Genomic DNA, 72089 nt, shown 5'->3' on the forward strand with positions numbered 1-72089 from the left:
GCTTATTTTCTTTATAAATTATGAAAATACTTAAGTTCTGTGCAACTTCTCTACATACAGAAAACTAAAATATGGCCTATCACAAAGAGCATTAATCCTTCACAAAATTAAGATAAAACCTCATTCAAAAATCATTCAAATGATAAAAAATAAATAGAAAATATGATTGGTATTTAGCACTAAGTCTATCCTAGCTATGATCATGTTATAAAGCAGTAGATTTGCAATAGTATTTTATAAGATAGTACACTTGCGTCGGAAATTAATTAGCACTTCTCAAATTTCTACATTTTCTTACATTTTCTTAATTTAATTAACTTATTATCAGAAACGAACTCGTTTTTAATCAAAAATTTATTAAAACATATCCCAGCACACCACATAATTGTTATTAATCGTGAAATTTAGTCAATATCTTGTTGCACCTCCTTTGGCAGCAATGACAGCTGCTACGCGGGTCGGCATGTTGTCTATGAGTGCCTGCAGGTACTGTGCAGGGATGGCCCCTCATGCAGCAAGAAGTGCCCCAAACAGCTCGTGTTGGTTCCTGTATTGCTGCACATTCAAATCCCTACTCAATCGACTCCAGAGGTTCTCAATAGGGTTCAGGTCAGGTGACTGGCCAGCACGTACTCCTCGCCACCAAAGAGGTATCCCGTACTATCTCAACGTACTTTGCTGCGTTGATGTTGCCTTCGATGGCATAGAGCCGCCCAACACCACTGTAGCTGAACGCCCCTCACACCATCAGACCACTTCCACCATACTTCATGGTGAGCAAATCAAGGGTGCTAATTAATTTCTGACGGTAGTGTAGGTTGATTAAATCCTGTCAAAGTCAACCTTTTAGAGTCAATAAAATATAATTATAGAAGAAGACAATCTTTCACTAACTGTTTCCCACTATTTATATAATAAAGGTGAGCATCATTTTCAGTCTGTCTTTTCTATAAAAACTTCTATAGTTTGCGCTTAATGGAATGAACTGAATGTATATTTGTGATTCGAATTTAAAATATGAAGGAATGTAACTAAATACAGCATGAATTTTAGTGGGGAACTCTCCCCCATTTCTGCTTTGATGAACACATAATAATAATAATAATAATAATAATAATAATAATAATAATAATAATAATAATAATGATAATAATAATAATAATCATCATCATCATCAGTCTGAAACGAGCCACATTCAAGAAGGCTGCCAAGTAACAATGGTCAACTCTATCCAAAGCTTTTCAAATTACTCTCTTGATGTACTGAATGAGGAAGTTGTTCTGGATTGGTCTGCTGGGAATCACACACATTTGCACTTCCTCGACTAAACTACCTATGATAAGCACCAACATCTTTGCTCATAGGTTAACCAAAATCTTAAACTCTGCACTGGTTAGAATTATAGGTCTGTAATTATTTACAAAATCTCCCTTGTTAGCATTCTTACTCACCAATGCTACCAATCCCCTGTTCAGAGAACTGGGAATTATCCTGTTCTGCTGATAGTTATGATAGATGTCTCCCAAGAGGTTACCAAACAAATCTAGCTTATAACCTTAAAGTTTGTAAGGCAGACCATCCAAACCAGATGATTTTTGCCTTTGCACAGTTGCTCACCACCTCCTGTATTTCAGATTTTGCTCTTATTGACCTTTTGCAGCACCTCACATTTGCTAAGAAAGAAGTCACTAAAATTCACTAACATCTATGGCCTGTTGCTCACTCCAAGCAGTCAAGCAAAGTGCTACTGGAAGGCTGCAAACATCTGCTTGGAATCAAATTGTATACTTCGGTATCATTCTCTCAAAGACCAAATTGAAGTTTTAGTCTCATGTAATGACTCTGATATCTGAACCAGTCAAACAACTTTTACTAGTTCCTTTTTGTTTTAGTACATGATCTTTGGTTTGAGGTTGCATTAAAGAAATGGCTGATGGCCCTTCTTCCTCAGTTGTGATACTTTTTAATTGCCTCTTCTAGCTGGTTAATTTGTTCCCCTTCTACTCTATTTTCCCCTCTTACTAGCTCTTTACTAAATACTAATTATTCAGATCTAATTGCTCTCTTCAGGCAGTCCCATCACTGGTTGTTGATGGTTTCCCATAAAATTTCACTTGACTAGTCGACGAATCTGGTCCTTATAGTCTTCACATTCTGGGAAAAGACGTGTTTAGCTTCCAGTAACTGAGTTTCTTAGCTAAGTTGACTGAGCAGATCACTAACTTGTGGTCTGTATGTCCAACCACTTTAAACTCTGGACATCCTCACTATCCACTAACCTAATTCTATCTTGGTATAATCTGATAGCTCACTGAGGTTGTTCAATGTCCCTACCTACACATTCAGGAAATCCAGTTGATATTTTTCTGACGTTTGGACATGTCTGAAAAGGTTTCCAAGAGTTTATTCTTCCTTGTTCTAAGGCTTACACTCACACAATCTCCTTATTTTCATTTTGGGGTTTTTTGTATCTGTTGTTGCTGCTGCTGTTTGTGGTGTTTTTATTGTTATATATGTGTTTTCCTTTTGTAGTTGTTGGTATTGTTGCAGGTTTGGTTGTAGTTGTTACTGGTTTTGTTGTTCTTGATGTTGTTTTGACACTTGTGTGTATGTTATTTTGACAGTTGTGTGTGTGTGTGTGTGATTTTGCGCAGTTATTTTTCTTTTATTAATCTTTTTATTGAGCATGGGGAGTGGGGAGTTATGGGTTTTATATTATTTTAATATTTTTTGGTGTTTTGGGTAATAATTTGCCTCTCTTTAGCTTCTTCCTTTATCTATTTGTCATTTGAGGAAAAATCAGTCAGGAAAAGTGAAAGCTGTTTGGTCCTTGTGTGTATTTGCCATTTGGACTCGTGTTTTTCTGTTGTTTTGTTTCTGCTGCTGTTGTTGATGTTGTTGCTGTTAATCATCATCATTAGTTTACATCCACTTTTTTATGGTGGTATGGGTTAGATAGGTTTTTTTTGAGATAGTATTTTACAGTTAGATGCTCTTCCAGTTGCCAACCCATTAAGTTACTTCTTGTGGAAGCACGTGGCGTAGTGGTTAGGGTGTCAGCATCATGATCGTAAGAGTGTGGTTTTGATTCCTGGACCGGGTGACGTGTTGTGTTCTTGAGCAAAACACTTCATTTCACGTTGCTCCAATCCACTCAGCTGGCAAAAATGAGTAACGCTGCGATGGACTGTCGTCCCATCCAGCTAGGGAACACATATGCCATAGAAATTGGGAAACCGGGCCCATGAGCCTGGCTAGGCTTTAAAAGGGCGCATTTATTTATTTATTTATTCTTAAGTTGCTTCAACCAAGTTGCACTCAAACAGTTGTAAGTTAATGACTGCAGAAAAGACATGTGTAGGGATGGAATTCCAGAGAGCTGAAGTTTCTCAGAAGAAAGGGTGGAACCTGGAGTATTGAAGAGAAGAAGAGAGACAAGAGTGTCTGAGTGAAGGTGACATGAGACCAGCCATTGTAGTAGTAGTGATAGAAAGGGCAGAACACATGTGGGCCAGCAGATGGAGCATGTTTGTAAATGACTTTATGACAATCAGTTGACTGAACTACAGTCATGCAAGAGTTCACAATACTTCAAGAAGTAGTTGGGGTTGTGATCTTATATATATATATATAATTATCAACTAAGAAAGCTACTATAATGTAAGACTCACCATTCTTTGTCTTTATTCTCATTACCAATGTATCCTTATGTCTTTCGCTCTTCTTACTTCTACATATGACTCTACATTCTGATAGTGTCTACCACTACAACTGGTAAACAGAAATGGTCGTAAATGTACTATTACTACCATTTTTCTTTATTAATTAATTAAATTAATGGCTTACTAGCAATTTTGTTATAACTGCCACAAAAGGTGTATTTTCCATCACAAAAACGTTCAAAAACTGTCAGCTGGAGGAAGGAGAGGTTTTCGGAGGTTGGTGAAAAAGATTGTCGGAGGTTGGTGAAAGAGGTTACCAGAGGCTGGCAACAGACACTCTTCACTCAGACACTCTTGTCTCTCTTCTTCTCTTCAATACTCCAGGTTCCACCCTTTCTTCTGAGAAACTTCAGCTCTCTGGAATTCCATCCCTACACATGTCTTTTCTGCAGTCATTAAGTTATCAGAAGTTGTCTAGAGAGGTTGTCAAGGGATGTTTTTAAAGGTTGGCAAGTTAGTTATTTGGAGGTGTTGAAAAAAATGTGTATTAATGCAATGTGTAAATTAATTACAGCAATATGTATATAACTGTTTAGTTATTGAATTAGAATAGACGTTCATCAAAATGTTGTATGAACTGTAAATAAGCAATAAATATTATGATTTGCAAAATAAGTATAACTGATACAGGGTGTCGCAAGTCAGTGTGGTGTGGAAGTTTGGTTTCATTTTTTAAGAATTTTAAGCATTCAAAATATGAGTTCATTATACTGTGACAAACTTATGAAATACGTTGTGGAATGAAAAATGTATGTACTGTCATTGTAAAATTTGGACTTGAAAAATGCAGAATTATGGGCATACATAGTGTAATGAAATTTAATTGAAAACTAATCCTGCATGCATTGGCAGAATTTATTTGGAGATGTTGGAAAAATGTCTATTAATGCAATGTGTAAATTAATTACAACAATATGTATATAACTGTTTAGATATTGAATTAGAATAGATGAAGAATAATTGTTTTATTTTGTAAATATGAAACATAATGAATCAGAGACTTACTTGAGATCACCATTGTTGCATTAGAGCAGGTTGTGAAGTAGAAGCACCCAGTCGTACTCTAACTCATCGTGGCATTTTAAGTATACATGTATAGAAATATATGAATGAAGTGTTAGAAGAAAATGCAATAATAATGTTCACACTCATTGGTGGTTGCTGTCAGTAACTGCTTTTAGCTTGTGGAGTTCTTGCTATCATAACTATCGAAAAGCAGCCAGAAGAATAGACATATTGTTGAGAATAAATGATTTCATTGGAGGTCTGTTATCTCCATTCCAACCCCTGGTGGCCTAGAAGAGGTTAGAAGGATCAAGTGGCAAAGACATTATTCTGCTTAGCGGAGGCATCTGGGAAATGTATAACTGCTGTTGTTCATAGAAGAACTATTGTTTTACTGTGAGAAAAGCGCTGTTGAAGTGTTAAGTGAAATTTGGCAATCGAGGATCGAATCCATGCTATGCCTGCATGAAGCCACTACAAATATGTTGTGGAAAAAAAATTTATTTACTGTCATGGAGAAAGTGTAACTGTAAAAATGCAGACTTATCAGAGTAATGGGCATTCAAAAAAATATGTATGTATAGAAATGTATGAATGAAGAAATTCAAATTAAGGAAGTGCAATAATAATGTTTAGCAGTTCAAAACTGTGAGTAGTGAAATGCAGAATTAGGTTGGCTGATCATTGGTTCAAAGTAATCGAACATAAACAATGAAAAGTGTTATTTCCCTTGAGTGTTTAAAAAGAATAGTGTAGGGGTATGAGTTATTTCCCTTGGGTATCTAAAAAAATTAGTTATATAAGGTATATATAAAGGTCCCTTCCAGGGACTGTATTATTGAATTTTTCAACAATCTAAGTAAGTCACGAGGTTTCCAGACATGAGTTCTACCTATGTGTCAAGTTTCATTAAAATCAATAAAACAATGTAGGAGGAGTTAGCTAACAACGTCACAAACAAACACACACTGATTTTCCACATATGTAGTAGATTGTTATGTTTTAATACAGAATTATCATATTACTCAAATCTCACTTAAATAATGGAGCAATATATACTCAAAAATACACGCTGATTAAAGCGGAACCTAAAAATCCACATGCAAAACAAAGCAGTATGCAAATTAGAAGAACTATTATTTGCACAAATTAACAAAATACAAATACATTTATTAAAGGAGGTAAAGTCACCAAACTCAGTTCAATACCAAGTCAGAACAGAACTGAATTAGAAAAATATAACACCTCCCCAGCAAGTATGGAATATAAAACATAAATTACTCAGTATGACAACAAAATTGAGCACAAATAAATCAGTATTGTGACACATAATAGTCCGGAGGTTTTCTTCATCTCGTTGATCTTGGATATTGACAACTGTATTCTGGAATTGAGTTATTGTTGCTCGGAGCTAACGATGAGCTAACAGGTTCTTCTTCATCTCCCGGCTCTTGGTCATCTTCCGAAGAATATCGAAGTTGCAATTGTTCTAGATGAAGTCTCCAAATGGGACCTCTAGGCATAACTTGAACATGAAACGTTCGTGTTCCTTGTTTCTTCACAGCTATAGCTGGAACCCAACGTAGATCTTGGTTTTTCTTTGGTCCAAAATACAGAGCATAGCATGGATCACCAACTTGAAATTGATTGGAAGTTTTAAGTACATCTCTCTCGGTAGTCCTTTTCAATTTGGATTGGGCCAAATGAACTGGAGATGGAAGCAAGATGTCAATCTTGGTGCATAATTGACAACTCTTGAGTAATTCACTTGGTGAGTAGCCACTAGTGGTAGGTGTTCTCCTGAATTGCATCGAGAATGCCAGCAAAGCTTCTTTAGGTATTTTGGAACACTTTCGTAATGCTTGCTGGAAAGTCTGAATCAAGTGCTCAGCAGCTCCATTCGTTGAAGGATGATAGGAAGCTCTTGTTAGATGAATAATACTTCTCTCCTTACAGTAGTTTTGAAATTCTTCAGAAGTAAAGCAGGTGGCATTGTCAGACATGATGGTATATGGATATCCAAATTGTGCAAAATCTTCCTCTATCAAATCCATTGTAGTCTTACTGGAAACTGAAGTAGTGGTATGGATACATGGGTATTTAGTGTATGCATCAGCGACTACTAACCAATTACGCTCTAGAAAGTTGATGGCATGATCTACATGCATACGAGACCAAGGCTTTTCGGGCATTATCCATGGATGGATTGCTGGTTTAGGTGGTGCCTTTCTGTGTTCACAGCAAGAAGTGCAGCGGTGGCAAAGATCTATGATTTCTGCATCAATGTTTGGTCAGTATACTGCAGTCTGCGCTAATTGCTTCATCTGTTGCATACTGAGATGACTTGGTGTAGCAGGTGTAAGATTCATTCTTGTAGACTGGTAGGAATGACAAGTCTCATTCATACCGTACAGTAAACATCCATGACATGTGCTCAAAGACTGGGAAAGCTTTTGGAATTGCTCTACTGGATCATCAGAGTCAAGATGTGAAGGCCAACCTTCTCATGTAAAATGCATCACTTGTGCCAAAACTGGATGTTTAGAGGACTCCTTTCTGACTAATTTTGAATCTGTAGGCTGGACTTGTAAACTAATCATTTCAATTGCACACACAACGTCAGTATCATCAATTTCTTCCTCCCCATCAAAGATGGAGTCCTCTCCAGCAGGAAGGTGGCTAAGAGCATCTGCATTTTGATGAAGGTTGCTTTTCTGATACTCTATGACATAGGAAAATTGGTTGAGAAAAAATACCCAGCAAGCCAAACCTGGCACTGGCTTGTTAGGACCAAAAATTGACAGGAGTGGTTTATGATCAGTTACCAGAATGAATAGTCTGCCAAAAACATACTGATAAAACTTCTTTAGGGCAAAAACTTATTGTCAGGGTCTCCTTTTGCATCTGGCTGTAATTGCGTTGAGATGCAGAAATAAGCTTGGAGACATTAGCTATTGGTTTTTCATCTCCATTTGAATAACAATGGAACAAGGTTGCTCCAATACTGATACTGGATATGCCACATGCTATTCCCAATGGCACAGCAGGATCAAAATGAACCAGAACTGAATCGGATGTAAGGAGGTCCTTCAACTTCAGGAAAGTGGCTTGTTCCAGTTCACCTCAGTTCCACTCAGCTTCATCATGCAAAAGCCTGTAGAGAGGTGAAGCAACTGTAGAAAAACTAGGAGGCAAAAACTTTGAATAAAATTGCACTGATTCCAAAAATGACCGCAACTCAGATACCTCCTTGGGTGCCGACATGTTGATGACAGCATCTACTTTGCGACCTTTTGAAATGCCTTGTTTGGAAAGTATGTGTCCCGGATATTTCAATTTGGGTTAGGCGAATTGACACTTCTCTCTGCGACATTGAAGACCTTTTTTCTGTAGACGCTGAAGTAAACGTTCCAGGTTCTGTAAGTGAGACTCTATATCCAGACTGCTGACCAATATGTCATCTAAGTAGACACCAACATCTGGTAGATCATTTATGATGTCATCCATTATCTTTTGAAAATATCCAGGGGCTGAAGAAATTCTGATTGGTAACACATTTTGAAGTAAAACTCCTTGGTGAGTGCTTAAAGCTAGATATCTTCGACTCTCTGGAGCAAGCTTGATTTGGTTGTAAGCATCCGCGCAGTCAATTTTTGTGAATCCATGACCTCCTCCTAATTTTCACATCAATTCTTCTGGTAATGGAAGTGGATGTTGATGAATTTCCAACTGAGAATTTACTGTCACAGAATAATCACCACAAATTCGTAAGGGCGTACCTGTAGTTTGGGACGTCTGTTTTTTTCGGACTGGAACAACTGGAGTACCCCATTCATTGAATGGAACCGGAGTCCAAATTCCTTTCTTTATGCCAGCATTAATAGCTTGAGTTAAATCAGCTTGGAGAGTGAAAGGAACAGACTCTGGTTTGCAGAAAAGAGGCTTAGCATTGGATTTGAATTGCATATCCAGCTCAAAACCTTGAAGACAGCCCAACTCTGGCTTGAACAACTCCACATATTCATTGCAAAGTTTCGAACATGACTCTTGCAAATGTGCATCTACTTCACGGAGATGAGAAGATAGCACCTTTACTTCCATGTTAGATTCCCTGGAAAACAGAAGATTGTCAATTGAAATCTTTAGTTTTGTAATAGCATCTCGTCTTAATAAGTTCAAATTTTGAACTTTGGAAACGTGGTACATGATGGCACAAGTTTTATCAGCATGGGGTTTAACACTGGTTTAACCCACAAAAGTACCTACAATTGGAAGAGCGTGTGTTTGCTAGCTGATTGATACTGCAAGGTAGCTGGTTGAAGTTCCGGTTTTCCCAATTCTGACCATAATTCTTCTGAAATGAAGTTTCCTCCTATTGCAGTGTCCAGCTCCATGTGCACCAGCTTGGAATGGATATGGACTCGAACAAGTAATTGGGGAACCCAGCAAGAATTATCAGAAACAGTAGAAAGGTTACAAATTTCTAGACTTCTTACCGTATTACCAGCATTACTAGGATTTTGCAACCATGCTTTCTTTCGGCATACTAACTCTAAGCGCACTCGAATCTTTCCAGCGTGCCAGCCCAGTCAAACAGTTCAACCCATGCTAGCATGGACAACGGATGTTAAATGATGATGATGATGATGATAAACATCTTAAACAAGCAAATAACTTAATTCTAATAGATCATTTCACACTTTTACTTCTCTACCTCATCCTTCATTCTTTTGCTGTGATGTAACAAAATTAGATCGTTTGATCATTTAGTATGTTTATATTTATAGTGCAAGAAGAAAAATAATCAATAATGGAAGAATTTAAAGAACAGAAATATTTGATAAATAAACTGTTTCCATTTTTTTGCTTATGTCTTCAATATTGTATCCCTGAAATGTTACAAGTTCTCTAATAAAGCCCTTTTTAAAATTGTAAATAAATGTCTTTTAAAACCATATTTGTTATTTCTCCTTAAAATATTTCAAAATTTGGTGCTTTGATCTTTCAATACTATCACATTTGGTTTTCTAAATTTTCAGTCTTTCAAACTATTAATTTTTTAATATTTCAGTCTTTTGAAATTTGGCCTTGTTGTGTAAGTCTTATCAGCATCTATTTGAAAGAATCTAGCTAAACTTTGAGTGAAAAAGAAAGTAATCACCCCAGAACAAATAACTAAGTTATACCTATTCTTTACCAACACTATCTCGACTATTTGCACTCCTCTTTATAAGCTAACATTATCCTTCTGTATTGCAAGCCATCATTCCCTCCAAGTGACATGCTATTGACATCCATCACATTCTCTTATCACCGACCATTCTCATGACTATTCATAATTTATTCTCTTAATGGTTACCAGCAAATATGTGGTAGCCATTAGTGTCTCTCTTCCATTACTGTCTCTATTTAAGCCCTACTGTTACTGCCTCTCTGCCACTATCACGTCCCATTCGATAGGGTAGACCATGAGTACCTGGCGACGGTCCTCGAAGCGGCTGGACTGGGCCCTGAATTTCGCGGGTGGATCTCCGCTATGTATAGCGGCATCAAGTCCACCGTCCAGATAAACGGTTACCTAACGGAACCGTTTTCGATTGAATGTTCAGTTCGTCAAGGGTGCCCCTTGTCACCACTTTTGTACGTGTTGGCTCTTGAGCCATTGCTGCGAAAGTTGGAGAGGCTGGGAAGCAACTCGGATGAGATCGGAGGTGGGAGGACGGTTACTGCTTATGCGGATGACGTCACCCTCATCGTGTCCAATGAGGCCCAGCTACCTTGTGTGGAAGAGGCTATCAGAGGATACGAGGCGGTGGCAGGAGCAAAGGTTAACAAGGACAAGTCGGTTGGCTTGCGCCTCGGCACCTGGAGGAGCAAGTCGATATCGTCCAGCGTCGTGGGACACTGGACGGATGGCCCTGTTAAGTTGCTAGGAGTCTGGTTTGGGCCAGACTCCCAAACGGAGAGGAACTGGAGTGAGGTGACGAGCAAGGTGGAGGCCATAGTACGGACCTGGTCCGGAAGGTTTCTGTCCTTGAAAGGAAGAGCGGAGGTGGTACAGATGTTCATTGCATCTGTAATCACTTACCGCCTGACCGTTGTCCCTTGCCCCGGTTCATGGCTTAACAAGTTGGAGCGAATCCTTTTCCGCTTTTTGTGGAAGGGAGGAAAGCCACTTGTGAGGCGCTCCGTTTGCTGCCAGGAACCGTTAAAGGGTGGGTTAGGAATGCCTTGGTTGATGATGCGCAGACATGCGTTGAGGCTGAAGCATCTCTGGCACCACCTGGAGGGTGATAAGGTGTGGAGTCCGCTGGCAGGGAAATTTTTCCCGAGACTGGCCTCCTTAGCGGATTTTAAACCCGGTCGCATCAAAAGATGGAAACTGACTTTATGGCAAAGGGAGTGCCGACAGGCACTCACGCTGATCCACAAGGCGAGCAAGGCCGGCTGCGGAAATACCACCTCGGTATTTTATAGAAGGCTGGTAGAGGCAAAGAACGACGACGTCCTAGGAGGGGCTCTGGGGTTTGACGAAGACCAGCTTACCAACCTGTTTAAAAAGACTTTCAGGACGGGGTACTTGGATAATTTCCAAAGATCCCTGGCCTGGCAGTGCTATAGGAATGCTCTACCTGTTCGCGAGAAGTTATCGCGGCACGGAATTCCAGTGCCACCGACGTGTCCAAGGTGCGAGTTGGACGATGAAACCGTCCAGCACGCTTTTGTACACTGTCGGAAGTTGTCAGACTTGATAAGTTACGCAGAACACGTGTTATCGCATCTGGGACGAGTACAGCTGTCGGCTGAGTCTATGATTAAGATGATACCGCCAACTGGACTCTCGAAGGAAGGTGAGGCATGTTTTCACTGCACGGTTGCAGTAGTAAAAGAATGCATGTGGAGAACAAGAATGGAAGGAGTCGCGATAGGATCCTTTGTCTCGGGCCCCGGCTTGCTCACTTACTTCAGATATCATCTGAAGAGCAAAATGGGGCTGGAAAAGAGGAACTTACCACGGGGTGTGTATGAGAAAAGATGGAAGGAAGTGGAAAAAAAGGTGGGTGTCAGAAACCCAGCTTAACTATGGAGGGAGGTGAGGAAATAAAAGCTGCGGGGCCTTATAAATTGCCGGGGTTTGAAACTTCGGTAAGATCGAAAGGTTATGAACTGTGATAAGATTCTATTGGTCACATAAAGGACAATTTATAGACGAATTTTTTAATCCAAATGTTATGGAAAATTTTTAAATCGAACCTCTTAATTATTTGTTTTGCATGTATGTTATGTATTTGTAATTCTATGTAAACGATTGTATAATCGTAATAAAGAAATTACTATCACGTCCCATTCCTTACCTCTTTTACACTGTCACCCCAATCATTCTGTACCCCATCTAACATTGTGCTCTTGCCTCTTCCACTCTTCACTCTAGTTCATCTCCCTCTTTTCTGCCTATTTGTCATGTGTTGACCAAAATGAGAGACAGTGGTGAGAGCTCTTTTGTTTTACGAGTACAAAGCAACTACGTTAGTGCTGATATCCTAATAAAATACACTCCTTTGCTATCTGTTGGTGTTAAGAAGGGCATCAAGCCATAGAAAGCAGACAAAAAAATACAACCTATAAGGGAAAGGTCCCAAACCTTGACGACCCATTCAACCTATACAACCAAAAAAAGCGGACGTAAAACTATGATTGATGATATACATACATACAAGTATGTCTGTATGGTTGCAATGTATAATATGTATGCGTGAGTGTATGTGATCTCAACGCCAAGGTATCTTTGTTCTAACTACCAATGTCAACCGCAAGAGTGCGCTGCAAATAACAAATGATATCGTACTTGTCGGCAGACGCAGTCACAGCCACCACCTCTGCCTCTACCGCGTTCTCTTGTCCGTCTCAACCAAGCTGCCATATTGAGGCTTTAACAATATTGGTTGGTGTGGAACAAATAATTCGACAGTCTAAACCTCTTAGTTCACTCACACACACTTATAAATATATATATACACACATATATACGTACACACCTACACACACATTCTACAGATACGCTTACACATTTATATCCTTAAGAAACAGGCAGCATGGCTGATGTTCTTAGCATTCTTCGTCAGTATAATATCAACAAAAAGGAGATAATTGATAAAGGCGATCAAGTTATATTTGGAGAATTCGCTTGGCCAAAATCAACTAAAACTAATTACATTGTTTGGGGGTAAGTACCTGTTTTGTCTTTAAAATCTCATCCCATTTTTTATTTTCATCCTATATATAGTTGATTTCTCTTTTTTTCCCCTCTCCACCACTGCTTATGCGCATCTTATATTTTATTCATTACACCTCTCAGGTCTTCAGACGAACTAACACTAATTTTGTTTACTGATTTTTCTCAGACTTTTAATAATACCCACATTGTTATCGTAATGCCTTTAAATTTTAAGGTGCTAACAACTTATTTTTGTCTTGTGGTTCACTGAAACCCCTTCACCACCGAATAATATATATATATATTTTACACGATGTATGTATATAATGTATACATGATTGCATGTTATAATCTAATGCGTGTATATGTGTGGACCAATTCTGGAATTTTGTAAATATAGTTAGTAACTCTTAAGATTCTAAGGTATATTTTATTTTCCTGAATACTGTTTACGTTTTTACTTCCTACACAACAGAAATAAAATGTGGATACAGTGTATATGATGACAATAATCTTAACAGGTCTATCGTTGAATTCATTCGTTCCTCAAAATTCAACGTTTGTTTTTCTGTCTGTCTCTACCTTGTTAAACTATTTAATTTGAAAGTAAAACGGGAAGTTCTCTATTTTAAGTTAATGTTAGAACATTTTAAAAATATTTTATCCCAGAATATTCTCTGTGGAACTTGCTGTTGTTTCCGGATGAGATTCAAAATAATTTTGAATATATTTTTATTAAATGTGAAATAAACGAGTTGGTGTTATATAAAAAATAGTTTTTGCAATCTGTCTGATATTTCATTTTCTATTTCGTTTAATTTTGTTCAGTATACAAGAAAAGGTTGTAAGATTTAAGTCATAACTATTTCTTCTACAAATGTCGAGTGTATGTATGTATATGAAATTTATATTTGAAACTATAAGTGCATTTATAAGCATAAAACGACGAATGTAGAGTAAAGAGGATTCAATATATACGAGCCAACGAAACTTTAGAGCCATAGTCACCCTGTATTTCGTTTGAAAAATGTGTGTGTAAATTTTTTTTAGGTTTAATTAATATTTTCAGGTTTTTCATATAAATTTAAAACTAGTCTTTTACTGATACATTTTAAGCACAGTTATTAGAGGAGTTATTAGAAATAGTGTTGAAAGGAATAAAAGTAACACTATTGTTTGGTTTATAAATTTAAAATTATACTACTTAAGTTGCATTTTAAAACTTAAAATCGTATATTGGTAATTTTTAAAAAAAAATTTATAATATATTTTTTTTACATGCTTGCATTCCACTACACTGATTTTCTTGCCTGCCATAAGTGAAGTGTAAAAAGTAATTACCTACAATAAAATAAAATTTATGAAACCAATGTCTAGAAACTACTACTTTTCAAAGTAGATAACTATTAATTTATACGAAATCACTTTTGTGGATATTTCAAGAATAAATGCTGTAAATGTTCTTGATATCTTTTGCTTTGATAGATTAATCAGATAAAAGAAATTAAGGGTTAAAGTTAGTGTTACAAAAGTAATAATTCTAAGTTTTTAAGTAACCAACCGTAAGTAGTCTTATTAAAATGATTCCATTGCGTTGGTAAAATTTAATAAAAGCCTTAATTCTTATTTAATTATATTTAGTAATGAAGTCGTTATGGCAATGATTAAAGAACAATGTGCAGAGATGATGGAAGCAAAATGTAGGTGATATATATAACCGGAGCGTTGAATATGAAACATTAGAATTCTTATATATTGGACATGGGGGTTTGGTATTCTTTATTTATTATTGTCGTAGACGAGTTAACATTTAACTCTTCGTCTATTTCATAATTTCTCTCTCTACTCCATCCTTTTGTACATTGGTATAAACTATGACATCTTGCCAAAAACCTTAACTTCGTGTCAACAGTATGTCATCACATCTCTAATGAATTTTTTGATTTTGGTGAAATGCAGTGTAGTGATCTCTCTGATCCGTATAGGTACAGAAAATAGATTATGTTAGGATTAATTGCAATGTATATTGTTTACAATTGTTGTTTAGAATCAGGTCGGCTTTGATTCGGCATATCTTTCACCCAGCTATCTTTTTAGAAGATATCCCGGACTATTTTACGTAACGTTATTTTAGACATTAGGTTGTGATTTGAAGGAAATTTGGCTGCTATTTGTACTTGGATAAGCGACCACACAGTAGATCTCTTGTTGGCTCGTAGTGGAGGGAGTTGCTTTTATAGTTTTAATACCATCCTTTTTTTAAATTTCGTGTTTCTTGTTATCAGGAAATGAACCCCACTTAATTAATTTCAGTCCTTGGATTCAGATCCAAAATATTGCACTTATTTAAATGAATTAGGAAAATATCTGAGAATGAAAGATACTGAAACTATCTTCCAAGTCATGTCCCTTCACATCCCTCTAAAAACAAAAACACCTAACTCCAAATCCACCAAGTAGTTCACTTGTAGCTATACTGAAGTAGTAGAGGAAAAGAACATGTCATCTTACAAAACTCTCTCACATTTAACTATCAGATTACTTTTACCCAGTACTGCAACTCCTGAAAATGCAAAATATCCTTCTGGACCCCCACCCAAACTGCAAGCTCTCTCATTTTCCCAAACTGGCCATAATTTTTGAAAGTATCTTCCAACTTTGTGGAATCCTACTCACCACTTCTCTTCTGTGATAGCTCTATAAGCAGTTCTCTTGTGAAAGCACTCCTAGTTACTTCAACCCAAAAAGGCTTTTGGCTTTGACTATATCTTTTCCATTACCTTCAGATTGTGTGTCTTCAGTGGTCTGTACTGTCTTCTGGAAATATACTACGTTGTGTCTCATTCCCAACAGTAACTTTTGCCTTATATTGACCTTTCATTCTCACTTTCAACATCTCAAAGATGTTGCAGACAGTTAACAGTCTCACTGTTTCTTCTTACTAATTTTCATTATTTTCTAATCTTCCACACACAAGCATCATTCACATGCAATCTTTACGTCTCACATTATTACAGCTATGAATGAAGATTTCAAACAATCTCCAGTGTGGACATATTAACTCTGTAACCATTTCTCATATCAAAGAGACAGTCTTGCACCTCATCTCCATTAGTTTTTGACATGTTATTAAAACTCTCAAAATTACTACAAGTGTTAAACCTCAGAATCACTGATTTTTGTCACTCTCATTCATAACAACAAAGACTGATCTTCCTCTTCAGAGCCAGAAAAGTCTTCTGCTCTGTGAGATCCACAAATGAATACTGCTCCAACATACTAAATTACACCTACAAGAAGGCAACCAGGCTGATTGACAAGGAGTCACTCACCAATATATTTCAATTAGTACTTCACAGATGCATTGTCCCCTCTAGCTACTGTCTCTACTGTTACTACATTGGTTTCCACTCCCCTTCATCATCATTTACTGTCTGTTTTCCGTGCTGACATTAGTTGGACAGTTAGATTGGAAACTGGTAAGCTAGGGAGCTACACCAGGTTCCAATCTGATTTGGCATGGTTTCTACAGCTGGATGCCCATCCTAACACTAACCACTTCAAGAATGTAGTGGGTGCTTTTTATGCTACCAGCATAGGTGCCAAGCATGGTATATCACCAAAAGTCTTGGTCATTTGCTACTGCCTCCATGAGGCTCAATGTTTGAAGGGTGCTAGTTATGCGACACTGGCTTCGGCCATGACTACAATTTCACTTGGCTTAACAGGTTTTCTCAAGTATGGCATATCACTCAATGTTTGAAGGGTGCTTTTTATATGCTACTGGGATGGGTGCCAGATATGCAACACTGGCCACAACTATGGTATCACTTGGTTTCACTGGTTTTCTCAAGCATGACATGTTGCCAAAAGTCTTGGTCACTTTGCCTCTGTGAGGCCCAGCATTTCAAGATCATGCTTCACCACCTTGTCCCATGTCATCCTTGGTCTACCTCTTCCACAGATTCCCTCTTGAGAGATTGGCATTTCTTCACATAGCTATCCTCATCCATATGCATCACATGACCATATTAGTACTGTCGTCTCTTCCACACATCTGATGCCTCTTATGTCCAACCTTTCTCTCAAGATGCTTAAACTTTGTTGTGCATGCACACTAACATTGCATATCCAGTGAACATACTAGCTTCATTTCTTTCAAGCCTACACCTGTGCTTGGCGGTCACAGCCCATGTTTCACTGCTGTGTAGCATGGCTTTTTCACACTCAAGCATCATACAATCAGCCTTTCCTCAGAACTAGCTAATTGCATACTACCTTTACTCTAGCCCACCCAGCACTCCTTTCTTTCATCAGTCATACATACCCTCCACCCCAGACTCAAGACTAATCACTTTTTCAGTCCACACCAGAGCATGACCCTCCCCCTCCCTCAACCTGCCTTCCTAGAATTTTCTTCAACTTTTCCAGCTGATCATCAAATGTGTCAGTCTCCCCAGTCATAAAGAGCCTGTGAAGGTGAACACTATCTCACTTTTCTCTTAATCATAGCAGAAAAAACAAAGAAACTAATTTCTTGTCATTGCATATAACACTATCTAATACTAAAGCCTAGGATCTTTAAATAGTGCTGTTTTCTTAACTATTGCAAAGAGAATAATGTGCACTATTTTCTAAATGGATTCGCAAAAAGTTATTAAAATTGTGAATTAATTTGGGTACTGAATTAGCAGTCTAGTTAACAGGATTTCAGGAATACTGTCAAGAAATGACATTGTTGGTGTCTGTGGTGTCTTAATCCTTCTGTCCTTCAGCGGTACCTTAGGCCAACCGTCTATTCAACATTAAGTTCTTATCCTTTTTCTATAGAGTGTACCTGCCAATTCCCTTTGTGCTATGTGTTTTTGGAAGAGTTTTTTTTTGCATAAATTCTTCTCATGAACCAATGATAGGCCCATTACAAATATATCTTTCATGTGTGTGTGCATATGTATATATCATCATCATCATCATCATGTGTGTTTAGATAATATACACATACATAACAGGCTCTTCCACAGTTTCCACTGTCAAATTGGTCAATTTGAGGCTCTGTTAACCCTTTTGTTATCATATTTCTGTTAAAATAAGCTATTTTTTTTTTGTTTCAATTAATTAAAAAAAATAATGAAGAATTTAGCAAAATGACTGTTCTATAACTAAGCAGGTTTTTGGAATGTAAATCAACATAAAATTTTGCTAAAAAGTTTTGATCTAGTTCATTTTTAAACAGGATGCTGGTTTCAAAGAACAAGGGATTGTCTCAGGCAGGTTCATGTCAAAAGAGTTAGGAGACATTTGTTTAAAGTGTTACACAGTGGGCTTGAACCTGGAATCATGTGGTTGCGATGCAGCCTTAACTGCACAGCTACATTTCCCAAATTCTTAGAAGTTTCATCATTCCATATGCCTTGATCATAGTTTTCATGCACTTTTAATTTTCCCAAAGCTCATTGATATTACAGACTTACCAAAGTTGCTAGCTACAATGAAGATATTACTGACATCTACTTTTTGAGGTCATTTTAATAATGTTCCATATAACTTGTCTTAGCTTGTTCACATCAAACATGAAAGCTATTTACTATCAGTAAATAACCTGACCAACATTTTTACCACTCACCCAAACTATATTTATTACAAGCAAAAAAAAAATCAAGAGTCTAAGAAAAACAAAGGCTGTCTGTGTTGACCAAAATGATTTAGTGATGTTCATTAATTTGGATAAGTTTGCATGCCAGTGAGAGAAGGGGATCCTGATTTTGGGACTGATTTTATGTTTGAAAGAGAGAGTAGGAAATTTGAGGTAGTACTAGGTGCAGGTGTGGCTGTGTGACAAGAAGTTTGCTTCCTGACCACATGGTTCTGTGTTCAGTCACATTGTGTGAAACCTTGGGTAAGTGTCTTATACCATAGCCTTGGGCCGACCAAAGCCTTGTAAGTGGATTTGGTAGACAGAAACTGAAAGAAGCCTGTCATGTGTATACGACTGAGGTGCTGAAAAGTTCCTGGTTTTGGGTAAAAGAAAATACATGATCAGTTTATGATTTTATTCAACATATTCCCCTTTCAGATTCACACATTGCAGCAGTCCTTCAGTTTTTCTAAGCCCTGTAAAAACAACTTGGAAGGTTTGGCCTCCTACCAGTCCTTTCACAATATCCTTAAAACCAGGAACTTTTCAGTATATATATATGTGTGTGTATATATTTATTGGGTCATAAGATTGGAACCTGGTGCAGCCTTTTGGCTCACCAACCCTCAGTCAAACCATCCAATCCATACCAGCATGGAAAGCGGACGTTAAACGACGACACTGATAATGATGATCCCATAAATAATACAGTTTTTCAATTGCGTGAATTAAAAGTCGGAGGTGGATGGGATAAACTACCTGCATCAACTTATTATAAAAGTAGGTAGTAATTTTACCTTGTTACTATTCATATATTTATCTATCTGGTAGTCTACCAGTTAGATCATCATCATCATCATCATCATTTAACGTCCGCTTTCCATGCTAGCATGGGTTGGACGGTTCAACTGGGGTCTGGGGAGCCCGAAAGCTGCACCAGTCCAGTCAGATCTGGCAGTGTTTCTACAGCTGGATGCCCTTCCTAACGCCAACCACTCCGAGAGTGTAGTGGGTGATTTTATGTGCCACCGACACAGGTAAATATATGAATTCTGTAGACGTAATCAGAACAGTACTGGAAGAGTATTTTTCGTCATGGACAAGTAAATTTTGAAAGAGGAGCCTTGCAAGTCTACCAGATAGATGGAAGAGCATTGTAGAAAATGGAGAGTATATTTTAGATTAAAAAAAAACTTTGTTTATCTTAACTTTGAAAAATATAAGAAGTATAAAAAAACTGCATTATTTATGGGATGACCTAAAATATATATTCCAGGGAGAAAAACTAGAAGTAGTTGATAGCTTCCGTTACCTAGGTGACCAAGTCAGTAGCAGAGGTGGGTGCTCTGAAAGTGTAGCTGCTAGAATAAGAATAGCCTGGACAAAGTTCAGAGTGCTCCTACCTCTGCTGGTGACAAAGGGCCTCTCGCTCAGAGTAAAAGGTAGACTGTATGATGCATGCGTATGAACAGCCATACTACGTGGTAGTGAAACATGGGCCGTGACTGCTGAGGACATACGTAAGCTTGCAAGGAACAAAGCCCGTATGCTCCGCTGGATGGGTAATATCAGTGTGCATACTTGAGAGTGTAAGGGCCTTGAGAGAAAAGTTGGATGTGGTGTGCAAGAGAGATGACTGTGCTGGTATGGTCATGTGGTGGGAATGGATGAGGATAGCTGTGTGAAAAAGTGTCACACCCTAGCGGTTGAGGGAACCTGTGGAAGAGGTAGACCCAGGATGAACTTGTATGAAGTGGTGAACATTTGAACATTAAGCCTCACTGAAGCAATGATTAGTGACTGAGACCTTTGGAAATATGCTGTGCTTGAGAAGACCTGGCAAGCCAAGTGAGACCGTAACTCATGGCCTATGCCAGTGGTGTAACCAGCCCACTTATGCGTACCTTTCCTTCATTGGACACTAAACTCTGCTTGCGAAGACCTGTTGAGGCAAGTGAAATCGAAATTAAATTTGATGACAGCACTGCATGACTGCATCTGTGCTAGTAGAACGCTGAGAGCACTATCCGAGCGTGATTGTTGCCATTACTGCTGACTGGCTTCCGTGCCGGTGGCATGTAAAAAGTACCATTCGAGCCTGATCATTACCAACGTCGCCTTACTGGCACTTGTGCTGGTGGCACGTGAAAAACAACATTTGAGTGAGGTTTTTGCCAGTGCCACTGGACTGGCTCTTGTGCAGGTGGAACGTAAAAAACACCATTTGAGTGTGGTCATTGCCAGTACCACCTGACTGGCCCTCGTGCCGATGGCACATAAAAGCACCCACTACACTCTTAGAGTGGTTGGCTTTAAGAAGGGCATCCAGCTGTAGAAACTCTGCCAGATTAGATTGGAGCCTGGTGCAGCTATCTGGCTTGGCAGTCCTCACTCAGACTGTCCAACCCATGGCAGCATGGAAAGCAGATGATGATGATGATGTGTATGTTTTTGTGTCTGTGTTTATCCCCCGTCACTGCTTGACAACCAGTGTTGGTGTGTTTACATCCCTGTAAGTTATCAGCTCTGCAAAAGAGACCAATAGACTAAGTACCAGGCTTAAAAAAAGTTCTGGGGTTGATTCAGTCAACTAAAAATCCATCAAGGTGGTGCCCCAGGAGGGCTGCAGTCTAATGACTGAAACAAATAAAAGATTAGATTCTATTAAGAACATTTTCATAAATGAGTGTTGGATAGTGGGTCAGTAAGCCAGAGTGAAGTGCATGTGTGAGGAGAAGGACAATGATGCAGTTGGTGGGGGAGAGAAACAAAAAGAGTGGTGATGATATGTCATCTTCTGCTTGAAATTAGCCAATGATTCAACCAGTTACAACCAGAAATAATTGTCTGTCACAGCTCAAATTTGAAACTCATTGCGACTAACCTCGTAACCCAAATTTTCCTTCTACAAACCCAACATTCCAAGTCCCTCTGTTCATTCCACTTGTAATTGTATATCTGATCTTCTCTTCAGATATCTTAACAAGTGTTCTCACTTCTAGTCTTTTCCTTACCTTCTGACATTAATAATATTAACCATACCCTGAATCAATCTTTTCCAGTACTGTGTTAGTCCAATATCTCTATGACAAGTTGAATTGGCCAGCACCCTTCCTTAAATCTGTGGAATTCAAAATCAAGTCAAATTTAATTCAGATATGTCTCTTATACAGAGGTAGGCAAAAGTAGGTATATAGTTGCTTAATATGAGTGGAATGCTTTTTTCAGTTCTCTCTTTTTTATGATAAGGATTCTATGATTCTATGTTCGTTTTAACTAAACTGTACCTACTTTTGGCCACCCCTATATTTTTATAGTGGAAATTGTAAAAAAGGAAACATGATCACACACAAAAGCAACCAAGAACCTAAAGTCAATTAAACAGCTGACTGCATGAAAATCACTGTCTTCATATGATTAACATAGTTGACACATATTACAGAACAACATTAGTGACTCCTGTTACTTAATTTTTATTAGTTTCCCAATGTTTGTATTAGTGTACACTAGTCTCATGTCATAAATGAGGCTCAATTCCATTTTGTTCCTGATCTTCTTTTTCTACACATAACATACTAAAAATGAAACTAGAATCATTTCATTTCCCAAAACTTATTTCAGTGATGCTGTATTTTTTACTAACACAGAGCTTTCAAATGTTCCCAGTAATTTAACCTTTTAACTGAAGTTGTTTTACTGGTGAACATTCTTTGCAACCCTTCAATTTCTTTTGTGAAGCTTGATGAATTTGGAGACAAAAGGTATGAGCAGTATTCTAATCTGCTCAGAACTAAGGTTTTTCCATGGAGTCAGCATAACTACTGGTTTTCTTATGAAGGTTTGTAGGATCCATCCTATGAGATTTAAAGGTCATCATGTGACATAATACTCCTAAGTCCTGTATGCCATTAGCAGTCCTCATTTGGGTTGTTTGATTTTTAAATATTCCTGAAATTTTTTGGTTTTTAATTTCAAGTTATACATTATTAAGTTTCAAAATATACATAGTGATTGATTAGGTTCGCCAGGGTTGTTTTTGACAGATGTAATACCATATTCAGTATATTTGTTGTCCAATTTTCTGACTTGGAAGCTTTAATTAGGGTTTAACACATATTGTCTTTAGTTGCAATCAGAACAAGTATAACTATTAACTGCACTCATTCATCATCATCATCATTTAATATCCGTTTTCCATGCTTGACAGGAACTAACTGGTAAGGCCAGGGGCTGCTCCATGTTCCATAGTCTGTTTTGGCTTGGTTTCTATAGCTGGATGCCCTTCCTAATGCCAACCACTCCACAGAGTGTACTGGGTGCTTTTTATGTGGCACCATCACAGCCACATTTTTAAGTGGCACCAGCATCAATGCTTTTTGTGTTGCACCTTGGTTTTAGGATCTCACTTCTGTTGTGGTGGGCAGGTCTCCTTAAGTACAGCAATGTACCATGTATCTCAGTCCTCTGTCATCTCCTTCATCTGGTTCAGTGCTTTGAGATCAACCTTCAAAACTTTGTTCTATGTCTTCCTGGGTCTTTCTCTTCCACAACTTCTTTATGCAACTCACCTCATCTATCTGCATCATATAACCAAATCAGTGCAGTTTCCTCTCTTGCATACTGCATATAATTCCTCTTATGCCCAATTCCCTCAATACACCAATGCTGTGTCGCATATACACACTGGTATCACACATCCAACAGAGCATACCAGCTTCGTTTCTCTCCAGCCTTTGCATGTCCTCCAGATTCAGAGCCCACACCTCACTACCATGCAATATCACAGTTTGTACACCTGCATCATGCAATGTTCTCTTCACTCTGAGGGAGAGATCTTTGGTTGCCAACAGAGATAAAAGCTCTCTGAACTTTCTCCATCCTATTCTTATTTTAGCAATTACACTTTCTATACAACCTCCTCCACTGCTAATTACGTCACCTGGGCAGCAAAAATTATCTACAACTTCCAGGACATTTAAGGAAATCAGTTTCCTGTGTATTTGTGGTCTTTATGGCTCCTGTACATCTTACACATATGAACACTACTTTCTCTGTTAATCTTCCAACTACCCCACTGCATGTCTTGTGTGTCCATAGCTTGCACTGGCTTCATTGAATGGAATTTCTGCTTACACCCTTCCTACATATTGAGTAGGGTCCTGTCCAATTTTTTGCTTACTAGGACCTTGGTCTTTAAGTTTACTTTAAGATCCTTAGATTCCAGGTTCTATTTCCACACCTGGAATTTCTTTTCTAATTTTGAAGGTAAGATCATCAGCATATAGGAGTTCTCCTGGGCTTTCAGTCTTAAATTTCTGTTATGGCCTGGAGAATGATGATGAATAGGAAGGGGCTGAGAACTGATCCTTGGTGGACATTTACTTGTACACTAGATTCATCCGTGTACCCATGGCCAACTCTTACCTTACTAACAGCCCCCCCCCCCAATACATGGCCTGTACTGCTTTCACAAGCCATTTGTCTATATGCAAAACAAAATAATGTAACCTATAAACGTGATTATACTCAATATGGAGATACTGATTCTCATTCTTATCTCAACTATTCTGTCTCTCATCCCTTGTATATGTATCTAATTTGGTACTCACTGCCCTTAATTTTTATGACTCAATCTTACTGGAAAGTAGGGACTCAAACTTCCACTTAAAATTCAAAGAGATATATACCTTTTTCCTTTTGTCATTGGCAATGTGATTGCTGCACTTCTTGAGCCCAAGTTTTCAGCTGCATCACTGCACTCCCATCACACACAAACACATTTGAAGATTGCTTCTTCTCTTTCACTGAGTTCCATTTGACCATCCTCTCATTCAAACATGCACTTCTCTGTAACTTTTGTTTTCTTCTCTCTGACTCTGCAGTCACCCTCATCTTTACTACACTATCTCTCCTTAAATGGAGGTAACCTTTTAATTAGAAAATCCCTAGCAACCCAGCCAGATACTTTCAAATGCTCTTGTCAGAGAAACCACATGTCCTTTCTTCTCAAACACCACAACCATAACTGATCTAAAATCCATTGCCAAGCCATTTATTTGGATGTAACTGTAGATTTCATGCAGTTTTTGCAAAGGTATTACACAGGCAAAAGAAATGCTTTTAGAGGATCACTTACTTGAACATCTGCATATTTGCTAATTTACTTGGCAGGGAAAAACTCATTCAGTTTTTCTGGCCATTGCATAGTTTCCAAAGACCATAGATATAAAAGTTCTTACCTTTATGCTTGGTACCTTATGTAGGTGTCTGGTCAATTCATCGTTGTTTAGTTTGTCCCCAGTTAATTCATTTTTGGTCAGTTCATCCCCTGGTTAATTTGTTGTCAGTCAATTTGTTGCTGTATTACATATTTATTTTTTCCTTAAATTTAAGATTGTGTGTGACAGCTTTTAGAAAAATAATTTTTTGGCTTGGATCGTATTTTCCATGACATTTTTTATATGCAGGTTCATATCTCTGTATTTTTTTCTTCTTTTGGCTTAGTTCTTCTTGCATAAACTTCTGCAACTTGGTACTGGCAAACTTTTCCTCACATCTAATCACATCTATAAGTTTCCAAATATTTGGATGACTAATATTCACTGTGTTTTTCAGCACGCTGTGGTAGGCTTCTAAACTATTTGTAGTACGAGCAATCCCCGTCATACATTGATTCCAAACATTCCATATAGGTAATGGAAATGGTGGTTCAAGGCATTGTCTCCTCTGTCCTCTTCCTCTAGGTCAGTGGTTCCCAACCCTTTTATTTAAATGAGTTTTCCCACGGACCCCTTTTAATATGTTTATCCTTATGTATGTGTATATATATGAAATTTTGAATTTAGTTCATGAACCTCTTGTACTACCTTTGTGAACTACCAGAGGTCTGTGGACCTCAGGTTAGGAACCACTGCTGTAGGTGCTTCTATATAATTATTTTCAAAATAGGATGTAATTGACTGTGGAATATCATCATCATCTACAAGTTGTTCATATGCATCTACATCATCAACTGGCAGGAAGGCAAGGGCAAAAAAAAACCCACTGCATTTTTAGATTAAAACTGTCATCTTCGTGATATCTTCATTTTAGTCCTGCTTGTACACATTTTGTCCTAAATGAAACAAGCAGCACACCAAATTCGACCCAGGAAACAATGTTAGAAATCTGTTATGGGCTACTTTTTTGAAATCCATAATTGTCCTTGCACCCCTATGTATGCCTAAAGAAACCATTTTTGTAATGCCATCCAAATCCATTCCTGATATTTACTCATCTCAATACTTTGAGCATATGTACTTATGTCTATTGACACAATTCCCACCTCTTACATCAATGGTTCATCCTTTCTCTGTTATTACAATGATACACACCCATTTTTTTTTCTTTGGTTTACTAAATTATAGTACTAGTCTCATGAGTTCTTTTTGACCAATTTTGCATAAGCTTTATTTCAATGACATTCCTGTATCATTTGATTAATATTTGATTTGGATTTGTTTCAGTTTAGAGATGGATGTATGAAATTTCATTGTTTCAGAACAACTATATTTCTGTTTAATTTTAAATTAAATTTGCTTTTAAATAACTTATACTCTATTTGTTTTTTATATTTCATTAGTACTGGTAAAGATGGCATTTGCAAAGAATACTACACATTGGACTGCATCCTTTTCCTTCTCAAAAATGTCCACTTGGCACATCCAATTTATGTCGGAGAAGCGGCGGTAAGTTAATATAGCAGTACTCTTAATATGTTCCTTTTAATTTTCCATAATCCCTGTTTTAATGTATTACTAAAATTATTTAAATACTATTTTCATTAGTTATACTTAGGTGAGGTATCCTATTTTTAAATTCTGCTGGAGTGCATTAGGTAGTTTTTGTATGTAATTGTTAAAATTCCAGTAGGTTTATAAGCAAAATCTAGACAGCAGAATGTTGATGGTGTATGTGTATGGATGTGATAATTACAATTAGGTTACTTATTTGTGGCCAGAAGAGCTGTGTCAAGTTAGTTTCATGTGTTCGTGTGAAACCAGCCCTTGCTCTACTCTAACAGACATTTTGAGCATCTCAGCATTTATCCCTCGTGGACCAGCTGCTTTCTCTGCTCTTCAACACAACATCCTGTCACATGTTGCATTCTTTAATCATCTCCTTTGTGAGGTTCAGCATCCTGAGATCAGCTTTCATCACTTTTACTCATATCTTTCTTTATCTTCCTCTTACACAACTCCCTTTTCTTGGCACTTTTTGTTTTTGCACCTAACTGTCATCAGCCATGTACATTACATGTCTGTACTGGAATCATCTTCTCTCTTGCATGCAAGATATGATTCTGCTTATAACCGGTTTTTTTCTCAACTCATCTGTACTGTGTTATATGTCATCATTTTACATCCATGTTGGCATGGGTTGAACAGATTGTCACAATTCCAAGTCATTCCTTATTTGGGGTTACTGCCCTTCATGTTGGAGGATCATGTCTCATACATTCTATTTTTGGCATGGTAGTTTCCATGGCTGGATACTTTCCCTAAAACCAATCACTTTAGAGTGTACTGGGTGCATTTTATCGTGGTACCAGCACTAGAGAAGTCATGTCCTCTGCAAGACTAAAAGGCTCTCTCACCTCTACATTATCTCCATTCATTTGCTAATCACTCTACAGATTGGTGTTTTGTTAGGCATTGCCACTAGTGAGGTTGCTTTCTACCTTGAACACCCTCTTGTGCCTCATTCTTTTTGATGTTAGTGTGCCATCATCACTCCATACAGACTTCTTCCCAACAATGTCTCAAATTTTCACTCATACATTGTCTTGCAGCTTGGAATGCTTTACATCTCTAACCCTGTCACAGCATTGGCAAACCTCTTACATTTTGCTTCTCACTTTGCTAAGAATTACCTATGTCCAATTTCTCTTCCTGCTACTTTATATTGTTCTTTCTTCTCTTTAGTCTTTTTAAACCTTTATGGCTGAGACTGATATATAATGTCATAATTTGGTGTAGTAATGGTATGTAGTAATGAGACATTAGGATACATACAGACATAAATGTTTTGCATCCTCAGTATGCATTGTTTCCTATACTCATACATGAAATCTGATTTTTAAAAAAAATTTTAATTAAACAAAAAAATTTATTGTTTCCATAATGTTATGATATATACATATTTCTAAGCTTCATCTTTTTCTCTATCTATAGGCAGCAGATGTTACTGTTGTTCGCCGTCCTGATAGGAAAGACTTACTATCATTTCTTAATGGTGAGATATCAACATCTAGTAGCATTGATAAAAGTGCACCATTGGAGATATCTATTCAAAGGCCTGTACAAGGTAAGCTATGAAATGTGTTACTCTAATACAGAATACTTACATAACACTATTATGTGAATTTGGATTGGATTGGATTGCACATGTTCAATCCACTGCAGCATGTTCTCTCTACCAACCATGGTCTGATGTTGAGGCCATGAATTTGAACTTCAGATCATATTGGTTTGATGAGCCTACTCTGCCACACTGGCTTGATATGGCTCTGCAGAGGGGCCTTAGGTCAGCAGAAGTGCCATTGACAATGGATGATGCACGAGTGTGCTGCTGTGCACTAAACCCCCATCAACTTGTGAATTAATCTTAATAAATAAACAACGTACATTTACTTTCATGTGTCCCTTTCAGAGCTAGCATTGTTTATAGATTTCTTTCTGAAATATTTTCTTTGGATGCCTCATTTAAATTTCCTTATTCATTTTATTGCAATATATTATTTTGCTTCTTTAGTAAAACGAACAACAGATGATAATCAAGGAGATCAAGAAAAGAAGAAACCTCGACTCGAGGTAGGTTTCGTTCAGGAAATCAAATACTTAGTGTCACTAATTATGACTTTGATAATAATTTAGTATTTCTATCAATCTTCGTTTATGTTTGAAATTTATGTGGATTGTTAGAAGTGGAAATTTTAAAACCGAATATTGACCACATGTTGCTGTGTAGTTTAAGTTCATTGCATTATCATGTATTAAATTTTTTTTATTGATCGGCATTATAAGTATATAGTATTTTTGTTTTCAGTTTGAGTTAGATTATAATAACTTTTTAAAAATTAGTCATGTTAGTCACAGAGGAAGGAGCAGTAACATGTTTTGTAGGCGTTCCAGACTCTTGAGAATACTGCACTTAATGTTTAGTCGAAACATTTATTGATCAACATCTGCTAGAAAAATAAGTGAGGGAGGAATTTTTGGTGGGTTGCAGTGTTTTGGATGAAACTTGAAGATTAACTGCATACTGCAATTGGGTATTCTGCTATATATTGTCTTGCAAACAACTTGCACATGCAAGTGCTACCAGTCAAAAGCTCCTTATACCGGAAGCCAGCAAGTGTATGGGGTTATCAGGAGAGAATGTGCGCCGTTTTGGGGCCTACCTCTCGACGGCATCAATGCGCACCGGCCCCCCCTTGCTGATATGATTTAGGAACAATCATTGAAAATATGTTGTTCTAAAAGCTTGTTGGCTGAAAGACATATTGGTCAAAAGATATATTTGTAGTAAAGCTTTTTCATAGAAAAACAAATTGGTTGGGAACATATTAGTGAAAGAAAAAGATGGCCTATTCGTTGAATTTTTAATGTTTTTCAAAGAAATAGCTAAAAAAATTATTAAAAGAAATAATGCTAATATTTCCAACTGTCATAATGTTTTGCAGTGTTAAAATAGACTTCAAAATAAATAAGAAATGTACGCAATCCAATGTCAGCTAAGGTATATTAAAACAAAAACTAAATTTTCTAATATACAAACAAGTAATGAAAGTATCATTCTGACCAACAAGGATTCAATTGGTCAAAACAACCAAGGAAATGAAATGATATTATATTTATATTATTTATTGAGCAAAGTAGGCTCCAAATGCTAGTTGCATTCTCTAGAGCCTAGAGTGGCTGATAAATACTAACTAATCAGAAATAGACATGATGTGTAGAATCTAAGAAGCCATGTTTTTTTTTAGCTTTTTTAAAGGAGGATTTACTGAATTTAGCTCGTCAGTTATGACACCATCATAAAGAAAACAAACTGAATTTTGTTTACTTTTTAGGAAGAGCAAGTACAACAGGCTAAGAAAAACTGGATGAATAAGATCGATGCACCTCGTGAGACCTCCATGATACCTTCTAAAATTGCGTGAGTATCATTTCATTTGACTTCTGAATTTAAGTGAGTAGTATTTAATAAGGGGAAGACTTTTGGTTGCCATTGAAAAATATAGCATGAAAAGCTGACAGTTGAGAATGTGAAAAGTTTTGATGTATAGTGATGGCTGAATCATTCAAACTTCCGTTGTCATCACTAAAAATCAAATTCTTGTGTATTGGCACTGAAGATGATAACTGTTGGGAAATTTGAAATACAAGAAAAGAATAACTAGAGATAAATGAAGAGAAAAAGCGAAAGGACTGTAAGACATAGTTTATTAGTTTTTTTTTTTTTTTTCCCCACAATTTGACAAATATAATTTTCCATTTATTTTTGTGAGGACACCCAAAGCTGTAGCCCAGACACCTGACAGACAGTCAGGGATCACATGGCTGAAACAGTATGGTGTGATTTGAAGATTTCACTGCTATTTCTTGTAGGTCAGACAATGATAACAGTATTTGATAAATAGAATTTTATTTCTATATATTATTTATAATTTGTCATTTTTTTCCCTTTTATTATTTTTGTAGATCTTCATCTCTTCCGGAAGCTTTGCCAATGGAGAAGATTGCTGCTATCAAAGCAAAACGTTTGGCAAAAAAGAGAACTATGATTAAAGGTGACGATGACATTGCACCTGGTGCTGATGACCAACGAACTTTTGTAGATGCTGAGGTCGATGTAACTCGAGTCATTGTCAGTCGGGAACGGTTATGGCGGACCAGAACAACTATATTACAGAGTTCTGGGAAGGTAGGCTAATTTTTTTTTTTACATTAATACTTTGTAGTGGATTTAGATGTTTAAGAGATTATAAAATATTTTAATTGCTGTAATTAATGACCTGCCTACCACAAAAGAATTGAGATCCTTAAACCAAAGTGCCACATAAAAATCATTGGTGTGGGTGCTGGTGCATTTAGTACATTCTATAAAATGGTTGGCATTAGGAAGAGCATCTAGTTGTAGAAACCATGCCAAAACAGACTATGGAAAACTGTGTGGTCCTTGGCCTTTCCAGTTCCTGTCAAGCTGGTCCAGCTTATGCGGGCATGGAAAATGGATGTTAAATGTTGATGATGATGTAATTTATTTAAGATGACAATTTGAGATAATTGTTAGAGCTGTGGTTAGAACGCTTCACAGTATTTGTTCTAACATTCAGCACTTTGATTTCAAATTGTGCTACAGTCAACGTTGCCTTTAATTCTTTGGAGGTTGATTAAAAAAAGTACCCATCTGGGATGGTAGATTAGCAGAATTATAAGAATGTTGGACAAAGTGCCCTGTGGTATTTGTCTCAGCTCTCTGCATTCTGAGTTCAAATCCTGTTGTTGCCTACTTAGGTGGTAGACTTAATCTAGCACCCTGGATACTTTTAGTGGAGTTCTATTCTATTGTAAGAATTTGGTTTCCAGTTTGAAGATTCTTTCCTCTCTCACAAAAAAGACAAACTTATCTGATCCTCTGCTCCTATCCCTCTCACCTGTTCTGTTGCTATTCTCCTCACATTCACACTCGTGTACCTTGAGAGTATGTCCTGACATCTCATCACCACCACCTTCTCTCTTTTTCTAGCTGGGGTAGCCATGTATCTCCTCTACTGTTCCTGTCATTCTTTCGCACTCTTGCCTTTCAGTGCCTAGCATAAGCCACCTCCCTCAATACTACACCAAGCTTAGTCTCTGTTACAAGAAAGACTTTTTTAAATAGATAATAAAATGGTATATTCTGTTGTGTCTGGAGAGAGTCATTTTCTTTTTGTGCCTTATAAATCCAAAAACGAAATAAATATGGTATATGTATATTTGAATGGATGATATAATCTACCACAGTATAGTGGTTTTGGTTTCAACAGACAGTATCTCAGAGCAAGTCACTTCCTGTAAAAGTACAACTCGAAAATTTTCTAGTAGTTACAAGAGAAACAAATGAGAAAAAGAAACAAACAATTGCCTCTTGTATTTGTTGATCCAGAGATGGGTTTTAGTATACAGCAGTGCATTCTGTGTTGTCATGGGCAATTGGAATGACAGTTGAGAGGCTTGGTTTTTGCTCTGTTAGAAGTTTCAAGTGCGTGTCTATTAAGGTTACGTTCTCAGATATCTTCTCTTTATCCTAGTCTCCAGTGAGATTTGGAATGAGATGTCTAAGGGAGCATGGATTTTGTATGACAACATCAGTGCCTCCCAGAAAAAAGTTGGTAAGAACTATGTTGTGGTGGGTACAGTAAGATATTTAGTAGACTTGTAAAAATCAATTATTTGTCTGTGCCATGTGTACTGGTGCAACTAGAAATGTAAGAAACTAAAAAGTAGAGAATTGTTTGAATGATCTTTCTATAAAGTGCCAAATACTCAATTGCATATCAGCTTCTTCAATTAGCAGTTATCACTTTGTTGCAACATTGGTAGCCTGCTCATGAAATTGATGTGCAAGTGGCTGAGCACTCCACAAACGTGTGTACCCTTAATGTAATTTTCAGGAAGATCAGCATCACATAAAATATGACAAGGCTGGCCCCTTTGAACTACAGGTGCAACTTATTTTTTGTCAGCTGAGTGGACTGGAGCACCATGAAATAAAGTGTCTTGCTCAAGGACACAGCATGCCATTGGGGATTGAACAAACAACCTTACAATTGCGAGCTGAATACCTTAACCACTAAGCCACATGCCTTCACACACACACATGCAAAGAGTGCAAGAGAGAGAGAAACATACACACACACAAACATTAACCACTGATTTATAAATATCCACAGTTACACACATTGACATACACACAAAAATGTATACAATAAGAACAAGACGTTTTTGGTTCATCATCATCATCATCATTGTTCTAACATTCACTTTTCCATGCTTGCATGGGTTGGATGGATTTTTATATGGCCAGATACCCTTCCTATAATCAACCCTCACCTGTTTCTCAGTAATGTAATATTCCCCTATGATCAAACCTGTTTTTGCTGAAGACTGAAAGTGACGCACACTACTTGCTTGATGGTGACACTCATTTAAAACTATCACACAAAGTCAAAGCAAGAAGACTACACACACACAATGTGTGTCTTTCAGTTTCCATCTTTTAAATCTACTCACAAGGCTATGCTTGGTCAAGGGTTATAGAAGATGCCCAAGGTGTCATGCAGTGGGACTGAACCTGAAACTATGCAGTTGGGAAGCCTGGTTGTGTATAGAAAATATAAAAGTGTATTAAAGAAAGAGAAAAATGATAGGTTAGAGAAGAAGAGGAAAAGATAAAAGCAAAATTCTGTTTATTTGAATTTTCATATTGGAATAAAGATTAAATATTGAAAATATGGAAAATCTGTATTCTTTAGGTGTGTGTATCATATATATAAGTATATATGATTCTGTGGGTGCATGCATACATATCATCATCATATGTCTGTTGTCGATGCTAGCATTAGTTGGATGGTTTGATCAGGGCTGGCAAGCTGAGGGACTCCAGTCTGATTTGGTATGGTTTCTACAGCTGGACACCCTTCCTAACACTAACCACTCCAAGAGTGCAAGGAGTGCTTTTGCGTGCCACCAGTATGGGTGCCAGTTGTGTGACAAGAGTATCTGCCATGACTTCACATGACTTCACTTGGCTAGATGGGTCTTCTTCTCAAGCATAGCATATTGCCAAAGGTCTCGATCATTTGTCATTGCTGGTGTGAGGCCCATTACTTGAAAGATGCTTTTTATATGCCACCAGCATGGGTGCTAGTTACATGACACCAGCATCAGCCACTTTGGTATGTCTATGTATATATAATTCTGTGTGTATATGAATATTTACATATCACTAGTTGGGGATCATAGGTGCTCACACTCACATACTCACCCACACATACAGATAAATTCACAAGTCATGTATGAAAATATCTCACTGGATCTGAAATTCTTTCAATACAAATTTTGGTTCAGAACATGTTTTCACTTGCCACATGACTTTAACCTGTCAGTGATGCTTTACCTCTTAACCAGCTACAAAAGAATGTGATCACTCCTATTTTGAACTGTAAACAAATATTGAATCTCCAGTGCTAGACAACAACAGGATAAATGGATTTAAATTGTATTTCAGTTAATTTCTTTAAGAAAATTTGAAATTTTTTTATATCTGTATATGAATAAATATATAAATGACACCTTTTCTTCTAAGGTTTCCTTTTATCATTATAGGTGTATATGTGTGTGCGTGTGGGAGGCGCATGACCTAGTGGTATGGGTATTGCACTCATAATTGCTAGATCACTGGTTCGATTTCTGAACTGAGCAGTGTGTTGTGTTCTTGAGCAAAACACTTCATTTCATGTTGTTCCAGTCCACTCAGCTGTAAATGAAGGATTAGCCTTGTGATCAAGGGGGTCGTTGGCTTGCTCATTGTGGTGGAATCATTTGAAGGCTAAAACAATGTGAAGCACATTGTGACCAGTGATGTATAACATCTGATTGTCTGGTCAATCATGTTAGATATATATACATGCATAAACACACATATGCCACATCATCATCATCATGTCTGCTCTCTATAGATTGGATGGGTTATCACAGTCTGGATCATTTCTTACTGAGACCCACTGCTCTCATAGAGTGTCATCTTGATTTGATGTTTATAGCTTGATGCCTTCCTGTTACCAATCACTTTTATAAGGTGTACTGGGTGCATTTTCTCATGGCACCAGCACTAGAGAAATTAATAAGCCTTTGGTCAGACAGCCTTAAAGGCACCTCTCGACCATTGCTAAATCTTTGAGAGGCAAGAGTAAAGATTAGGAACAGGTATCTACAGCAAGACACATGCTTCTATCTATCGCGTTCTTGCCTTTCAACATCTGGCATATGTCACCTTCCTTAATCAAGGGGTCTTGTTTTGTCCTGCAAGCTACTTGATGACCTCACTGGTGCTGGTGACACAAAAGTATCCTGAACATTCTGTGAAGTAGTTGGCATTAGGAAGGACATCCAGCTATAGAAATTAATACCAAAATATACATTGGTGCTTGACACAGTACTTTGATTTGGTCCCTGTCAAACCATCCAACTCATACCAGCATGGAATGCAGATGCTAAATCGTGATCATCACTTAGGTTTATTAGTTTTTTGTGGGGAGTCTCTTTATGAATGAATTTTTTTCTCTCAGTATTAACTTTTACATGTAATTTTTTTTAATGGAGTCTGAGTAAGAATATTGAAGCATAATGTTATTTAATTCAGTCAGATGTACCTTTGTTTGTATATTAATTTATTTTTTCCAATTTTTTTTCTTTAGGAATTTGCTAAAAATATTTTCAGTATTCTTCAGTCTATTAAGGCTCGAGAAGAAGGAAGTCAGCGACAAATGAGCCACCCTTCACAAACAACACCAATATCTGTAAGTTTCTCTTGGTTATTTACTGAAAATTGCACTAATTTTAGTAGTCTGTGTTTTCTTCCTATTTCTTTTATATATTTTGCTGGTGACAAAGGGCCTCTTGCTCAGAGTAAAAGGTAGATGGTATGATGCATGTGTGCGAACAGCCATGCTACATAGCAGTGAAACATGGGCCGTGACTGCAAGGGACATGCGTAAGCTTGCAAGGAATGAAGCTAGTATGCTCCACCGGATGTTTAATGTCAGTGTACATACACGACAGAATGTAAGTGCTGTGAGAGAAAAGTTGACATAAAAAGCATCAGATGTGGTGTGCAAGAGAGACGGCTGCACTGGTATGGTCATGTGTTGTGTATGGATGAGGACAGCTGTGTGAAAAAGTGTTCACACCCTAGCAGTAGATGTAACCTGTGGAAGAGGTAGACCCAGGAAGACCTGGGATGAGGTAGTGAAGCACAACCTTTGAATGTTGGAACTCACAGATGACAAGTGACCAAGACCTTTGGAGATATGCTGTGCTTGAGAAGATCTGGCAAGCCAAGTGAGACCGTAACCATAGCCTATGCCAGTGCAGCATAACTGGCCCATTTAAGAGTACCCTTCAATCATTGGGTAATAAACTGTGCTTGCAAAGACCTGTTCAGTCAAGTAAAGTCATTGTCATGGCTGATGACACTACTGCCTGATTGGAACCTGTGCCGGTGGCATGTAAAAAGCATCATTCGAGCTTAGTCAATGCCAGTGCCACCTGACTGGCTCCCATGCTGGTGGCACATAAAAAGCATCATTCAAGTGTGGTTGTTGCCAATACTGCCTGACTGGCCCTTATGCCGGTGCCACATAAAAAGCACCCACTACACTCTCGGAGTGGTTGGCGTTTGGAAGGGCATCCAGCTGTAGAAACTTTGCCTGATCACATTGGAAACTGGTGCAGCCTCCTGGCTTGCCAGCCCTCAGTCAAACTGTCCGACCTATGCCAGCATGAAAAGCGGATGTTGAACGACGAAGATAATGATGATGATTTTGTATTTTTTATTTTATAACTTCTTAATTCAGTAGTACTTAATTGCCTTAAAAAATAACCAGTCATGATACAAACTACAGCACTAGATATTTAGCTATCTGGCTATCATCTAGTTATCTGTAATATCAGTTTCTCTCTCTCTCTTTATTTTGTCAATATTTTCTGAATCTTGTTCCTTCTTTTGGCATATTTTTCACCAATTTTCTCTTTTTTGTTTTTGTTTAGACATTCTTGAAAAGTTTATGGAATAGTAGAGAGGTGGATTAATTAAATTCCTTAGTATTTAGTTTTATTTCTCTACATCCTCTGCTCAGACCCCACTGGTACAGCCTTGTCCTTCCACATCACACAAGTGGATAAAATATATAATTTCTTATCTGTGTTTCAATGGAAGAAATTGTTATACCAATCTAACGTTTTTAATTTCTGTGACCTAAGGGAGCATTGTTATATGTATATCTTAGTGACACAACTTATTGAGCTACATCCCACATCTAAACAGTTTTGATAATTTTTACAATATTGATTTCTATAAAAGGAAGAAGGCTATAAATTCATCTGTGTATATATGTGGGAAAGGAGTATAATCTATTTAATTAAATCCAGGCCACTGTGGGAAGGGATTCAGTTGTTGCAATCAAACCCAAGCAACATATTTACAGGATGATGTTTTTAGTCAGTTTAATCAAATACAGGTTCACGTGGAAAGGAGTAGTGTGTGTGTTTCACCAAAACTTAACTGATATTTCATCAAATCAATCAAAGGACACGAGGCAAAAGTAACTTTAATGAGATTTAAACTCAGAAATAATGCTAATTAATACTATAGTTTTAATTTAACAATAAGTTAATGTCAAATTGTAAAAGTTGTCACATACTACATTTTAATGTGACTGAATATCAATAGAGATACAGAAGCAGATATAAGTGTTCTACTTGCATTGGCTAGAACAAAATCATCTCTCCCATATAATTAAAGATAGGTCATAATGTCATTTGTTTTGCTACTCTAAAGGACCAGTATAAGGTATGGTGATAGTCTTGTGGACCCTGCACTATGGTCAAAAGTGTTTCTGCAATGAATATCCTCTTTTCTTCTCGGACAAAGCATAACCAAGATTACTCTATCTAAAGTATTCTTTTTTAAGACATGGTATACCCTGGACTATATTATCCATTGTTGCTGTTTAGCCCAGGTCAACACTGATCAAGCAAGACCCATCACCAAAGTCATCCTAGCAGTAACTGTGGCATCTTTTACATAAACCATTTATCTAGGATTACATTTTCTTATGCGGTCTTCCTTTTCACAGACAGTAATGTGTGATCAAGGGAAACTGACCTACTATTATGGCAGATCAGGTGACACATAAAGCTTCCTTGTTACACTTTTTGGTGTCTATTAAACCATGTTCTGATTTTGGAAGATTTTCAGTGTTAGAAATAAGAGCTAATTTTGAAGGGAAGTGTTATTAATATTTCTTTTGTTCATTTGTACTTCTGCCTTCTGTAGAAGTTATTTTCAATGTTACCTTATCCCATTGTCAACTAGGGTTGTCATTTCCTCACTGCTTCAGTATATCTAATTTGATGTTTACTGCACCAAATATGTTAACACTAACTTAATATTTCTATGGGGGTCTGCTTAGAAAACTCAGATGTTGAAAACATTTACTCTGTTTTTCTCTTTGTTTGGTATTGTAAACAATAATCTTGGATTAAAATAGTGAACATTTTTTTATATATGTTTCCTGTAATTTATAATTTAACTACTATTTTTTTTTCTTAGCAATCTCGACCTCCCCCAGCAGTAGGCTATAACAGATACGATCAGGAACGTTTTAGAGGCAAAGAAGGTAAGATATTTTTATTATATTTATTGCATGTAGTTCTTTACATCTTATCAGCTACCAGGTAGTTACTTTTGTAGTTTGTTTTACTGTAGGTCAACTCTGAACCAGTAGATCTTTGATAAAAAGAATCTTCCAGCCTTAATTACCCAGGTTTTTTTTCTCCAAAACTGTTCTTGATTCATTGCCTCTTTTCTCTCTGTGTCCACCTTGTATCTTGAGGATACGCTCTTATGCCTCATCTCCACCATCCTTTCTCTCTTTCCTACTGAGGTAGCCATGTATCTCCTCTACAGCAAAACAACTGTTCCTGTCACTTTTTCCTGCTTTGGTACAAAGCTCTCTCACTCAATACTGCACTCTGACAAGAAGTCTTGTTTTGCATGTTACTTGGTGACTTCACTAGTACTGGTGCTATGAAAATAGCACCCAGTACAGTGGTTGGCATTAGGAAGGGCATCCAGCTGTAGAAACCTTGCTAAAACAAACATTGGAGACCAACCCAACCATCATGCTAGTCAGACCCATGTTGTTTGGAATACAGTCATGATAATATGTCCATCCATTTTTAGATGACAAATTGTTAATTTTAGCAGATTGGGTGATTACAGAGGCTCTTTTATTGGCTTGTCAGTTCCCAGTTTATGGATAAAAGGGAATGGCTTAATTGGTAGGTTTGGTACTATCAGCTCATGGGTTATGAAGATTTGTTATGGGTTTGGCAGTACATTTAATTTTACATGCTGGCGTTCATCTAACTGTAAAGAAAATTGTGTGAAGTTATCTGATGTACAGACCAGCAACTTATCGTACATACATACGAAATAACTCACAGTAAGAGATCTGCAATAGAAGTTTGAACAGTAAGAGACATGCCTGCTTACACAACTTTTTAACTTTGAATGTATCATCAGTTAATATAATTTCATGAAGCTGCTGTGGGCAGTGTGCATATTTTTACTATATTTCTACTGGGGTTATTTCTGCTATTTCAGAAGCCTTTAGCTGTTGTTATATGTATCCAGGTCAACTATAATTGGAGCATTCCATTGTTGACTGATTTAAAGGTGGTTTTGCTGCTATTTGTAGCCTGTTGAGTGACTCCATAGAGGTACCCTAATGGAAGCTTCAGCTGTTTTGTTTGGGTGTAATTCTAACTTAAGATAGTGATGTGCCTAACATTGAATGATCAATAAAGAATAGCTTGTACTGTTTTGAACTTGGACTTTTGGCTCCCAAATCCTTTAATAGCAAGACTTAATACATATAATAAATTTATCATTTCTATATTGAGGATATTTTATTGGAATAAGTGTTTATGTAGTATGTTCCTCTTATTTGGGATGTACTTTGAGGCATTACGATCAATAAATTAATAAATAATTCCACTGTGAAAGAAAAACAACTGAATATTTTCTTTTCATGTTCATAAAATTGCTGTTTTACTTTTTCTTATTTTTATCAGAAACGGAAGGTTTTAAAATTGACACAATGGGAACATATCACGGAATGACACTGAAATCTGTGACAGAAGGTGCTCTAGCCAGAAAAACTCATACTCCTCTACCTACTGCAATTCCACAGCCACGACCTATTTCTCAAGCACGACCTCCGCCAAATTTAAAGAAAGGTTCTCGTACTCCAGTCATAATCATCCCTGCTGCTGCCACATCACTCATCACTATGTTCAACTCAAAAGATATGTTACAAGATCTCCGGTAAACTTTTGCTTTTTCTCTCATCTGATTCCATTTGTTACATTCATTTAACTCTTAAAATTACCTCTCTTTCTATCCGCTTAGTTGAAGTTGACTCTCGGTCACTCGTTGGATCAGTGTCCTCCAGTCAGTTCTATCCTGGGCCGCTTCTTTCAGATTGGCTATGTCCATTCCGGTATCACTCTTGATGGTGTCAAGCCAGCGGGTTCTTGGTCGGCCTCTTCCTCTCTTGTCACTGACCATTCCGAGCATGATGTCCTTCTCCAGGGATTTTCTCTGCATAATATGACCGAAATATGCCAATCTATGCTTGGTGATCTTAGCTTCTAGGATTACCTAAAAGCACATAAATATTATTTCGCATGTCATGTTTCATGATATTTACAGCCTATTTAACAGCAGATAATATTCTTTCTTACTATATGAAGGATCAATTATATGAGTGCATAATTTGTGGGCATTTAAACAATATTGTCTTAATATTCTATCATTATTCAGCTTATTATGGCAGAGAGCTGGCAGAATTGTTAACATCCCGGACAGAATGCTTAGTGCCGTTTTGCCTGTTTTTACTTTCTTAGTTCAAATTCTGCCAAGGTCAACTTTGGCTTTTATCCTTATGAAATAAGTGCCAGTCAAGCACTGGGGTTGATGTAATCAACTGTCCCCTACTCCCCCAAATTTCAGACCTTGTACCTATAGTAGAAAGGATTATCACTAAGCTTATTACTGTTTTACATGACTGAACATTCTGGTGTAGAAATTCTAATAGTTATTGTCTGTGGTCCTTCATTATTGAACGGTTTTTAGTTGAACAGCAACTGGTCAAATTTCTTTTACTACTTTTTGAGACTATCCCCTGTTTATTTGTGGAGTTTCTCAAAAAGTTGCTTGAAAATATATTTTTTTGTCATGCTGATGTATGTCTTGGTTTTAAAATGCATGGGACTGCATTTAGTAATTCCAGCATTTTAAACCTTAATTACTCTTTAGTTTTATTCTGTTAATTTCCTAAACCAACATTTAATGTTGATAGTTGTATTGTTTGGGGAGAGTCATACTGCCTTAATATTTAACACACTCACTGGTTCAATTTCCACTCATTTATTCATCATCATCATCGTTTAATGTCCGCTTTCCATACTAGCATGGGTTGAACGATTTGACTGAGGACTGGCGAACCAGATGGCTGCACCAGGCTCCAATCTGATCTTGCAGGTTCTACAGCTGGATGCCCTTCCTAATGCCAACCACTCTGAGAGTGTAGTGGGTGTTTTACGTGCCATCAGCATGAGGCCCAGTCAGGCAGTACTGGCAACAACCACGCTCATATGGTGTTTTTTTACGTGCCACCTGCACAGGAGCCAGTCCAGTGGCACTGGCAACGACCTCGCTCGAATGTTTTTTCATGTGCCATGGGCACATGTCCTCAGCAGTCACAGCCCATGTTTCATTGCCATGTAGCATGGCTGTTCAAACACATGCGTCATACAGTCTACCTTTTACTCCTTCTCCAAAATTTTCGTTGCTTTTGCAACCTTGTCAATGGATATTGACTCTGTCCGTTATCCATAATAATAGACAGGATAAACAGTCAACATCCATTGACAAAGATGCAAAAACAATGAAAATTTTGGAAAACAATAAAACATAAATAATGAGTGGAAATTGAACTGGTGAATGTGTTAGATATTAAGGCATTAGGACTCTCCCCAGACACAACAAAATTTGTTTCAACACATGAATTATTCACATAAAGAATCTTGGAAACCAGATACAAAACCGAAGTGATAATTGTATGTTTTACCTTAAATAAAGTATTAAAAAAAATTAAATTACTGTAATTCAGAATAAATGTAGAAATTAAAAAGAAATTCTTTTACTGGTTTCAATTGTGAATGCAGCCATCCTAGTTCGCCTCCTTCAAGAGATTTTTTATGTTATATCGATGCCAGTATTTGGTATTCTTTTTATCAGATGACCAAGTTTAAAATGTTTTGTAATTCAAGAGTTGATTCCCTTTATGGACTTCAATACAACAAATTTATCCTCGTATTATATAAAAACAACTTATCGTTACAGATTCCATATATTGAATTTCAGTGGTATGGATTAATATTGTAAAATAAATCCCTTCATTTTAATCGATTTCATTATAGACAAAGGATGATGGGACTAAATTACGTAAGATATTTACATAGTTTAACTATTTTGTCCTGACAGGTTTCTCAGTACTGAAGAAAAAAGAGCACAAGGTATGAAAAGAGAAAATGAAGTATTGATTCAGAGACGAAAAGAAGGTGGTTTAACAGTGCCCTATCGTATTATTGATAATCCTACAAAACTTCAGGCAGATGACTGGTATGTATTAAACTAATTATTAAAAAAGGACTTTTGCTTGGGGATGGAAAACAATGGATATTTCTTCTAACCCCATGTTAGTTTTCTTATTAATTTTAAATTTGATTTAACACTGAGAGTTGATATATTTAACACTTTGTTGATAAAGCCTATCGATGCTTCTACATTAATGAAGATATATATGTCTTTACACTTCCTATATACATCTGTGTGTATGTGTGGGTTTACACTCCCTTTTTCTAATGAAATTCAGGGATTTTTGTACATCACAAAATGGGTTGATTATATATATATATATATTGGCAACACAAATAGGAAAATAGAACTCAGAACATAACTAAATATATATTTTTGATTTTTAAATTCGATAAGTGCCAATGAATAAAACTTTCATCCCTTGAGTTATTCTGTAACTACTGCCAATTAAATTATATTTTTTAAGAGAGTGACTCTGGCACAAAAATGGCAGCTTGATCTTGTTAACTGAAAGTTATGGCTTGGCTGTGAAGTTTTACTCTTCTATTAGTATTGTTATGAAGTATTGAACAGTGTAAGAAATGTTATTTGTAAATAACTCATCTTGAGTAAGTCCTTTACAAAATATATTTTCAAGTGTGCATACTCTCGTTTGAATAAAAAATTACCAATATTTTACACATGCCTTTATTTTTGTTAGTATGTAATTATATGTAATTTCTTATTTGTTCTAGGGATCGTGTTGTTGCTGTATTCGTGCAAGGTCCTGCGTGGCAGTTTAAGGGTTGGCCTTGGGATGGCAATCCAGTTGAGATATTTTCTAGAAGTAAGTCTTTCTTGATATATTCCTGCTCCAGAACTAATTTACTGATATGAATGGAAGCGGAGTACATCTAAATTCCAATATTAAACTAAAAGAATAGGATAAATTAGAAGGTTTCAGGCCCCCCGGTTTATAAGGATTAGAAGTTGAATCATGAATAGGAATTTCTATACCATATTTACTTGTGTACAAGTTGCACTTTTTTTTGTATAAAACTTCAATGACAATTTACACATTAAGCTAAAAAAATTTTGAATTGTAAAAGTTTTGTACCAGTTTTATTTACACAAGTGAATATGATATGTTCCATTTCAGGAAGACAGAAAGAGAAGTGTACTTTATTAATATGATGCAACAAAACCTCCATAAAGTAGAAACTCTTAAATAAGTATTACTTTTGCCAGAATTAGAATCCCAAACTAGCCTGAATTAGATGAATACATGTTATTCAATGACTGGCAGATACCCTTCCAGTCACTACCCCTTGCCTGTTTTTCAAGCAAGGGACTTTTTTTTATTGTCCATATATCTTTGAAAGTGTAAACATAGCAGGTGATTAGTTGATGGAGAATGGCAACAAACTTCTCTGTTTGTAGCTTAGCACTTTTTCATGCAACATGCAAAATCACACAGGCACATGTTAGCACACATGGCTATATATATATATAATGGGCTACCAAATTCACTCATATGACATCAGCCATCATGGGGTTACAAAAAAAGATGCCGACTTAAGATGTTGCTGAGCGGGACTGAACCTGAAACCACATGACTGAAAGGCTGATTTCTTGACTACTCAGCCAATACCGCATTATATATAAGTATTGACTTTTAAAAATCTAAAGACGGCTTCAGACTAACTTCCCAGTGGTCATTTATTTTTCATCAAACTGAATAAGTTGCTGTTCCAAATTCTGAATAGCAGGTAAAGGTATAACTGTTTGACTTTTAGGAGACTATTTTAAATTAGTTTTGATTTTTTTTTTTTTTTTATTAAATTTTGTTTATTGTATCAGGATATTTGAGAAACTTTAAAATGTATGTTTAAGTTGTCAGTTTCAAACTTAGAGATTTGAAGTTTTATGGTAGTGTTTTGTGGTATAAGGTGCAAATGGAAAGACAGTATAACCTTTAGTTGAAGTTAGTTATATTATGAGTTAAAATCCTGGCAGATTGTGATTTGGGGGATATTTTACTGCTGTTTCCGGCAGGTTTAGTAACCTTGTGGAGGCTCTCTTATTAGCTTATCTGATTTAAATGTGCAGTGAAAGTTTAACTCATAAAATAAACAACTTCAACATATATGTATATATGAGTAGTTTATGTATTATAAAGTGAACACTTTTCTAATAAAAGTTTTGTTTTTGCCTTCTTTAATAGTCCGAGCTTACCATGTCAAATGGGCTGATTTGCCATTAGATAACAACATTAAAAAATGGGCAGTTAATGTGATTAATTTGGACAGACACAAACGCCATTTGGACAGAGCAATGTTGCAACAATTTTGGGAAGTGTTGGACAGGTAAAGATTTTACTTTTCACTGTTGTTTTTTGTATTTTCTCGCTCTTTTTGGCCTAAATGTATAGTTGTTAGAGTTTAGCCTTATTTTAATTTTCTCAGCATGTAGTTACTATTGTTTGAACCTTTTGACATCTCTCCCACTTGCTGTTTTTAATCTCACAACAGCTAACTAGTTGAAGAAAGATTTTGAGAAGAAATAAAACATTGTAGCCAGAAATTTATGTCATACAAATCTTGGTGATGTGCAGAGATATTAATTTGGTGGCATGTTAACCCTTCTTCAACTATGGAATTTGAAAAAAAAAAAAGTCCTTTTTTCTATTGCATTCTCTTTTTACTATTTAATGTGAGTCCAGTGAAGGTGCAGGGCTTAATGGTTTGGGATATTCAGCTTATGATCATAAGGTTGTGAGTTTGATTACTGGCAGTGTGTTGTGTCCTTTCATGTTGCTCCAGTCCACTCAGCTGGCAAAAATGAGGTGCATCTGTAGTTCAAAGGGCCAGCCTTGTCACATGAATTTCCCTGAGTACTACATTAAGGGTATGCGTGTCTGTGAAGTACTCAGCCATTTGCACATTAACTTTGCGAACAGGCTATTCCGTTGATTGGATCAGCTGGAACACTCATTGTTGTAACTGATGGAGTGCTAGTAATGTGAGCCAATGCCTCTAAATGGTCACTTGAACAACAAGAAATAGCAGCTAGATCACACCTACTATCTTAAAAAGGAGAGGCACATGAATTATGAGATGGCCATAACTGGAACACCAGTCTAATGGAAAGATGACACAAACAATGGATCTGGGTACAACATCTAATTGTTTGACTACCTTCATGCCACGAGTCTCCAGGATCAGTGTGAATTGTCTTGGAACTAAAAAACTACTATGGTTTAGGCATCTTTAAAACACTTTATTTTCTCTTTTCTATAATGTCTAATCCAAACCCTGTGAGCTGCTACATTCTAGCGGTTGTAACTTGCCAACATGCATTGCAGTTTAAAAGCAAGGTACATTACTCTGCTTTTCTTTATCAGCTCAACCGAAAGGAATTTCCTCTCACTTCAAAGCTGTGATAGGTATTTGGTTTAGTTTAGCCCTTTCAGTAGCAAGCCACCATGGACTGCTTCCGATTTTAGGATACAAAAGTATTCATTTTAAAGTGTTTGTATTTAAATTGAAACTTTATATCATAAATTTATTCAAAAATTTTTCTAGTTATGTTGCAATTACCAGCTTACTTTGTTTTACATGTTTTTCCATACTGGTTGATCAAATATGTAATTATGTATTGTTTTACAGCCACACGCTCTTTGTGTCACTAATTCTTGCTTGCTTTACAAATAATGCTTTTAAAAGCCCAAATCTCCTGAATGACTTGTTTGTCAGCAATGTCAACGAACATGACCATTTTTTATCGACACTTTTTACATGAGGACTTAGGATGTAAATGTGCATATCATCATCATTGTCATATGACGTCCGTTTTCCTTGTTGGTGTAGGTTGGATGGTTTGACAGGACCTGGCAAGGCCTGGAACTGCACCAAGCTCCATTGCCTGTTGTGGCACCAGCACCAACAGGGTTACTAAGTACCTTGCAAGATAAAAACCCTTTGACTGGGATGAGTAGTATTGAGTGGGTGTGGCATTGTGTCATTTGAGAGATTAAATGTATACAGGGAAGGAAATAGGTATCTTCCTGTAAAGTAGATACATAAATACCCTAGTTGGAAAAGAAAGGAGAGCGAGTTAGCAAGTTGTGTGTATGAAAAACAAACACTGTTGACGCTTCAGTAATTTATGTAGTAGAAGTAACAGTTGAAAATGTATCAAATATTATATATATTTTGGTTTTTCTAATACACACTCTGTCATACATAAATATATATGTGTGTATATTATATATAATGCACAGGTAATGCTGAAAATGTGACTCCATCAACAGCCAGTGAGGCAAGCTAGAGGTAGAAAGCTTCCAATATCTAGGTGACCAAGTTAGTAGCTGAGGTGGATGCTCCAACCTCAGCTGGCAACAAAGGGCCTATCTCTCAGTGAAAGGCAAATTGTATGATGCCTGTGTGTGAACAGCTGTGCTACATGGCAGTGAAACATGGGCATTGACAGCTGAGGACTTGCATAGGCTTGAAAGAAATGAAGCCAGTATGCTTTGCTGGATGTGCAATGTCATTGTGCATGTTTGACTGAGTGTAAGCATCTTGAGAGAAAATTTAGGCATCAGATGTGGTGTGCAAGACAGTTGACTGCACTGGTATGGTCATGTGATGCATATGGACCAAGACAGCTGTGTAAAGAAGTGCTGGTCTCTAACTGTGGAGGTTATCCTGTGCTAGCGATAAAGCCAGGAAGACATACAAGGTGGTGAAGCACGATCTCTGAACTTTGAGCCTTACAGAGTCAATGACTAGCAACCGATATGCTGTGCTTGAAAAGACCTGTCAAACCAAGGCACCTGCACCAGTGGTGTGTAAAGAGCACCTGTCGAGCATTGGGCCTCATGGAGGCAAAGTGGCTGAGTTCCTTTTGAGTGTTGGGCCTCATGGAGGCTAGTTCCTTTCTAGCATTGGGCCTTATGGAGGCGAATTCCTCTCTAGCATTGGGCCTTATGGAGGCGAATTCCTCTCTAGCATTGGGCCTCACAGAGGAAAGTTCCTTTTGAGCGTTGGGCCTCAAGTGAGTTCCTTTCAAGCATTGGGCCTTATGAGGGCAAAGTGGCTGAGTTCCTTTCCAGCGTTGGGCCTCACAGGGGCAATGATCAAGACCTTTGACATTATGTCATGCCTGAAAAGAAGACCCATCAAGCCGAGCAAAATTGCAGTCGTGGCAGATACTGGTGTCATGCAAATGGCACCTGTGCTGGTGGCATGTAAAAGCACCCATTGCACTCTTGGAATGGTTAGCGTTAGGAAGGGCATCCAGCTGTAGAAACCATGCCAAATCAGACTGGAGTCTGGTGCAGCCCTGGTCAAATTGTCCTCCATGCCAGGGTGTTAAATGATGATAATATATATACATACACAAAAGTGACAAACCACTTGACTGGCATATATGAACTATTGCACTCCTTTTGTATTAAGTACTCCAAATTGTTACTTAACAATGGGCATGTGTGTGTGCTGGTAGCACGTGTGCTGTCTGACAGGCTCGAATGGTGCATTAACTGGTCTGTGTGCCTGGAAGAATCGTAGATAAACTAATGACCAGAAGAACTAGGTAAAGTGAATGCAACTGTTCTTTATTGAAACCATTATAAAAATACTTGGCAGGTCTTAAATATTGAGAAGTAATTGGTTTGATAATTCATGGCTTGGTTCTGTGTGATAGACAGCATCAGATCTCTCTCTCTGCTCTGTAGCATGAGGGACTGTTCCTTATATAATGGTTGGTAGGCAAGAAGAGAATTTTTCCGTGTTGGGATAAAAACTGTTGCTCAAACACCGACTGGCTAGTTAAAACCATCCAATCTTTTTAACAGATCTTAGTCCAACCCTAATTGTGTGATCAAATGTTGACAATGCTGAAATACGCCCTTTAGATATAGTTTAAAGCTAAATAGCCTAATACACAATATGCTTGCTACAAATCTGTATGACTTGGAAAGGATCTTTATCCTATCCTAGTAATATGTGTGGTCACATAAGGTTTCACTACTGTTAATTTTATGTATTTTGTCTTTAAGCAAACATACAGGTATTAGATATATTTTATTTTCGGTTGTTATTTATCCACTTTCTTTTTACTTTCAGATATATGATGAAAAATAAGAATCATCTTCGATTCTAGAACTGAAGGAAACCAGAAAATGCTGGAAATGATTCATTTGTTAAAGATAACATCTTATTCACTAAACTGGAATTTGCTGAACTCTTTCATAATCTCATTCAACATTTTCAAACTTAAAAAAAGTATTCACCAGTCATTTTTGGGATAGAACATGGCATGAAGGAGATTTTTTATTTTATTTTTAAATCTTTTTTCATCCTAATTTCCAATTTGCCTCTTGCATTGAAAGAAAAATTATATCTGGCATAATCTCCATCTTCTCTCTTGCATTGAAAGAATTTCATTGGACTCACAAGAACTAAATTATATGTAGTTACCATTTTATGAATTTCCATTGTAGGCAACCATCAAATTAAGGAAAAAAAAAAGTTTTCTAATTTGGTAGACTTCTCCAACGATCTCACACGTAATTCAGGAAAATATTTGAAAGCCTGTAAAAACACTACCTGAATTAATTCAAAGTCTAGCATTCCAGATTAATTTTGAAAGTGTTGTACTGAACAGTGGTTATTTTGAGAGTTTGTATTCTGAATTTAATAAGTGGAATTAAAACTTATACAGTTTCAACCATGCTTTGTCTTCTCCTGCCAAGAAAAAAAAAAAAGCAAGCTAATCATCTACCACTTAAATGTTTTAAATTTTGTGAGGCTCCAAATATTTTAGTTTAAAAAAAAAAATTTCCATAAGAATAACATTTTTCTTCATAAAGAATCTCTTGGAATAATCCTTCCTTAATTTTCAGTTGAATTATTCAGGAATTATATTTAGAAAGGGAAAAAGGAAGGAGGAAATCTACTTTGAAATCCCAAACCTTGTGCCTTGGTCCCTTAGTCTGGATCTTTATTTGCAGTCTATCTGCTCTCATATTTCAAATTCCTGAAGTCTTTAAGACCTCAGACATGTGATTCTCTCTCCCCCCACCTTTCCATTTTATTACTATCACTCATATTGAGTGCTTCTTATTGGGAAATGTGGTTCTAACCCCTCCTCAAACCATTTATATTTTTACATCTTATTAGTGTTGCTACTACAATGGACAAATTCATTTTAAATAAATTTCAACATGAGAAGACTTAGTGTAGCTGATCATCTCCTTATTTTCAGTCATACCAACTTCAAGGAATACAAGAAATTTTTCTATTAATGCCTGTTTATATTTGGCTGCTCTTTTTTTTTTTTTAAACTTTTGTTTTATGATGACTCTAAAAACATGTATATATACTGTTCCTTGAAATGTTTGGTTAAGAGTGAAAGATTCCTTTAAAGCAAAAAGGAAGTATAGTCATTTGCAACAATCCCTTATTTTCCATGTAATCAGATTAAAAAAAAAAATGAAACAAATAAATTTATAATCCTTCTATATGGTTTGTTTTTTTATTTTAAACTCCGCAGTTTTGTTAATATAACTGATTCTCTTTTTTATAAAATGTCCAGAGTTTTCAAAAGGAAGATTCTATGTAAGTTTATTTTCTGATTTCTAAATCAGTATCACATTATATTTCTCTGGTTAAACAACCTGAAGTTCAACTGATAAAAGGTTTGTTGAATATTCAACAATAATCAATTATTTATGAAGTAACCATGTAACTCTGTGCAACCACAATCTAGATGAGAACCATACAATCCTGACATACAATGACAAATCCTTTGGAAGTAGGCGGTAGTATTTATAATTTTGAAATAAGTATTTTCTTGTATAATTAAGACAATATCACCATTTTACTTCAGAGCATTGAGCAACGGACATTAGTCTGTTGCTCAATGCTCTGAAGTTAAATAACGAGTATAAAAAATAAAGTATCAATGTCAGTTAGGAAGCTAGCTAATGTAGCATTTTTTTCTCCCAAGGCAGAAAGCTGTGATTTGAGAGAGAATCAGTTGCTATTTCTCGTCAGTCAAATAACTTATAAGAAGCTCCTTCCTTAGCTCTAAGTATTTAAGCAAAAGGCAATTTTTGTAGGGTAGGCTTGTACAGCTACTTTATATTATAGTTTTGATATACAACAATCCCTTGCCATATCGAGGTTTATTATCTAAACTTACATCAATTCCCCTGTGGTGTTGTTCTGCATTTATGATATAAAATATATACAAATTATAAAAAAATATACAGTACTGTTTCTACTTTGTGAATTTTCAACTATCACGGTGTTTTGGAATGTAACATCCACAATAGTTGAGGGATTACTTTAATAGCTAATTTATATTTACGGTTATTTTATTGATACTGAAGGGTGAAAAGGATTTGAATTGTAAACCTAAATTGATGAAGTTAAATATTGTGTTCATTAAATTCACTGATGCATTAAAGATAACATTACTCAGATCACTGACAGTGGCTCATGGGTGGATGTTGTCTACCTTGCCTTTGCTAAGGCTTTCAACTCTGTGCCACACAAAAGGCTTATGGTGAAACTCTCTGCAATGGGTGTGAGGGATGACCTTTTTAACTGGTTGAAATCCTTCATTCTCAGCCGAAAGGAGGTAGTCACAGTTCTAGGACAGCATTCTACACCATATGAGATGTCATCGGGTGTACCACAGGGATCTGTCCTTGGTCCCCTCTTGTTTGTGGCATACATTAATGACATAGATGCCAATTTAAAGAATGCCACAGTATTGAAATATGCAGACGACATCAAGCTGTACCTTGAAATCAAGAGGACAGATCCTGATGTCTACAACTCTTTCCTGCAATCAGACCTAGACACAATGCAGCAATGGATCACAGACTGGCAACTGAAACTGGCTGTGGACAAGTGTACCACCATGCATTTTGGGAGAAAAAACCCTGCGTCCACATACTCCCTCCACAACACTGATATCAAGAAATCCTCTTGCGAGCGTGACCTAGGCATCACTGTCAGCAGTGATTTGCGTTGGACAAAGCATATCTCTAAAATTGTCAAGAAGGCCGAGGGTGTCTTGGCATCACTCAGCAAGACTTTTGTTAGCCGCTCTCCAGCCATCTATTTAAAACTGTATACAGCTATGGTACGACCACACTTGGAATTCGCATCATCAGTTTGGAACCCCTATCTTGCTCAGAACATTGACCTCCTGGAATCTGTCCAGAGACGTGCAACCAAACGCATACCCTCCATCAGACACCTACCATATTCTGAGCGCCTTGTTTCCCTGGGCATGGATTCACTGAAACTCCAGCGTCTGGCGACGGACTTAGTAAACACCCACAAAGTTATCAACCACCTCACCAACAACAACACTGAACACCTTTTTGATCTCCATGTGTCTAACACACGTGGACATGCCTACAAAGTCAGAAAACAACACAGCTCCCATGACTTTCGGAAACATTTTTTCACACTCAGAGTTGCTGAAGCATGGAATAAACTGCCTGCGTCAGTTGTTGACTGCCATGACACAGCATCCTTTAAGGCCCTCATGCTTTCTGAAATCCGCCGAAACTACACCTGATTATATATATACACTTTAGATGAGTTGTAGTGCACCTGAGCACTGTACACAATTATTATTATTATTATCATCTTAAATTACCAAGTCTATTTAGTTCTATACTGTAGAAATTATCTTCTGAAACAAAAGCTATATGACTTCTGTAAAATGTACAGCAATGTAGTTCCTAGTGTAATCTAAACTTGGAGAAATACTGCAATGATTTCAGTTCAGACAACTGATAGTTGATTATATATTTAAGCTAAGTTTACTGATTAGAATGTGTAATAAAGCAAAAGTGTGTGTGTGTATGTATGTATATATATGTATATATATATATGCACAGTTTATCACCAGTGTTTGAAAAAAAAATGTAAAAATAACAAAACAAATGGTTTCATATAAAACAGCTTTATCTCAAAAGAAAATGATGAATTATGGCACATGTAATAACTAGTGACCAATAAATTACCTTTTGTTAAACATAAATTAAGTGTTTTAATGTGATACCACAAGATGGATTAGTGTGATAAATACTGCGATGTAGAGATGTGTAACCATACCAGCAGGGAGAGAGTGAGTGAGTTTAACTGGCAAGTAGGTGACCTGTTTGAAGCTGAGGACGACATACCCATATTGATGGAGGTCTTGTTTCATTGAGACTTCAATGTAAACAGACCAATGGAAATGTATAGGTTTTGTTTTTTTTTTAAAAAAGGGTGATGGGTGAGGAATTATGGATCAAGAAACTTACACTAGTAATATCCAGGACTGTTTCAGGCAGGAAATGATAAATAATGGCAGACTGTCACAACACACACACACTTTTATTTTCACACACACACCTTTTGCATCAAATAGACAAACAGAAATATTTGTATTGTGTATGTTTTAATACAATATACCAACTTTGTAAAGTTGATGGGGTTATGGTGGTAGTCAGTGGCACACATGGAAAAGAAGAGAAAACAGTGTCTCAATAACTTAGTTGTAGAATTTTCTTTTTAAATAAGACAATATGTATATATATTTCCAGAATAAATGACTGGTTTTTTTTTGGAAAAAAAAAAATCGAAATGAATTTATGACAAAAAACAAAACAAAATGAAATGTAAAATAAATAAATGCTATCCAAATGGAAAGTATTTGGTTCTTTTAATTATGAAGAATAAAAGATGTTTTGTTTTAAAAAAAGAAAAGGTATGGGAGAAATCAAGAGTATTGTACGAATGAGAGACTGTTCTCCTCCATCAATAAGTGTAGCCTCAAATGGAATTGCACTGATCCAAGCTGTCTGTATTAATGACAACTGTAGGTTTGGTTTACTTTGAAAAGGATAGCTTAAAGCTGAAGTGATGATACTTAAAGTGTTTGAAGATTTTAGCTAAAGTTCAGTTTGTAGACTTTGTGACAAAAAAAAAAAAAATTTAATTATACATCTACTTGTACTCATATTAATAAAGCAGAACCTCTTTTTATTTGAATAAATGTAAATGAAAGAATTTTGAATTCAATTTTTAAGAAATCCATGAGAGAAAAAAAAGGACTAAAAGAAAAGACTGTTTGAAAAATCATTTCTAAAGGAATTCTTTAAGTGAACCACAGCTGCCAAAAGCCACTGACTGTTGGTTAGATATGTATGTGTGTGTGTGATGTTTAATCATTTTTTTTTATGAGTTATACTGAGTATTGGTGGAGACATTAAACTTCTATAGGTACAGTATTTTTAAGGGAGGAGAAAATGGCATTAATGCCTTTCTAATGGTATCATTAATGCTAAGTCCAGGATTTGAAATCAAGCTGTTTGCTTAATTTTTGAAAGTTTCCTTGAAATATAAATTACAAACAAAAATGTTTTTTAAGAAATACATAACAAAAGATACTATAAAAACTGACTAAAAAAATTTAATGAAAAATGGAAAAAAAAAAGATGACTAGTATGGGCTCCCAGCATACGATGACACCAACACCAGCATCTGAATCAGATGAAGACTAGCATAAAGCAGGCCTTGGCAAGAATTTGGATTGAAGTTCTGCTACAATTGTGCCAAAATTTTATAGTATGAATGGCCAGTCTTTCACATATCTACAGATCTATAATGCAGGATTTTGACCCAACTCATATATATTTATATATATATATATTATATATATATATAATGTACATACATAAACACTATATGCAACTTTTATTGGTCAGTTTCCATCAATAGGGTATCAATATTCAATCAAGTTGATAATAACTGAGGATTAGCTTAATTAGGTTAAAATAAAAACAAAAACTAATCAAAACACTTAAAACAGTTTTTGTGTAAAATATATATGGTTGGCTAATTATGTTTTTATTCATATCAATAGACTAATAAAAAACAAAATCTAAAAGGCAACAGCAATGTACAGAGATAGTTAATTAGAGCATTTAGTAAAGCCAGTTTTAAAAAAAATATAATATATATAACACTTTCAAAGTGTTATTTGCTTAACCCCTTTAAATCTAACCTTCCCGTATTAAAGTGTTAATATTTAGGTTAGAATCTATCAAAATCTCATTGCATTATGAATGATATTGTGAGATTTCAGTCAACAACGCAGTATATACAAATATGTAGTAACAGATAGTTTAGTAAACATCTTCCGAAGTTTTGACTACATTGAAAATTAACTGAAACACGTAAGCTATCTATTCAAAAATATAGTCACAAAAAGGGGTTAAGAGACAGAAACCACTGTTGTTGATGCAAGATGTGACACATGATAAACAGATTGAAAATCTATTGCCAATATCTTTTATATTTTATTTACTATTTTTAGAGCTATGATTATAGATTTATTTCGTTCTGTCTGTTTTTTAATACAGATACTTATTAATATGAAAAGAAATATTAATGAAATAAGAATAGAAAGAAAAGCTGTAAATATTTATTTTGATGATAAATCCACTACAGAAAGTTGGTTAGTGAACACACCTAAGGTTAAGAAAACAATCTTGCTATGGTCAACCCAAGTTTAGATATTAGTAGATTCCAATATTCTCTTGAGGCACGAAACCAATCATGAAATAAAATGATTATCATGAAATTCAGATGTGTGTTATGTAATGCGGTTGGGTTAAGTAATTAAAATAATTGAGTTAGTAGTAGTCATTGGAACTACTAGATTAGGCTTCGTGGTAGCAGTAGTGGTGAGTATGATAGTAATAATAATGTTGCAGTTGAGGGTAGCAGCAGCAGCAGTAGCTAAGTTGTGGGAAAAGCTTATTGCCTGAAAGTTAACTGATCAATACTTAATGCTGTTTATTAATTAATATAAGTGTGAGTGAGAAATATTTAATTTAGGAAGGATGGATTTCGTACAATAAGTTGAAAGCAAACCGCAAGATTCTTTCATAATCAAAGTTTCTTGAAGATAGCAACTATAAGGGCAGAAAGGTGGTGGTGGTCAGATGTAAGTCATGCAAACAGTCGGTGGCAAGAGATTCATCAGTATTAATAACGACTTTGACAATTATGTACATTCACTAAATTTAGATAATTAACAGAAGTTAAAAAAAAAAAAAAGGTTATTAGATTAAAGTTTTAATATATTTATGTATATATATGAATATAATATGTTAATAACCTAAATCAATCATAAAAAAGAGGTTGGGTGAATTAATATGAGACAAGCTGAGGGTAAAAAGAAAAAAAATTAAACAAAATTATTAGTTTAAGTTATGAAAGGCAAATAACTACAAAAGAATTGTTATTTTTTAACAATTCTAAAGTAGCTATTAGTTTTTTAGTCTTTGGTATTAAAAGCCAGTGCAAACTGTACTGTAAGGTCAGAACATGTACTAGGAATGTTGTAATAAATGTTAATAAAGCTGAAATTAGAAAATTTTGCTGGGCTGGATTGGAGGAAGAGTTATGAACCTGAAGAGGCGGGAAATGCGAGAATATGAAAACTTTTTCAGGAAAAGTTCTCAGGTCTGTTTATTTGACTTTTGACAAGAGCCATGACATTGAGTGGGCAGGAGAAAATATAATAAAAAGTCATTCAACTGCTTTTCCATTTTTATTTTTTTCCCAAATTATTTTTTTGTTTTTGTTTTTAAAAGAATTTTGAAATTGAATTATTTCAAAGAAAGGATATCTATATATTTTTGAAAAATCTTCTATTTGACATTGGAAAGACAAAGAAAAATAAACAAATAAAATAAAAAGGGAGAGAGAGGAAGACATAAATTGGTTATCAAAGATAATTGTTTGAAAAAACACCAAAAAAAAACCCCGAATAGTGAGGGAGAAAAAATCCTAAAAGGGAAAGTCAGAAAAGAAAAAAAAAAAAAATTGGCAGGATTAACAGTCTGACAGACTTGTGTGTGATTAGGCCTCAAATAGATCTCTCCAGAAGAAGTAATACTAAAAACTAGAGTAAAAAAGATATTGAAGAAAATATTTTTCCCTGAGTGGATTATTCAGTGAATTACTATTTGACTTATAATTTAATAATAATGGCAACCAAATGGAAGATAATTACTTTAATAACAAAACATATCGTACCAAGTACTTTAAGAAAAATGTAAACTTGATTGGAGGACAGAAACTGCTTGGCCGTGGAGCCTGCATTTTCCAAAGAAAATTAGAACTGAAATAAGAATTAAATATTTGTCTCTTTCTCGCCAATACACACACTTTCTCACTTTATGTCTCACTCTCTCTCTCTCTCTTTCTTCCCCAAGTATGTTCACTCTCTGGTTTCTTCTCTCTCTCTTTCTTCCCCAAGTATGTTCACTCTCTGGTTTCTTCTCTCTCTCTCTCTCTGTCTCTCTCACACACATTGTAGGAATAAAGTAGTTGTAAGATGTTCTTTCATACATATCACTAAGACAAACAAACAAAAAAAAGGAGGGGGAACAAAAGATTAAAAAAAAAATAGACAGTAGTCAAATAGAAGAGCTAGAAAAATATATAGATGTCTGGAATGTTTCTTTTGTTTTGGGTGCATGAAGAGGAAAATAATAATACCTGAATTTTGGGGAACATCTTCCTCATTTTTACACCCAAAATTGTATGAGGTTGTGAAGCTCCTGTAGGAGCTGGCCCAAGGAAGTGATTGAGATAACATCAAAAGATCAGCCTTGGAATTTATATGAAAAGTGAGGAAGTTCTTTGGAGGGAGGACAGAACAATTAAAAGAACATAAAAAAAAAACACCCTACCCCATTTTCTAAAGAATTGAAAATTTTAAACAGTTATTTAGATTGGATTTTTATGTAAGTGAATCATCTTTCTAAGTTTATGTATGTTTTTAGTTGTAATCATAGTAAATGTATTAGTATATTCATTAATCCAGTCTTCACTTTTATCTGTTGATACCAGGATTGAAAGTTTGATAGTTTCTATTGTTTAGTTTCAAATAATTTTATACATATATATATATATATATATATATATATATATATATATATATATATATATGTATATATATATATATATATATATATGTGTGCATATATATGTAGATATATGCATATCATCATCATCATCAAACGATGATGATATCTACATATATATATATATATATATATATATATATATATAAAGATACAAATGAACATCAATGGAATTTGTATCTTTGTGGTACCAGTGCTGGTGGCACGTGGCACACAATAAAACCATCCGAACGTGGCCGTAGCCAGTACCGCATCGACTGGCCTCCGTGCTGTGGGCACGTAACAAGCACCATCTGATCGTGGCCGTTTGCCAGCCTCATCTGGCACCTGTGTCGGTGGCACATAAAAACACCATCCGAGCGTGGCCGTCTGCCAGCCTCGTCTGGCACCTGTGTCGGTGGCACATAAAAAACACCATCCGAGCGTGGCCGTTTGCCAGCCTCGTCTGGCACCTGTGTCGGTGGCACATAAAATCACCCACTACACTCTCGGAGTGGTTGGCGTTAGGAAGGGCATCCAGCTGTAGAAACACTGCCAGATCTGACTGGACTGGTGCAGCTTTCGGGCTCCCCAGACCCCAGTTGAACCGTCCAACCCATGCTAGCATGGAAAGCGGACGTTAAATGATGATGATGATGATATATTATATACACCTGTATACATATATATAAATATATATGTACAAATGCATGCCTACATACACAAACAAGATGCTTGTACAGAATTTTTAGTATATATCAAAGAGACATTATAGAAATATCCCCGCTTCCTCCTTCATTAAATTTTAACACTATTGCTGTCATTTTTTTAATGAAAACCTGGTAAATTGTTGAAAGTAACTTTATATATATATATATATATAAAGAGAGAGAGAGGGAGAGAGAAGAGAGAGAGAGAGAGAGAAAAAGTGTATGTGGAGAAATTTAAATAGATATAGATAGACAAGATCAAAGAGTATTGCATGGTCAGTAAGGAAATAATCACCAAAGTATTTCCGAATAATCAGAATGTAAAACTGGAAAGTAACAAAACTGATAGCTGCCACCATTTTAAAAATAGATGGTGTACATATCACCTGATATTTTAGGTGACTCAACCGTTCTATTTCACATGTTCATGGAAGCAATTTAATCAATGGACACAGGCTGAAACACAACTACTAAGCAAAATGGAGACATTATGTTAATTATAGTAGTTATAACTATTAGTAACCATGCTGTAAACTGAATGCCTAATCTAATGTTAGCACTGGTTAGTCATAGCTTGAATCTCATGTTTAATTAGAAAAGATGTGGCTACTTTCTCAAAATTGTTGCTGTTCAACTAAACAGAAAACAACATTGTTAAAGATAATTGGCTCACTTTTTCAAAATGAGTTTATAAATTTCGTCATAATTTATAAAGCTGGAATTGTCTTGCTGTTAAAAAGATTTCATGTGTGTTTTAGTGAAAACGTATTTCGTGGGATATTTGTATTATATAAAAGCCAATATGCATGAGATAACATGCAAATGAGTAGGTGTATGACCTTATATGGACATGATTTATGCAGGTAAAACCATAGTTACAGTCACATAAATATATAGTAGTTTGTTGAGAGCTATTCGACTATTATCATAAAATTAAGTGACTGAAAAGTTATTCTGCTGACTATAACAAATGCAGATTATGCTTAGTAAAACTTGGATTACATGCTCAAATCAAGTGAAATGAACACTATATATAGATGTGTGTGTATTATATATATATTATATATATATATATATATGAAATCCATAAGGAACAGAAAACAGCAACCATTTCAATAGACAGTTAAGTATTCAAATGGGCATTATTTTCTAATTCCTAAATAGAATTATAGAATTATGGTTTTGAATATCAGTCCAGAGAATAAATAAATAAATATATATATATATATATTCTTTGGACTGATATTCAAAACCATAATATATATATATATATATATATATATATATATATATATATATATACACACACCCACCCACATATATATGTGTGTATGTATAAAAATGTGTTTACAGTTTTAAGACATCAGCTGAGCAGTTAATTATGAAGTTTTTAAGATATCTTAACAAGAAAAATAGTTGGAATGTTACTGAAGATGCAAAATAAAGTGTAGTTTTATATGAAGGAACATTAAATAATTTCAAATGCTATTCACTATTTTTTCCTTAATTCTTAGAGATAATTCAAATCAAGCAGCAGAAACTATGAAGAATTAAAATTTTCAAGACAATGTTGAAATATATAGGTAATAAAGTTTTCATTAATGTCTCTCTCTCTCTCTATTCTTCCCTCTACCCTCTCAACTTCAGTTTTACAATCCTATGAGGAAAATAATACAGAAAAAGTATCTTCTACCCATTTTAATATCTGTGACATATTTTTTAACCATTGAGTTTATATATTTCTTTTTTGTAAAGTTTAAAAAGAAATACCTTTAATTTCAAAAGATTTTAAAATTATGACAGTTGATTACACACATACATACATACATACATACATACACACACACATGTATACACATATCCATTTTATGTACAACATAGTGTAAATCAGAACTGAAATAATATTTTTAAAATTTCAGTATACATGTATATGTGTGTGTGTGTGTGTGTGCATATATACATACAAACACACAACCATGCACACATGTATATTGCATATATGTAAAACAAATAAAAAAATCGGAAGTTGAGGTGAACGGCAGAATAAGAAGTAAAGGAACATGTTAGGTTAGTTATATGTTGTGAACTGAATGAAGTCAATGGTTAAGAATATTAGAGGAAGAAAGAAAAAAAAAACCCCTTTAATCTAGAAAGATTTCCCTCTTTTTATAATTTCCCATCCACTATTCACTGATATAATGTAGATTACTAAGGATAGACCTTTCGATGTTTCCCCTCCCTCACATATGTGCACAACCCAGAGAGACTTAGGTCACACCTGCAGGACTATGGATTCTCAAGAACAAGATTTCACCAGATTTTCATGGTAACTATCGTTCTGGAGGCCGCTCTAGACTGTAAAGTTTTCGTTTCTCTCGACAATGTCGCTTGTGTACTGGCCAGTCATTTTGTTGGCAGTATGTGCCACAATATCTGAAGACGAAAAATAGAAAAAAAGAAAGCAATAATAACAATGATTTCAAATTTTGGCACAAGGCCAGCAATTTTGGGGGAAAGATAAGTTGATTAAATCAATCCCAGTGCTCAACTGGTAATTATTTATTTCTTTATTGCCCACAGGGGGCTAAACATAGAGGGAACAAACAAGGACAGACAAAGGGATTAAGTCGATAACATTGACCCCGAAAGGATGAAAAGCCAAGTTGACCTCGGCAGAATTTGAACTCAGAATGTAATGGCAGGTGAAATACCGCAAAGCATTTTGTCTAGCATGCTAACGATTCTGCCAGTTCGCTGCCCTGAAAACTGCTGCTTATTTTATTGACCCCAAAAGGATGAAAGGCAAAGTTGACCTCAGTAGAATTTGAACTCAGAACGTGAAGACAGATGAAATACTGATATGCATTTCACCCGAGATGCTAACGATTCTGCCAGCTTGAGACTAATACTTTATTTCATCAATCCTCAAGGGATGAAAGGCAAAGTTAATCTCAGTGGGATTTGAAATCAGAATGTAAAGAACCAGAACAAATGCCACAAAACATTTTATTGAAAGTTCTAACGATTATACCAGTTCACTGCATTTTCACAATGTAAAAGTTTCTGATTTAGGCACAAGGCCAGCATTTGTGAAGGAAGTGGGATTGTTGGTGCCAATTGATCTGCATTTTTGACTGGTATTTTATTTTAATGATTTCAGAGGAATAAAAGGCAAAGTTAATCACAGAGAGATTTCAACTCAAAATGTAAAAAAAGAAATCACTGCCATGATGATGATGATGGTGGTGATAATGTTGACAACCAGTTCATTTTACACAACTAGTTAAGAATATTTATTGTGGATCAATATCAACACAGTGGAGGACGGATGCCAGTGTAAAGGTGAAGTTAATGTTACACAGCAACCTTTCATATTCAGTATGACAGTCTGGATGTATAGCAGGACAGAAAGGGACAGCTAGCCCTTTAGCATTCGGATTAGTCCCTAAAATGTAATGTTTGTTTATTCACATTAGTTTAAATTAATTATACATAACCTGATAGAATTGGTTACTTTTAGAATGACATTGTAGAGTAGGTGTGAAAGGCCTGATCTGGCTGGTTTGAACATAAGTCATTGATTTTAATTTAGATAAATCATTTGGAAATTAAGCAGAGATGTATCAGCTGAATGTATCTTCAACACCCATTTATAGCCAGTGTTAAGTGCTTTTCCACAAAACATCATTACGGCAGTAATTGGGCACGAACCATCAACCCTTCATTTGATATTTTAATGCCCTATAAACTCACTGAACAAGGACTATATATGAATGTGAATACATACACATATATACTCACATACACATCTACACTTATATGATGGCCGTCCACTCGTGACTGAGGAAGACCATTGCCGACCTTCAGGAACATTGTGCGCTCTAGGACTAACTTATATTTTGCATTTGCGGCACCGTTGGTGGCTAATGAGCCCTGCTCTTGACAAGCATGATACTATACACTTATATACATACATATCTACACACACATACACACAATCACCCTGAGAACTACATTAAGGGAAGGGTACATGTGTCTGTGGCACACTCATTGTGCATTTATTTCACGAGCAAATTTTTCCACTGACTGGATCAACTGGAATGCTTGCTATCGTAACTGATAGAGTGTCAGTTATATAAAAATTATTTTGTGAATATAGTTTATTTTTACATCGGTGCAGGAATGGCTGTGTGGTAAGTTGCTTGCTTACCAACCACAAGGTTCCGGGTTCAGTCCCACTGCATGGCACCTTGGGCAAGTGTCTTCTACTATAGCCTCAGGCCGACTAAAGCCTTGTGAGTGGATTTGGCAGATGGAAACTGAAAGAAGCCTGTCAAATATATATATATATATATATATTATATATATATATATATATATATATCATCGTTTAACGTCTGTTTTCCATGCTAGCATGGGTTGGACGGTTCGACCGGGGTCTGGGAAGACGGGAGGCTGCACCAGGCTCCAGTCTGATCTGGCAGTGTTTCTACAGCTGGGTGCTTTTTACTTGCCTCCGGCAAGGAAGCCAGTCAAGGCGGCGCTGTCATCGGCCATGTTTGGATGGTGCTTCTTATATGCCACTGGCTTGGGTATCACAACTACAATTTCCATTTGATTTTTATTTTGATGTTGATGTACTTGACTCAATAGGTCTCCTCAAGCATAGCAGGTCACCCTAAGATCCAAGGTAAGCACAGCAGATCACCCTATGAGCCAAGGTAATTTTGAATGGGCTGGGGCTGGTTATGCGAAACTGGTGTAGGATACAGCCGTGAACTCACTTTATTTGCCAGGTTTTTGCAGTCACAGCATATCTCCAGAGGTCTCGGTCTTTCGTCATTGCCTATGTGAGGCCCAACGTTCGCAGGTTCTTCCTGGGTCTACCTCTACCCCGGATTCCTTCAACTGTTTGGGAGTGGCACTTCTTCACACATCTCTCCTCATCCATCCATAGTACATGACCATACTAGCGCAAATGTCACTCTTGCATGCCGCATCCGATGCTTCTTACACTGGCATCCATCTCCCATCAAGATAATAATCCACAGTATTCTCATATTGATGTATAAAATGAACTCCTCCTCCTTCTCATCATCATAAGAAGAAAGAAGAAAAAAGGAGGAAGGAAGGAAGAAGAGGGCAGCGAATTGGTGGAATTGTTTGAGTATCAAACAAATATCTTATTTCTTCAGACTTTTTACATTTTGAGTTCAAATCCCTCAGTGGTTAACTTTTCCTTTCATTCTTCTGGATGTTAAAATAAAATTCCAAATACACAAATCAATGGTCTCAGCAAACACCCCTTCCTTCTTTAACTGCTACTTACCTCACTTCTTGACATCTGCCACATATACTGAATTCTCGTATCTCTCGCTCTATGTTCGTACAAGGTGGATAATGACATTCATAATACACACAACTGTCATCTGTATAATATATTGAACATATACATGTAATATGTAATAAACACTGATGTCTACATAAACACACAATATAGAGGAATATACATAAACATACACACAAACATATCAAAGTTACATGCTCAAGAAGAATTTCAATATGATTTGACAATATATATTTTTGAGAGGAGGAATTCATAAAATGTATGTTGTTTACATAATATATATATACAAAGGTTGGACAAAATAATGGAAATACCTAGCATCAAAGCATCATAATTTTGAAATATCTATAAAACTGTCAAAACCTTGTTTATTTTTGTGATTTTTGATTTATTATTAGTGTTGCTTAATATGTTTTGCTAAAATTGCTGTTTCTTTTTAGACATCATCAGAAAAAGGTTACTAAAATTCATTAAAATGACAGATCTATTGGACTTTCAAAGAGGTCAAATTCTTGGTGCTCGTATGGCAGGCACTAGCATAACGAAAACAGCCAAAGTGTTTGGTGTATCAAGAAGTACTGTCTCAAAAGTAATGAAAGCCTTTGAGAAAGGGAAAAACCTCATTGTTGAAACAAAACTCTGGAAAAAAACCAAAACTTTCAGATAGGGACCTCTTATGTGAATTGTTAGAAAGGATTGCAAAAGTATAGCTCCCAAAATTACTGCAGAATTTAATGACCACCTTGAGAACCCAGTTTCCACAAAAACTGTTTACTGGGAGCTGTTCAAAGCCAGATTTCACAAGAGGGTTGCAATCAGAAAACCACTGATTTCAAAAACAAATGTTGCAAAGCGTTTAGAGTGGAGTAAAAACCAACAGAATTGGTTCCTAGAGCAGTGGAAGAATGTTATTTTCTCAGATGAGTCATCCTTTACTCCAACCACAGGCCAAGTATATGTGTGGAGACAGTCAAAAGAAGCATTTGACCCAGACTGCCTTCTAACTGTTAAACATGGAGAATGATCTGTGGTGATTGGGGGGGAGGGGGCTATATCTTGGAAATCCACGGACCCAAAAGTTTCCATTCATGGCAGAATTAATAGTCAAAACTATTTAAGCATTTTATCTGATCAAATTCACCCTATGGTTGTGAAACTGTCTCTGGAGGGAAACGCAATCTTTCAGGATGATAATGCACCAATTCACATAGCTAAAGTTGTTACTCAATGGCATGAGGAACATTCTAGTGAATTTGAACATCTTATCTGGCCACCAGTCCTCAGATCTCAATATTATCGAACATTTATGGTGCATTTTAGAAAAACAAGTAAGGAGTCGATATCATCCACCATCATCACTACAAGAAATGGAGACTGTTTTAGCTGAAGAACAGACAAAAATTCCTTTGGAAACAATTCAAACTTTGTACGAGTCCATAGCTTGTAGAATTCAAGCTGTAATTACTGCCAAAGGTGGTCCTAACCCATATTAAAATAAATTTGTTTGAAATTCTAAGGTGTTTTCATTATTTTGTCCAACTCCTGTATAGAGTTACCAACATTAAAAACTGTTCATGATTTTCAGTTAATTTTGAAAATGATTAACAATTTGGCAGAATTTATTAAATTTACTTTCATAATTAAATTGTTGTTTGGAGCATGATAAAAGACTCTTACATATTGTTTTTTTCAATCTTTTAGTCAATTAGAAAGGCAGTTCCCATGGCTTTTTACAGGGTCTTTGAGATTGGTGGGAGGGAGGGTGATATTCTTAAACTGGAGGCTTGGTCTAAATGCTTCCAACAGAGTGGTCTCCACTAAACCCACCCAAGGTGGTTAGGTGGTGGTGTTGTTAAACCAGGTGATGGATTAAGTCTTAAGTCTATTGTGTACGTAAGCCATGGCATGATTTGAACTTAGAACACAAAGAAAAGGAACAAATACCACCAAACATCTGGTCTGATACAACTACAATTCCACCAACCTGTTATCCTAGATTGATATAATTTTATTTCCCCTGACATGACAAAAGGTGAAGTTGAACTTGGAACTCAGTGGGCTGGAACAAACACCACAGGTATTACTAGCTGATATTCTAACAACTCTGACAACCTGTCTATAAAATGATAATAGGCTTTCATTTAGGAATGACCATCTGATTTCCCTTGCTGACCACTCAGATTTTACTTAAATTAAAAAAAAAAAAGAAGTTTTCTTCTTTCAGATGTATTTTCTACAAGGTATTTCTATCTTTTCATTTATTTCAGTTATTGAACTGTGGCCATTCTGGGGCATCACTTTGAAGGGTTTTACTTTAATAAATCAACTGTAGTACTTATTTTTAAAGTCTCATACTTATTCTATTGGTCTCTTTTTTCTAAAGTTACAAGGATGTAAACAAACCAACACCAGTTGCCAAGTAGTGGCTGCGAAACAAACATAAGAACAGATATACACACAAATAGATATAAATGATGGGCTTTCACACAGTTTCTGTCTACCGAATCCACTCACAAAGCATTGGTCAACCCAGGGTTATAGTAGAAAGCACTTGCTAAAGGTGCTGTGCAGTGAGACTGAACCCGAGACCATGTAGTTGCAAAACAAGCCACAATTATCTATTTACAGGGTTCATATTTAATAATTTCTCAGCATATTTTAGGATTGAAATAAAACAAGCTTATAAGATTAAATATGTATCATCACTGCTTCAAAACTTGAACAACTTATATTGAAAAAAAATTACTTCTGGTAGTATAAGATTGGAACTGAATCATCAGCTTTTAGCTTGTAGCTGTATGAATGTGCTACAAAAATCTTTTGTTAGCATCACTGGTGTGTAGTGCATGTAATTAACATCAATATCCAGAATCAAATCAAGAAGAAAGCGGCTTGGATCAATACGACAGCCTGAGAAACAGCCCAAGTCTATTGAACCAAACTGGTTTTTATTTTACTAAGTTATTTGATATTTTCATACACAAACCAACTTGGAACTTGCTTCTAATGAATCCTTTGCTACTAAATTAGGTCATTAGTATTTCAAAAAATGCTAGAAAAATTGATCCTCATTCAAAGATAACTTAGACTGTTTCAACAGAAGAAAGACATATGGATTCTCTTAAACTGAAATTCAAATTATCAGACTGATGATAAGAAATGATTATATACTAATGCTCAGCAATGAATTAACGATGAAATGCTTACACACACAGGAGCTGGCATGAAGGCGTATGTCCCACATTAGCCTAAACTGAATAAATTCAACAACAGACAGGATTTAGCTTATCTAAGAAACATTTAATTATAATAGATATTGTTTTTTTCTCTTCCTATGATTAAGTGTTCCTTGAATAAGAACTCTGTCTAAAAAAACTTCGGGAAAATATTTATTGCCAGTAGCTTCCAAGTGGCAAATTAGATTTTAATATTTTGCATACGTACACACTGCAACTTTGCTCTGCTTTCTCTCTCTCATACATACATGTACACACACACACACACACATACAAACAAGTAAACCTTCAAGCTGCAGTCTCTTAAAGTGTCAGTCATCAAAATATCAGAACTCTCATAAACATTGTAGAAATTCCTTCATAGAGAAACAGGAATGTTTGGAGAAAAACTTTACACTATACTGATAGTTTGATATAAATATTTAGATACCACGTAAGTTTTCCCATTGCTTGTGCTTTATTTGATAGACTAGTAGATCTGCAATGCAACAACTCTTAGCATAAATCTTAATCTTGCACTCCAAGAAGGTCTGACCTAACTTACCATCAGTAATTCAGGTTTTCTTTTTATTATTTATTTTTAATCCCAAAATCATCTAATCTCCATCACATTTTATTAGCCAAGCTGTAAATCTGCATACATTGGCCAATGTCTTTGAATACAAACTGCTTTATCAAATTACTAATAGCTTTTCTACTAAGTTGAGACCTAATGAGTAATGTTCAACTGATTCCTCTCCATTTGTTGCTGATTTTCAAGTATACAGTGCTCTGAGTTCAAATTTGCATTAATCTTGTTAAGATGATAAATAAACTACTAGTGCAAGGTGTTGGATTGGCAGAATTACTAGTGTTAGATATGGTGCCTTGTGGTATCTATTCTGACTGTCCTTCTTTAGTTCAAAATCCCACCATTAACCAACATTTTAGTGAAGTAACTTCTTTCCAAGCGGACTAACAAAAGCCAAAGTTTAAAAAAAGAAACAAGAAAAACACAGTTTGTGCCCTTATTGAGTAGAGACAATCTAAGAACACAAAAAGCTCAATAGATAAAGCTATACAACATTGCAGATTACTTGAAATACCAAGGTTCTACATAACTGACTGCAACAAACAAATTCTTTCTCAGATTATGTCTTACACTTAAAAAAAATAAAATAAAAGGGGAGCATTGGTTAATGTAGACCTAAATATGCTACATATATATAAAAAAAGACAGGATGGCCGTAGTTCTCCTCAATCTAGGCTAAACAGCAATAACAACACCAATCTGAAAGTGCATGGTCTTTTTTGCATAGAGACAAGCCTATTCTTGAACAATTCCCTAAATAACCCCCATATGAATTAAACTAACTCTAGTTTTACCAAAGTGAATTACTGCTGGACGCAATAGTGTATTTACTTCTAGTAATGATCCTGAGGTATTCATCCATACCTAGCTTTCTCACTGTTCACTACTAAAGTACGGAACTGGAGTGTGTAAAGTGTCTCTATGCACTCGTTTGACTTTTTTGAAACTGCAAATTCTCATCAAATCAAAACTTACCATCTTAAAAAATTTTTTTTAAATGAGAGACTGTTTGTCTGATAGAATGAATTTCTAATGTAAATGTCTGCTTGTGTGAGTTTCTGTCTTAGATAAAGAAGTGTCTGTAACTTGGTAGACTTTATTTAAAAAGCACTGAATTTTCATTGATGTTAGCATCCTTTGCCAAAAGATATAAGCATATGCACATACACACACCCACACGTGTATGTATAAATATATACACATCCTTTATATGAAGGGTTATATGGTGCACTTATTTATAAAATTGTCTCAGAAAAACAATTTGCCTCTTATAAAAACAAGGTCAGGGCTATTGGCAAGTTGTAGCTCAAGAATGAGCCTGCCAAAAATTAAAGTGTGTCTTATAAGCTTGTGCACTTTATAAAGCATCAAATGCGGTATGAACACATACATAGACCTCATTATTTCATATTCATTTTTTCACGTGTGTGTGTGTGTATATGACATGCAATCACACAATTTTCATCAACCAAAAATTCACTCACAAGATATTGGTTAAGGCAAGATTAAAGTAGGGGACACTTTCCCAAAGTACCACACAGTGAGATTGAACACACAAGATGTAGTAGCTAACTAAGCTAAACTTGCACCCTTATAATCACAGGTCTTCATAACCAAGGCTAACATGGTGGGGATAAACAACAACTCAATTAAATCCTAAAATTTGCTATAAATGCAAGTTCCATTACATAAGCCTTGTCATATTCAGTGTGGGGCTGAATCTTCCTGAGAACTATGTTAATGTTATGCATGTCTGTGGAGTACTCAGCCATTTGTGAGTTAATTTTATTCTCATGTGGTAATGAAAAGTGAAATTGACAGCCAATATTTGCTGTGTCTATGTATGAACTGTCCCTTTCTCACTTTCTCTTTCACTTCCTTTTTGTACCTCTTCTCTCCTGCTTTTGATTTAACAATGTGTATTAATATCTATGTATCTACTTCTCTTGTGATGTGATAAACATTTAAAAACACAAAATAGATGCCGTAATCACTCACTGTCTTTTTCACTCTCTTTCTCTCTTACTTCCTCTCTGCAACACTTAAAAACACAAAACAAATGCTGTCAGCACTCACTGTTTCTTTTACTATCTCTCTTTCTCTCTTACTTCTCTTTTGCTTTGTCACTTCTTTGAAGTGTGACGCACACAACAGGTACGTACAAAAACAAAAAGTTAGCGTATTAATATTATTGATAATAATAATAATAACAGCAAAAAAACCTTATGAATGAGAACCCAGATTCGAAATTTCCCCAAGACACCTGATGAAGGTTGGAGGGTATATCAGCCAAAACGTTGTATTAACAACAAACAAGATGAGGACAAATATCCGTCGAATGTAAATAATGTAGATAATGTACATAATTCCTTATCCTTTAAATATAGAACTGAACAACCTAAACTAAACAATAGTTGAATCAACTTCATGAGTTAAGATTCCGTAATAGAGCTTCTACATGCTGCTAGAAATAGCAGCAAAATCTCCCCTCAAAACACACTACTGTCTTAAAATAAGAAAAGACATGTTGGATAATGTGATCTCGGACACTCCCAAAACAGTTGAATAGCCATGAGTGGATTGCCTTTGATAATAAATCTACTTAATCAGGGATCACCTGGTACCTCATTACTGTAAATGGCCAGCAAAGGCCATGAGTGCTGCTCCTGCCAATGATATACAACTGAGCTTTAGTTGTATGAGTCTTTCAAATCCTACATTATCATAGAAATATTATTAAGGCTTCATGTTGAAAATAACTCAATAAAAATTTACACCAAGTTTTATGTATTTCCATATTAACAAAAATATACAGTGTAGGTAAAAGTCATTATTTATACACACATACACACACACAGAGTCATTCACTGAGACAGAACACTCAGTCAGGCAGACAGACACTCATACAGTCAAGCAGACACTTACACAGTCAGGCAGGCAAAAAGACACTTAGAGTCAGACAGACAGACACTCAGGTAGATAGACAAACACTCATATTTTGTCTGGCAGATGCTCACTCACACACTGACTCATTCACTCACAGATGCATATTCTCACTCACTTTCACAGTAGACAGGATATAAACAAGATACAGTAAGGAAGAGAATAATTGTATTAACTTACAGTTCATATGGTGACCCTTACCTTCATCTTCAACAATCTCACCATTAGAGTTATAATATTTGCTATAAATGGGTTCAGGAAAATGCTGCAAGTAGAAGCAAAGGAAATAATAAGTACCTGTGCCTAGGAATGGACTGAAGGTTTGGGGTAATGCAATAACCTGTCTGGTGAGACTCGGGGCTATTAAAGTTTCCAACAAAATCAATGATTCTATATTTTACTGAATTAATCTTATTGAATATTTATTGAAGCTCAACACAGAAGGAGAAAATATTGAAGAAATAATTCTGATGCTAATGAAATAGTAAATGCAGGATTATTTTCTGATGACGTAGGTACAATGCTTGTTGGTTGTAAAGTAAAAATTGGGAACTTGACTGGCTAGAAATATCAGCCAAATCGCAAATCACACCCTATCATTTAAAGAAGTGGACACATTGGATAAAAATAGATTGACAAAACTGGAATATAATTAATCAGGGGTTTGGTGGATCAGTGATAATCTTATGTTGAACAATGACACTAAGAGAGATACTAGCAAAGATAAAAAGTGAAAGTGGTTAGGGTGTTGCACTGATGATTGCAAGATCATGGTTTCAATTTCTTCAGTGGGCAATGCATTGTGTTCTTGAACAAAACACTTCATTTCGTGTTGCTTCAGTTCACTCAGCTGGCAAAAATGTGTAACCTTGTGACAGACTGATGTCCCATTCAGTGGAAGTGTTGTGATCTTGGTCACTAATGCCATGGAAACCAGAAACCAACACAATCAATCCTAGGTGTCAGTAATATCCAGGAGTTGATGATGGTGATGAAGATGTAAAAAAAGAAAGCTAGTTGCAGAATAAATAAAAGACTGAGATATAATGAAATCCAAACAAATAAATAAACCTTCATGTGAGGTATGAAAACTTTTTCTAGCCGCAGGCTTTATGAGAGATTGCTTGCTATAAATCATGTCATACCACTAAAATAATAATTTAACATCTCATGTAGTATGGAATATACTATAATATATAAACACTAAGCTAAACATAAAAATTTAATCAAGAGAAAGTGTAAGAGAACGAGAGAGAAAGAAATTGTTTAAATTAAGAGAAATTAAGAAGAAATTGTTTAAATTAAGAGAGGCCTAAAAATTATCATTTACTTGTTTCATTCATTTAACCGTGGCCATACTAGGGCATAACCTTGAAGAATTTTTAGTTGAATAAACTGACCCAATTACTCATTTTTTAAGCCTGGTACTTATTCTATCAGTCTCTTTTGCTAAACCATTTAGTTATGGGGATGTAAACACACCCACTACTGGCTTTTTTCAGTTTCCGCCAACTAAATCCACTCACAAGGATTTGGTTGGCCAGAGGTTATAGAAGAAAATACATGCCCAAGGTGTCATGCAGTAGGTCTGAACCTGGAACTATGTGGTTGGGAAGTAAACTTCTTACCATATAGCCATGCCTGCACCTGTGCACGTGTAACCAGGTGTTGTTTATCAAGTGAATTCCTTACCCACACATTTATTACTCGTGTCTTATGATTGCAAACTTGAGAAAGTTGCAGAAAGAAAGAGGAAAGCTCTTGAAATTTTGCCACTGCTACCACCTCCACAATAACATTAATGACAATAAAAATGATTTTAATAATTTTAATAATCCTTGATCTCTCATTTATCTTTTACTTGTTTCAGTCATTATACTGCAGCCATGCTGGGACACTGCCTTGAAGGTTTTAGCTGAACAAATCGACCCCAAGCTTGGCACTTATTGTATTGGTCTCTTTTGCCAAACTGCTGAGATACAGGGATGTAAACAAACCAACACCAGTGGTCAAGCAGTGGTGGAGGACAAACACACTCACACACACATAAATACAAGCTTCCATAGTTACCATTTGCCAAATTCATTCAGAATGAATTAGTTGGCCAAGGGCTATAATAGAAGAGATTTGCTCAAGGTGCCATGCAGTGAGACTGAACCCAAAACCATGTGGTTGCAGAGTAAGCTTCTTAAC

General features: G+C 36.1%; 4 protein-coding genes across 5 annotated transcripts in view; 1 reads left to right on the plus strand and 3 right to left on the minus strand.

Moving 5' to 3' along the window:
* Positions 1–6076: 6076 nt before the first annotated feature.
* On the minus strand, positions 6077–6919 carry LOC115226826 (uncharacterized protein K02A2.6-like). Its single transcript, XM_029797856.1, has one exon. It carries the CDS (start codon positions 6917–6919, stop codon positions 6077–6079), a length of 843 nt encoding a protein of 280 aa, XP_029653716.1.
* Positions 6920–8408: 1489 nt separating this feature from the next.
* On the minus strand, positions 8409–8933 carry LOC115226942 (uncharacterized protein K02A2.6-like). Its single transcript, XM_029797926.1, has one exon. The coding sequence runs from the start codon at positions 8931–8933 to the stop codon at positions 8409–8411; it is 525 nt and encodes a 174-aa protein (XP_029653786.1).
* Positions 8934–12565: 3632 nt separating this feature from the next.
* Positions 12566–49619, plus strand: LOC115213176 (parafibromin). The gene is made up of 13 exons (XM_029782115.2): positions 12566–12951; positions 26199–26304; positions 27790–27922; positions 28370–28428; positions 29691–29776; positions 30322–30544; positions 35082–35183; positions 37997–38063; positions 39523–39775; positions 41999–42136; positions 42847–42938; positions 44316–44457; positions 48223–49619. The coding sequence occupies exons 1-13, from the start codon at positions 12821–12823 to the stop codon at positions 48257–48259; spliced, it is 1569 nt and encodes a 522-aa protein (XP_029637975.1). The 5' UTR covers positions 12566–12820; the 3' UTR covers positions 48260–49619.
* A 10092-nt stretch (positions 49620–59711) lies between these two features.
* The window catches only part of LOC115218761 (zinc finger MYND domain-containing protein 19), a 223393-nt gene continuing 211015 nt past the window's right edge, over positions 59712–72089 (minus strand). Inside the window, exons 5-7 of one of the 2 annotated variants that reach the window (XM_029788695.2) lie at positions 70098–70161; positions 63129–63228; positions 59712–60232 (exon numbers count right to left, since the gene is read on the minus strand). In XM_029788695.2, coding sequence (XP_029644555.1) covers positions 60130–60232; positions 63129–63228; positions 70098–70161 — 267 coding nt within the window. In that variant the 3' untranslated portion in view covers positions 59712–60129. Of the gene's footprint in view, positions 60233–63128; positions 63229–70076; positions 70162–72089 lie in introns of both variants that reach the window. The other variant, XM_029788687.2, reaches the window with a different exon arrangement.

Source organism: Octopus sinensis, linkage group LG1, assembly GCF_006345805.1.
Source record: "Octopus sinensis linkage group LG1, ASM634580v1, whole genome shotgun sequence".
Lineage (NCBI taxonomy): Eukaryota > Metazoa > Mollusca > Cephalopoda > Octopoda > Octopodidae > Octopus > Octopus sinensis.

What these genes read in the sequence shown, in the direction of transcription:
- LOC115226826 (XM_029797856.1), bottom strand. Translation starts at nt 6,919, where the DNA reads ATGCCCGAAAAGCCTTGGTCTCGTATGCATGTAGATCATGCCATCAAC.
- LOC115226942 (XM_029797926.1), bottom strand. Translation starts at nt 8,933, where the DNA reads ATGTACCACGTTTCCAAAGTTCAAAATTTGAACTTATTAAGACGAGAT.
- LOC115213176 (XM_029782115.2), top strand. Translation starts at nt 12,821, where the DNA reads ATGGCTGATGTTCTTAGCATTCTTCGTCAGTATAATATCAACAAAAAG. An exon ending in TTTATGTCGGAGAAGCGGCG is followed by an intron (nt 26,305 to 27,789) that starts GTAAGTTAATAT and finishes CTCTATCTATAG; the next exon opens with GCAGCAGATGTTACTGTTGT. An exon ending in ATGATACCTTCTAAAATTGC is followed by an intron (nt 29,777 to 30,321) that starts GTGAGTATCATT and finishes TTATTTTTGTAG; the next exon opens with ATCTTCATCTCTTCCGGAAG.